Source organism: Antechinus flavipes, chromosome 1, assembly GCF_016432865.1.
Source record: "Antechinus flavipes isolate AdamAnt ecotype Samford, QLD, Australia chromosome 1, AdamAnt_v2, whole genome shotgun sequence".
NCBI classification, from domain to species: domain Eukaryota; kingdom Metazoa; phylum Chordata; class Mammalia; order Dasyuromorphia; family Dasyuridae; genus Antechinus; species Antechinus flavipes.
Genome location: NC_067398.1, coordinates 539,601,088 through 539,673,176, shown reverse-complemented (window position 1 = coordinate 539,673,176; position 72,089 = coordinate 539,601,088).

Here is a 72,089-nt window from a genome sequence, read left to right as displayed (position 1 = left end):
GGGGAACAGAGGAATAAGGGGAGTAGGGAGAGAAATTATTATAGCAAAGTTATCTGCTAAAAGCTTCATTTCTCAAATACATAAAGAACAAGTTAAACTTATAAGATTATGAATTATTTTCTAATTTTTAAATGGTCAAATGATATGAACAGATAGCTTTCAGAATAAGAAGTCAAAGCTATCTATATAATTATATGGAAAAAATACCCTAAACCAAAACATCTTAAACTTTTCCACTCACAACCCTTTTTGACCTGAAAAAATTTGTGATAATTCTGGGTATATACATATATAATTCTGGGTATATAATTCAAGCATTTGTTGATAAGAAATCACAATTCACAATCCTCACATTTAGGTATGCAATGCACAGTTTAAGAAAATCGTCTATAAATCACTAATAATTATAGACATACATATTAAAACAACTCTGAGACAACACCCCACATCTTTCAGGTTAACTAATAAAAAAAATAAAAATGAAAAGTATTCTTGATTGAAAATAAGATACACAGGAGGATGATTACAGAGAGGCCTGGAGAGACTTGCATGAACTGATGCTAAGTGAAATGAGCAGAACCAGAAAATCATTATACACAGCAACAAACAAGATTATAATAATCAATTATGATGGAAGTGACTCTATTCAACAATGAGATGATTCAAACCAGTTTCAATGATTTTGTGATGAAGAGAGCCATCTAGATATAATGAGAGGACTGTGGGAACGGAGTGTAGATTACAACATAACATTTTCATTCTCTTTGTTGTTGTTTGCTTACATTTTATTTTCTTTTCCTTGTGCAGCAAGATTATTATATAAATATGTATGCATATATTGATTTAACATATATTTTACCATGGTTAACATATATTAGATTACTTACCACCTAGGGCAAGAGATGGAAGGAAGGGAGAAAAAATTGGAACACAATTTTGGTCAAGGATTAATGTTGAAAAATTATCCATGCATATCTTTTGAAAATTAAAAAGCTTTACCAAAATAAAGAAAGGAAGAAAGAAAATAAGATTAAATTTATATCAATGTATAAATGTTTTTCAGAACTAAACTCAAGATAGCAAAGTATGAGTCAATTTTTTTTTATAATTTCATAAAGTATAATGGGCAAATTCATAGTTTGAATTTTTAAAAAATACCTAATATTTACATAATATTTAGCATGAAAAAGACACTTTGGTAAGAGCTTTATAAATATTATCACAAAATATTATTTTCACAACATATTATAAGATTCTGGCTTTTAATTCGGTTTGCTATCCTTTTCTGTTTTATGGGAAAGCTCATCCCATTCACATTCACAGTTAAAATAACTAATTTTGTATTTCTTGCCATCTTATTTACCCTAAGTAATGTTTTTCTCTTTCCTTTCCCCCTTCCCACTTCTCCAGTATTTTGCTTCTAACTACCACCTTCCTCAACCAGGCCTCCCCCTTTAAAGCCCCTCCACCTTTCTTATACCTTTCCCCTACTACTTCTATTTGCCTTCTCCTAGCCTTCCCCTTTCTTTTCCCCTTTACCTTCCCACTTCTCCATAAGGTGAGATAAGTTTCTATGTGAAACCAAACATGTCCGATAATTCTCTTTGAGCCAAATGTGATGAGAATAAGATGTACACAATGTTCATTCCCTTACCGTTTTTCCCTCAATTATAATAGGTATTTTTTGCCTCTTCATGAGATGTAATTTTTCTTCAGATAATTTCTATGTTCCTTTTCCTAAATTTTCCTGCAATGTTATGTTCTTTTCTCATTTTTCTTCTAATTCTCTTTTAAGATCCATTTTTAATTCCTCCAAGATAGACTTGTGACATAGGAACCAATCCATATAACCTTTTGGGGCTTCATCAGCAGGTGATTTGATATTAGTATCCTGAGGGTTTTAGGTCTGTTCTTTCTTCTCTTTCTCCATAAAAACTATCCATGGCCAGAGTTCTTTTTGCTTTTTTGCTCATTTTTTAAAAGGTTGAAATCTACTCTTAGAACAAAGGGGAGATTGTCCGAAACTTCCTCCACCAGTGGCAGTGGCTGTGCTGGGTCAATGCTGACTAATTTGCAATGCTGCATGGGCATGTCCAGGTCCCATGTTATTCTGGGGGTCAGAGGCCCACTATTTGCCTTTTGTATTTGAGTCGTGAGTCTCACAGCTCCAACACTGCTGTAGATCTGTCCCAATAGATTCCATGGACATTGCCACACCACTCTGGGTCCCTGCATTGTGCCTGGACTTTGCTGCCTCCTCTATGCTTGATTGAAACAGACCTTTTCTGAAATTCTTCCAACATATCTTCTGCTGTAAATTTGTTACACTCTAAATATTTGTGGATTCTGTCACTCCAAAATCAGTTCAGAGGCTTGATCTGGTGTTGATCTGAGGGACATCAGGGAGAGCTCAAATCGAGATGTCTCCTCTTGGCCATTATCCTTGGGGTAAATTATTAACCAGTTCAATCAAACTTCCTAAATTTTTAGAAGCTAGGATATTAGTCTTTTATTTGTAGAACATACTTAATTGCCTGATCCTATCAGACAAGGAGGGAAGACTCTGTTATACATACTTACCTTCACTAGTGTCAAAGAAAACCTTTTTTATATATGCAAAAGAAACTTTACTTATACATGCTGCCTTTATTACTTGGCAACATGAAATATTACAAAGTCAATTGAAATTCACTAGGTTCTTGCATATATGGCTGCCTATAAATTAAAGAGTTAAGGATTTTAAAACAAAGCAATAAATTGGGAATGAAATTTAATAGAAAATTTGAAACTAGGAAATTTTGATCAGGACTTAAAAAATTGAAATTTTGGATACAGGAAGCCATAATTGAAGTTAGCTTCATTATCCACCAGTCCTTTTGTGAGATCACATTTCATATGTTGTCTTTTTTTTAAGGGAAAAATTGATATTTAATGAAGTAGAATTTCAAGTATTCTTGACAAAAATGCCATGACTAAATTGTAAATTTGTCTTTCAAGTACAAGAGAAGAATGAAAAGATAAATATAAAAGAAAAAAGAGGGATTCAATAAGGCTAAGTTTTTACCTGTCTACATAGGGAAAATAATAAATGTATCTTTGTTTTTTATTGTAACTTTTTATTGACAGTACATATACCTGAGTAATTTTTTACAACATTATCCCTTGTACTCACTTCTGTCGCGAATTTTCCTTTCCCTCCCTCCACCCCCTTCCCTAGATGGCAAGCAGTCTTATACATGTGAAATATGTTATAGTATATCCTAGATGCAACATATGTGTGCAGAATCGAACAGTTCTCTTGTTGCACAGGAAGAATTGGATTCAGAAGGTAAAATTAACCTGGGAAGAAAAATAAAAATCCAAACAGTTTACATTCATTTCCCAGTGTTCTTTCTTTGGGTGTAGCTGCTTCTGTCCATCTTTGATCAATTGAAACTGAGTTAGATCTTCTCTTTGTCAAAGAAATCCACTTCCATCAGAATACATCCTCATACAGTATCATTGTTGAAGTATATAATGATCTTCTGGTTCTGCTCATTTCACTCAGCATCAGTTCATATAAGTCTCTCCAGTCCTCTCTGTATTCATCCTGCTGGTCATTTCTTATAGAACAATAATATTTCCTAACATTCATATACCACAATTTACCCAACCATTCTCCAATTGATGGGCATCCATTCATTTTCCAGTTTCTAGCCACTACAAACAGGGCTGCCACAAACATTTTGGCACATACAGGTCCCTTCCCTTCTTTAGCATCTCTTTGAGGTATAAGCCCAGTAGTAAGTAGCACTGCTGGATCAAAGGGTATGCACAGTTTGATAATTTGGGGGGCATACTTCCAGATTGCTCTCCAGAATGGTTGGATTCATTCACAATTCCACCAACAATGAATCAATAGCTGTACCTGATCTAAAACTATATTATAAAGCAGCAGTCATCAACACCATTTGGTATTGGCTAAGAAATAGATTAGTTGATCAGTGGAATAGGTTAGACTCACAGAACAAAATAGTCAATAACTATAGCAATCTAATATTTGACAAACCCAAAGATCCCAACTTTTGGGATAAGAATTCATTATTTGACAAAAATGGAAATCAGTATGGCAGAAATTAGGCATGGACCCACACTTAACACCATATACCAAGATAAGATCAAAATGGGTCCATGACCTAGGCATAAAAAACAAGATTATAAATAAATTAGAGGAACATAGGATAGTTTATCTCTCAGACTTGTGGAGGAGAAAGAAATTTGTGACCAAAGATGAACTAGTAACCATTACTGATCACAAAATAGAAAATTTTGATTATATCAAATTAAAAAGCCTTTGGACAAACAAAACTAATGCAAACAAGATTAGAAGGGAAGCAACAAACTGGGAAAACATCTTCACAGTTAAAGGTTTTGATTAAGGCCTCATATCCAAAATATATAGAGAACTGACTCTAATTTATAAGAAATCAAGCCATTCTCCAATTGATAAATGGTCAAAGGATATGAACAGACAATTTTCAGATGATGAAATGGAAACTATTTCTACTCATATGAAAGAGTGTTCCAAATCACTATTGATCAGAGAAATGCAAATTAAGACAACTCTGAGATACCACTATACACCTATCAGATTGGCTAAGATGACAGGAAAAAATAATGATGAATGTTGGAGGGGATGGGGGAAAACTGGGACATTGATTCATATGTTGTCTTAATAGCAAATAAATAAATGCTGTCAGCAGGAGCAGTATATTGTTCATATGTAGGAACAGTTTTCTTTTTATCAGTGTAGATATGCTCTCTGATATTCAATGTACTACTCACTCTACTTACCTCAAAGCCATCTTTTGCATCACGCTACTCTTTTAGATGCATGATATAATGGATACAGGTTTCAATGCACTTCACTTTAAATAGTTCACATACCACCACATGTGTTAATTCCCCTATTTATCTAGTGAACTTAAACAATTTTCATTAATGTATGTAGAGTAGTTAGATGGCAAAGTAGATAATATACCAGCCCTCTAGTTAGGAAGACTCATCTTCCTGAGTTCAAATTTGCTCTCCGATGCTTACTAATTGCATGACCCTGGTGATGTCATTTAATCCAGGTTGTCTCAGTTCCTCATATATAAAATAAACTGGATAAGAAAATGGCCAATTATTCCAGTGTATTTGCCAAGATAACCTCAAATGGAATAGTGATTAGTCAGATGCAACTGTACACTAACCAACGATACAATTTTCACTCTTTCTTTGGTCAAAAGCCAACAATTTATCTTAAAAGTTTTGTTTACGAAAATGACAGAGTACAAGAATGTGATTAGATTACTGATGGAAAATTGGACACTACTGGAAGAGAGGAGAGAAAAAAATGAAAGAAATAAAAATTTTACTGACAGTGACATCCTGGTATGATCTTTTTACATCAAGGAAATAAGAACAACCCATGGAAGTTATTGTAAAAAAAAAAAAAAAAAAAACACTGAGAAAATGTAATGGAAAGCTTGGGAGGTTACTTAACAGAATAATTCCCAAAAATGCCTTACATATCTAAGAGTCCCCACTCTCTACTCATATCACTAGGAGATCCCCTGCCCTGGAAATCAGGCCTATCATTTAACATCTTGATATAACTCAGGAATTCAGAGAATTTACTGAGAACCATTCCCATGGTTCTAACATATTCTCTAGGTATGGAAGTGCACAAAACTGACATTCTTCTTCATGGGACCTCACCGGTATTAGATTTGGGAAGTACATGACATATTTCTCTCTTTACTTCCCTTTGCCTTCAATAAAACTTTCAATAATGTGCTAATAACCAAGGTTTTGGGTCATAAGGCTCCAGCCCTTTTTAACTCTCCCAAAATTGTTGTTATCATTAAGTTATTTTTCAGTCATTTTCAACTTTTAATGACTTCATTTGGAATTTTCTTGGCAAAGGTACTGAAGTGGTTTATCATTTCCTTCTCCTGCTCGTTTTAGAGATGAGGAAACTGAGGTAACAGAATAAAATAACTTGACCAAAATCACATAGCTAGTAAGTGTCTGATGCCAGATTTGAATTCAAAAAGGGAATGTCTTCCTGACTCCAGGAATTTACTATTTACCATGGCACCTTGTTGATCCCTACTAAGATATTGTTCACGTCAAATCAGAACATGAGCATACTTTATTCAACATCAAATAAGATTGACAATATGAAGCGTAAATAGGGACTATATAACATCTCAACAGGATCAAATTAATCATAAATCTTCACAATCATAGAAGAATAGAAAAGAGTAAGTTATCAGATGATTCTGGGGAAAATATAATTCATTTTTGTATTCAACTCTCTATCTATCTGTCTCTGTCTCTGTCTTTCTCTGTCTCGCTCTTTGTCTGTCTGTATCAGTTGCTTTTTCTCTGTGTGTATTTCTCTTTCTGTAGCCTAAATCTTTCCATCCCTCTCTTTCTCTGTCTCTCTGTTTCTGTCTCTGTCTCTCTGTTTCTTTGTCTCTGTCTCTCTGTGTGTGTCTCTCTCTCTGTTTCTGGTTGTCTGTTTCTTTATGTCTCTGTCTCTCTCTTTGTCTCTCACTTCTTCTTTCTCTTCCTGTGTGTGTGTTCCTGTTTCTGTATCCTAAATCTTTCTCTCTCTCTGTCTCTGTTTCTGTCTGTCTCTCTGTCTCTGTCTCTGTCTTAGGTTTTCTCTATCTGTCTGTTTCTGTCTCTCTCTCTTTCCCTTTCTCTCTATGTGTCTCTCTCTCAGAATACAACCACTTCAAACTCAGATAAGTTCATTTTCTTGTTTTTCTGAACTTGTTTTAGCCCTGAATTGCCCATCCCTCTATTCTAACATTATTTTCTTTTTCTTAATAGGACAGTCCCTGTGAGTATGTAAGTGAGTAGTGATGTTAACAGAAGTCTAGTCAGATTCTTTGGCTTATTTTCTAACAACAAGGAAACTAACCATATTAATTATTATTAGTGATTAATATGATTGTTTTAAACATACAGAAAGAGGGGAACACATCCACACGCAGACCAAACATGTACAAATATTGTATAGATTAAAAAGCATTGACTGGTTCTAGATACTTCATATTATATCAGTTCATATCAGTATTTTAATAACACTTTAAAATAGTATTTTTCTTTTTTTCTTTAACACAATAGCATTATATTACATCAATAAAGCATAATTTATCCAACTATTTTCTGATTTATGGGCATTCTATTTGTTTTGAGTTTATTTATCACACAGAACTACTTTAGATATATAGATGATAAAGGGATAAATATATGCACACATGATCTTTCCATCTTTCTTGATAACTGGAAAACATAAACATTAATAAAAATTTTAAAAAATTAAAACCTTGGATCTAAAGGTACTGAAATAACTCAAACAGTGGAAATTGCTCAAAAAAAGCCAAATCTCAAACCAGTTCTACTTGTTCAGTGGTGAAGAGAGCCATCTACACCCAGAGAGAGAACCGTGGGAACAGAATGAGGACCAAAACATAGCATTCTCACTCTCTGTTATTTGCTTGCATTTTATTTTCTTTCTCAGTTTTTCTTTTTCTTACTTCTTGATCTAATTTTTCTTGTGCAACAAGATAATTGTATAAATATGTATACATATATTGGATATAACATCTATTTCAACATATTTAAGATAATTTGGACTACCAGCCAGCTAAGAGAGGAGGTGGGGAAAAGGAGGGGAAAATTTGGAATAAAAAGTTATGCAAGGATCAATGTTAGAAAAATTACTCATGCATATGCTTTATAAATAAAAAGCTTTAATAGTAAAAAAAAAAGGAAAAAAGGAAATAATAATAAAATAAAATAGAATTTGTCAAAGCAGATTAAAAAAAAAAAAGCCAAATCTCATGTCAAAAAACTACTGCCCAATACTAAAAAAAAAAAAAAAAATTGGAGAGCCTTATATTTGCATATTCCTAGATCTGAACCATTTTGCGAGCCATTATTGTCTGGTTCAGTTAATCATTTTATTAAGTTGTGGTGGGAAAGACAAGACACAGCTCATGATAGTCACCTTTAATGACTAAAACTCAGAAAATGGCCCTGACCTAAGAAATCAGAAACTGTTATCCCTTGGTCTCATGCAACCTTGGGCTTATATTTGTTGTTAATTTTGTGCGAAATAATATTCTAGGAAAGTTGGTGATGGTGGCAGGTGCAGGAAGGACAGGAGGAAAATATAATCTGTACAGGTGAAGGGTACACTTTTTTCCCCCAATGAGATCAGAGATCTGTTAAAGTATTGGAAGTATTTTTCACTACTTTAAGAAAGACAGAGAAAAAGAGAGAGAGAGAGAGAGAGAGAGAGAGAGAGAGAGAGAGAGAGAGAGAGACAGAGACAGAGAGACAGAGAGAGAGAAGAGAAGGGGGGAGGGAGAGGGAGAAACAGATACAGACATATAGAAATATAGATATATATGAACAAGGAATATATAAAAACTTGAACTAATTTCCCAATTATCCCAATTTCTTGTTGCTGTCAGCTCCATGTATACTCCATGCAAACTGGTTCAGCACAATCAACTTCAGTCGAGTTTACCCTGATGGAACCTAGCTGCAGAAACAATATTCAGAAGCTCTTCTACTTACAGGGAATTGAGATGACTATGGTAAACTCAGCCAATTGAATCCTGAATTGAGATGTGTTTTATTTGGCCTTTATGAATTTAGATAACTTGAGGATAAGAATGAGCTCATATACTAAGCAATCTTAGAATTTGAGATCTCTCCAAATCTGGATCAACTTGGATTCCATAAGTAAATATGAAAGGCATGAAAGCATCCTAGAATCTAGTCTAATTTTAAAATATTGCTAATTTCATCTTTGCTAACCCTCTAAGAATGTGCAATATAATAACAACCACAAACATTTACTAAAACCCCATTTATATACAAAGTTCTATGCTTGGCACTAAGGATACAATGATTGTAGCCACAGTTCCTTCCATGAATTAATTTAAAATCTAACATGAAAAATAAGACTTGCATATTAATAAACATGACATGAGATAGAATATGGTATGGGAAAAAAAGAGAGCCAGGAAGTGCTCTTGGGAAAATTTGATGGGGTAAGAAAATCACTTTCAAATGAAGGATCAAAGATGTCACTGAAGAAGCAGTGCCTGAGTTAGACTTTGAAAGCAAAGAAAGATTCTAAGAGGTGGAAATGAGTATAAAGTGTGTTTCAGACAGAGGAGAATGTCCTGCTTGAAGGCATGGATAGGGCAGGGGAACATCAAAGAATCCCTAGTTCAGTTTAGCTTAGCTGGACTCCAAAACATATGAGAGCTTTTTGATAGTCCCATGAATTAGGAAGATTACTTTGGCAAACTATGTGAAGGATCCTTTGGAGAGAGAAGCTAAAAGATGCCAATTAGTAGACTATTTTACAGGAAAGATACAATCTGACTTGGAGGAAAAAAAGAAAAATACTATAGTCAGTTTACAGCACTGCATTTTCTGTCTTTTTCTATCTTTTTGTCTCTGTTTTTTTCTGTTTCACTCACACTTGCTGTTTCTGCCTTTGTCTCTCTCTTTGTCCTTTTTCTTCCCATTTTAATATAATTACTATTTTGAGAATAATCTCACATAAATAAATGGTACCCATGTGATTACTTTATATTAATAATATCAAATGGAAGTAATCTGTAGTGAGACAATATATTGATTTGTAAAAAAATCCATAAGAAAATTTAGGCTTATCAAGTTGCCTTATGAAGCCAGGTAATAGTTTGTCCTATCTAAAGAAAGTGGGCATTATCTTTGACTTTGGACAAATCACTTAATTTCATCAGACCTCAGCATCTTCATCTGGAAAATAAAAGGATTAAGCTAGATATCAGTTCAAATTTAGAGATTATTTTTCAGTTCATAAAGTGGTTTCTTCACCTCACAGGTACCACAAATGCATTAACATCCATTATCTTAAAATTGGGGACAAGATGTCCCAGAGAAATTAAATAATTTATTTAACATCGCAAAGGTGAAAAGTGGTAGAACAAAGACTTAGACCCAGTTTTTCTAGCTAATTACAATGATTTCTCTATTACATGACAGTGATTTGTGTGACCTTATATGATCTCTAAGGTCCCTTCCAGCTTCTACATTGTAATTCCAAAGGAATCATAAGTAAATACTATGATTGTGGTTTTCATATTGGTTTTTATTTTAGGCAGGTCTGACTCAGACACTGCTTAGAGACACTGATATGTTTAGTTAAATATTATAACTCTCCTAAAAATGAAGCTAGCATCAGTGTTTTCCCACACCCTAGTTTTCCTTTGGTCAGTCATCATTATGTAATTGCAGTGTTTATGTCACTGTTGGTTTTTGTGACATTAGTACAAACCACTGGGTGAGCCACATTTACCTCTCAGAGTTTATTCCATTTATATCATGTCAGTTCATTATACCAAACAAAAGGCATGACATAAACTCATTTTACTGTAAATGCACTGCACCGACCTGAATAACAGCTTTTTATACCATAGCATTTCTCAGAGAATATATATATATATATATTCCATTCTATTAGTTTCTCTTTGTGTGTCTCTGTCTGTTGTTCTCTGTCTCTCTGTAACTTTTTTTCTCTATTTCTTCATCTCTTTATCTCCATGTCTCCCCTCTGTATCTTTTTCTGTCTCTGTTTCTGTCTCTTGCTTTGTCTCTGTCTCTGTCCTTCTCTTTCTCTTTGGCACCAAATTTTACAACTACTATCAAAGAAAATTGAAAGGGAGCATGGTACAATGAAAAGAATTTTAGATTTTGGAATCAGAACACTAGAAATTAAAACTGAATTTTGTCATTTGCTAACTATATGAACTGGGCAAATTATATAACATTGCTATTTCTTCTTCCTCTTCTCTAAAATGAGGTTGGACTACATAATCTATAAAGTCTGTTCCAGTTTAAATCTTTCATTATGAATTCAGCATGATATTGTGAAAAAAATAATTGAATCAGAATTAAAAGACCTAGGTTTCCAACCAATTTTCTCTCTGACCCTGAGCCAATCATTTGACCTCCCTGAACCTCAGTTTCTTAATCTGTAAAAGAAAATAATTAAATTAGATGACATTTAATTTCTTTTCTAATTCTGACTTGAAACTAGGCTTTAATATAAATAGTTCTCAATTACTGATCAGCTGATTCTGCATTCAATTAATTGCCTAAATATCTTACTTTTCTTTTGGCTGCCAGCCATTGGTCATTTGTTCTTTAAAATTACCTTAAATTTAGAAAAGGTAGGTAAAAGGAATAGGCATTTTAAAATGAATCATTTCCTTTTTGTAGCAGATCATTTTTAATAATTTGATGTAAAAGTAACAGAAGTATGCTAGATCTATATAAAAATAGTTTGGGAGAGTTTATTATTCAATCTTTTGCATGAGCATTTATGCCTCAGAAATGAACAAACGCTAAAAATCAGTGCTTGATTTATTTTACTGACTTTTAAACTTAATATAATGGAGAAAATATGAATAATGAACATTAAAATTTAAGGACATGTCATGTAGCCAGTTGTTAAACATTTATCAGCATGTGCCTGGAAATGAATATAAAGATAGAGTAAAATAAGGTATTTGTTAGATTACCTAGTTATCCCAACACATTTTAAAAATCAAGTTTTAACTATCTTAAGTAGATAGTAGTAAAGATCTGCAAAAATTTTCTAATAGTCAAAGTAAATCCTGAAAAAAAAAAAACCTTTATTTTATATATGTGAAATTTTATTGGTTATTTTATATAAAATTCTATCTTCAACATAAATAGGATAAAGCAATGAAGAAAATTGACAGGAGCATTTTTATTTTAGTGTTGATGCCTTGATTAAAAATTGTTTTTCCCAAAAGTCAAATATGTAGCATAATATTACCATACTAGTCAATTTTTGGATTATCTTTGAATTAATGTGAAATAACGCATTGTTGTGAAGTGTATTTTATCAAATTCAGATGCCTTAATCATTTTTGGCATCTGAACATCACTCAAAAATATTAGCATAAGTTCCTGTACTGATTGCTTATGAAAGATGAAATTTAGTATGAACTATCTAATTTAGTGAACTCTAACCTCTTATCTTCCAGGAAACCCTTCTGGCATAGCATGTAACACATAGTAACAATCCTCTTTTGCCTCCTATTTATAACCTTCCTTTCCCCTTCAATACTGTTGTTTTAAAAGCTGATTGTGTCTCATCACTCTGCTTTATGATTCAATTTGAGAGATACTTATTAAATCCCTTTTGTGTACATAATTGAAGCAGTTAGGTGGCGCCATAGAGTACTGAGTCTAGAGTCAGTTTCTTCCTGAGTTGAAATCTGACCTTAGATAATACTAGTTGTATGACCATGGACAAGTCTCTTAATAATATTTGTCACATTTCCTCATTTGTAAAAATGAGCTGGAAAAAAAATGGCAAACTACTTCAGTATCTCTGCCAATAAAATCCTACTGAGGTCACAAACCCTATTGAGTTTCAGTTGGACACATCTGAAAAATGACTGAATAACATATGTGCAACATGGTGAAAGACAAGATACACAAATTTTAATGCATATTCTTTTTTTTTTTAAATACCTATTCTCTTCCCTCAAGAGGCTTGTAGTTAAATTGTAAGAATAACACATTTAGATAGATGGCTTAGGTACAAAGTAAATGCTAATGAGAGGTTCAGAATACCATAAAAAATCTGGTGAATCAGTGGGTTTCCAACATGAGCTTTATCTTCTAATGAAAAAGAGCCCCATTTAATAATCAACTTTTCAAATAGATAACTTCTTTATTCATTCTAACAGACAATGCCAATTATTCTCAAAATAAAATCAAATAAAGACATACAAGCTACCAACCACATTTGTGCAAATGTATACCAATGTACTCTGTAATATCATACAAGAGGAGTCACCTGTCCTTTTTTGGGGATACTTTATCAGTCTCCAACCACTTTAATTCCCATTTCTTCTCTAGGCTGCTTGCTGGTCCAGCTCAATTAAAGGACAAATCCATTTCTGCATGCATCTTAGGAACTCTAATGAAGTCAGCTGTCAAACACCTATCACAGCAGCTGCCCCAGTGTGGTAATCTGATGGCCACTTGTCAGCTGTTTCACCCAGTCAAACACAGACAAAGGGCCTTTGATGACCTGCCTTGCTCTAATCAATCTACACAGAAGCAGATGTTGAAGTCCCAACAGGGAAGGGGGTAATTTGATTTTGCATTCAGTACAGCCTTCTTCTATTGACATATCAAATCTATCTGAACTCGATATCTTTATGCAACCATGAAGTAAATGACTTTCTGTTTAAATTTGCCTCTAGCACAACCACAGTGAATCTCAAAGAGGAACAGGAATTATTTGGGAGTTATTTAGAAAAACAAAAACAAAACAAAATTCTAGCAGCCATGATTGAACTGAAAGAAGTAAGTAGTAGCTAAATATCTGCACTATTTCTTTTTTCTTGTCTTTTTCTTTCATTCTTTTTGGTCATTCTCTCACAAGAAATGGAGTTAGTTACTAAAATTCTTAGCCATTTCTTGAGTAAAATTTCTTTTATTTTAGCTTTAAAATGTTTTCTTCGTGAGAAGCAATCTGGTATTATGGAAAGAGGGCCATCTTGGAATTTGGAAGACTTGGGAACACATTCAGCCTCTGACACATATTGGCTCTGTGACCCTGAGCAAAGCCCCTCTCAGCATTATAGAAAACATAAAAATTAAAAATTAAATAAGAATTTTAGATCTGGATTGATAAGAGGAAATTTCAAGAGACATGCTTTAAACATGAAATCATGTGTTGAGTATTTGAAAAAAATATATGTATATATGTATGTATGTATACTACTTAAGCAAGCAAAAATTATACCATAAATGATTATTGAAAAATCATTTTTAGAAAGTTATATAGTATAGAGTCTTGTGGACAAAAATATAAAAGAAAAATAAGTCTTGCTCTCAAAGAGCTTACATTGTACTAAGGGGCACAGTGTATTGAGGAAGTAATGGTCAAGATAGGTTGAACAGTGATAGTGAATAGAGCCATAGGGCAATCTTAAAATGTATTCTTTCCAGAAGATATGATAGTCTTGATTAAGTATTATTCTCAGATTGGAGAAGGAATTGGGGGAGAGATTTCCTAGCTAGAGAGAAATAAAACTAGCATTCAAGAAAAGACAGCATGATATTGTGGCTGGAGTCAGGTAAATTTACTGAGTTCTCACCAAATAGCATGGCTTTATATCAGAGGCTAGAGATCTGGATGGAAGGATCCATAATAGGAAACAGGAGCACCACAACAGAAACATGAATGTTAATCTGTAGTTCATAAAACTTAAATCTGTAGGCATCTTTAGAGAAAGAATAATCCAACTAAAAGTGTTTCATGTATAAAGAAACTAAGGCCCCAAAAGTTGTATAAATTGTTCAATGTCACCCTGCTACTAAGCTGTAGAACAGACATTCACATCCAGATTGTGCAAATCAAAAACCATTACTTTTTACACTAAATTACATTTCAGCAGGCCAAATACATTCACAAGAAACACAGAAAAGTGTTGCATTTGAGAAAATATATCATAATCTAACTAATCTTTATACATGAATCACAAATATACTTCCAAAATGTGTGTCTGGTCAACTGGCTTAACAAATATTTCCTAAATGTTCTTCTAGCTTCCAAAATCTTTATTCTCCAATCTATCTTCCCTACTGCTAAAATGATTTTATTAAAGCTCAAATTTGACCCTGTTACACCCTATTCAAGCTTGAGAGACTATCTGTTTGTTGTCTCTAGGATTAAATTTGGCACCTGATATTCTTCAAAATATAGTACTCATGACCCAATAATCAAGGACTACAGCAATCTAGTAATTGATAAACCCCTAAACTCTAGTTTTTGAAATAAGAACTCACTATTTGACAAAGATTGCTGAGAAAACTGGAAAATAATATGTCAGAAACTTGGCATAGACCTACATCTCACACCCCATATGAAAATAAGGTTGAAATGGATACATGATTTGGGCATAAAGGATTATATCATAAATAAATTAGGAAAACGGGGGGGGGGAGGGAGGAGGGAGAGATAATTTACTTATCAGGCTTTTGGAGAAGGGAGAAATTTATGACCAAAGAAGAACTAGAGAACATTATAAAAGGCAAAATGGACAACTTTGATTGCATTAAATTAAACAATTTTTGCACAACAATGTTCATTGCAGCCCTTTTTGCAGTGGCCAGAAACTGGAAACTGACTGGCTGTCCATCAATTGGAGAATGACTGAATTATTTATGGCATATGAATGTTATGGAATGTTATTGCTCTATAAGAAATGATCAGCAGGATGATTTCAGAGAGGCCTGGAGAGATTGACATGAACTAATGCAAAGTGAAATGAAGAGAACCAGGATCATTGTACACGGCAACAACAAGATTATATGAAGATCAATTCTGATGGATTTGACTCTTCAACAATAAGATGATTGAAACTAGTTCCAATGGTCTTGTGATGAAGAGAGTCATCTACACTCAGAGAGAGGACTATAGGAACTGAGTGTGGATCACAACATACCATTTTCACTCTTTTCATTGTTTGTTTGCATTTTTTCTTTGTCATTTTTTTCATTTTTAATATGATTTTTCTTTTGCAGCATGGTAATTGTAATAAATATGTACACATATATTGGATTTAATATATATTTTCAAATGTTTAAGATACATTCAATTACTTGCCATGTATGGAAGGAGGTGGGAGGAAGGGAGAGAAAAAATTGTAACACAAGGTTTTGCAAGGGTCAGTGTTGAAAAATTATCCATGCATATATTTTGAAAATAAAAAATTGTAATAAAAAAAGAAGAAAGAAAGAAAGTTTTATTACACCAAAATAAAATAATAAAAAGTAAAGAGTTTTGAACAAACAAAACCAGCAGAAACAAGATTAAAAGGGATGGACAAAATAGAGAAATAAAGATTTTTCCCTAGCTTTGTCCTTCCCATTTAATCTTGTTTCTGCTGGTTTTGTTTGTTCAGCATTTCTGATAAAGATATCATTTCTAAAATATATAAAGAATTGTGTCAAATTTTAAATAATACAAGTCATTCCTCAAGTGATAAATGGTCAAAGGATATGAACAAGCAATTTTCAGATGAAAAAATTAAAGCCATGTATACTTATATGAAAAATGCTCTAAATCACTACTTAATAGAGAAATGCAAATTAAAACAGCTCTGAGAAATCACCTCACACCTATCAGATTGGCTAAGATGACAGAAAAATATAATTATACATGTTGGAGAGGATGTGGGAAAATTAGGACATTAATTCATTGTTGGTGGAATTGTAAAATGATACACTCTGGAGAGCATTCTGGAACAATGTCCAAAGGTCTATAAAACTGTGCATACCTTTTGACCCAGCAGTGCCATTACTGGTTCTGCATTGCAAGGAAATCATAAAGGAGGGAAAAGGACCCACATGCACAAAAATGTTTGTATCAGCTCTTTTTGTGGTAGCAAAGAATTAGAAAACAAGTAGATGCCCATCAATTGATTGAACAAGTTGTGGTAGATGAAGATAATGAAATATTATTGTTTTATAAAAAATGATGAACAAGTTGATTATAGAAAGGCCTGAAAGGATTTACATGAACTGATGCTGAGAGAAACAAGCAGTACAAAAAATACATTATACACAATAACAGCAAGAATATGAGATATTCAACTATGCAAGGCTTGGTTCTTCTCAGTAGTTCGGTGATTCAAAGCAATCCTAATAGACTTTGGACAGAAAATGCCATCTGCATCTAGAAAAAGAACTAAAGAGACTGAATGTAAATCAACACATGCTGTGTTCACCCCTTTGGCTCTGATTTTTCTTTCCCAACATGATTCACAAAGCAATGTATATTTAAAAAAATGGTACAAACTTAACCTTTCCAGCTTTGTATACATTTCAATTCTACATGCATTCACTTTATTTTTCTAACCAAACTAGTTTCCTTCCTGTTTCTCCTACAGGACATGCCATTGTTAGAATGCATGCTTTTTTTTTTTTTTTTAACTATCTTTATCCCACGCCTATATAGCACCCTTTTCAAATCTGTCTCTACTTTTCTGCAAGAGTGATTTCAAACTGAACTAATTTCTTAATTCCCACAGCTGCTAGTACTATCCTTTAAAAAATTTTCTTATTTATTTTTCTCTCTCTCTTTTTATTTTTTACCTACAAATGTTCATGTTCTATCCCACACTTGAAGCTCTTTTGAAACATAAACTGTTTAATATTGGTCTTTGTAGCCCTTTCCCATAGTACCATGCCTGGCACAAAATAGTCATGCAATAAATGATTGTTGGGTTGATTATTTACCATGTCTTTCTATCATTGCTTTCCTGGAAAAAACTTGCTATTCTTTCAGATGCTCTAATCTTGAGTACATATCAGGAATTACTCTCTTGAGACATGATATAAAATGGATGTTTATTTATTTACCATCTACTTCGGAAATAAGAACAGAAATACTTCTGATAGCCTGTCATATTTTTCTGCAGTATAAATTTTAGCTTCCCATAATCCATGTTTTGCCATTTATTTATTTGATCACTTTTGCCTCAAACATTTTGTTTGGATTGATTTGGACTTGAGTTGTTAAAATTGAAACTTTATTCCCTTTTAATTAGATTTTTTACAAAGTCAAAATAACATTTGCTTTTTACTACAAAAAAACAATATTTATTTTTGCTATCTTAAGAATTTCTTGAAGATGTTTCTCAGCTACTTGGAGGGTAAGTTTTATAATGGCTTTCAAAACAGTTTAAAAGTGTCCATCTATTTCTAAGAAAAAAAAGTTTTCCATCATAGATCTGCCAAAATAATCCCTTTAACTGCTGTTATATGTATAGCAAGTTCAAAGATGAGTGTTCTTATAAAACAGTAGGAAGAAAAGGCCATTGATTTATGATTAAAACCACTGGAAAAACTTAATCTGGGACTTATAAGAAATAGACTATCAGGAAACAGTGATATTTTCAGCTTTCTAAGATGATGTTTCTTATATTGCTAATTAATGATATGGTTCATAGAAAACCTTGGTCATATTTGAAGATGAGTGCTTTTTTTCTTGTGTGTCTGTCTTTGTAGGGTGTGTGTGTCTCTATGTGTCTGTAGGTGTATGTAGGAGAAAGAGAAACAGAGACGAAGACAGAGTCACAGTGACAAAGACAGAGACAGAGACAGAAACAGAGAGAAAGAGACATAGATAGACAGCTTTAGAAAGAAAGGTAAGAGATAGAGTCAGAGAAATTAACAGAAACAGAAAAAAAAGAGAGAGACCTGAGAAAGAGAGAAACAGATAAAGAAAGAAACAGAAAGAGAAGCGAGAGAGAGAGAAAGAGGGAAAGACACACACAAAGAGAGAGAGAGAAGAGAGAGAGAGAGAGAGAGAGAGAGAGAGAGAGAGAGAGAAGGGGGGAAGATGATTTCAAAGTGAAAGAGGTCAAGGACATAAGTGTCTTACTATTGTTTGGAAAAATCAATACCTGTCTATCTTCTTCCAGGCCCTGGGGCACATTTATGAAGACTTTGTTGGCAAGGCAAAAGGGGCTGTCATAAAGCTACAGAATTAATAGTCCCTTCTCCAATTTAGTATTTGAGGCAAAATGTTCCTTATCCTGCAGGAGCAAACTGGAAGTACTTCTTGGATCTTCAGTTTTCTGGCATTTCACAATGCTTTAAGAAGAGTCCTATGGTAGCTAGTCTCTGGCTAGAAATATAAATAAAAGAGTAAAATATATAAAAATGTCATTTTTGAAGGAGATGAAATTTATTGGAGGTTAGAAAAAAATTCCCTATTTGTGTCAGGAGCAGAGAGACCATAAAAGAGGTACCCAAAGAAATTACTCTTGTTCTCTTTGCCAAAAGATACACACTGATCCTTCATACTCAACGATAAAACTCAATCACATGTTTATTGTAATTGATCTTCTGAACCCATGTCATATCTGCGATGGCTACATAGTGATAAGTTCATTAAAATTTTGAGATTAATAGGAAAACAGTTTATTCCCAGAGAAAGGTTTGTTTCTCAAAGCTTATGAAGTCCAGAATAACCTTATTTGCATAACACAAAAGGTCTTCCACAATTTGGCCCCTTTTAAAATCTTATTTCCAACTCTTCCACAATATGAATCATCTGCTTACATGAAGCCACTCTCTTCACTGTCCTCTGAAGATGTTATATTCATTTGTTCACAAGGCTCATGTTGTGCTCCCAGTACACATCTTTTGCACTTGAGCAACTTGCCACTGACTTTACTTGTCTTACTTACAAACCAATGTTCTCTAAAGAAGCTTCTCATCTTATGTGAGCAGCCAGATCATCCCTACTTGTCCCCTTGAGATTTCAGGAGTTACAGCTCATGATATCTCTGGATAATTACTGAAGAAATATAGTAATTATCCCATTTTTCAAACAATTCGTGAGGATGCAGTTTTATCAAATGGAATAAATGAAGCAATCTCTCCAGGGCACTGGGTTGTACATACAATATAAGGCATGCTACTCTTTTCATATTAAAGGGACCTGAATTCTAAACAAGAAAAAGAAGGCTATTAGTTTGCTAGTCAAGCATTGTTTATATGTGTCATAGTGCTAAATTCAAAATACTTGCTTTTGCTGTTTTTATGAAAGTGCCACATAAATTTGGACAAATGAATATTTAAAGCTAGTGTAATTTATCTATTATTCTAGAGAGAGGCCTGGATCAACTCCCCATTGAAATAAATTTATAGGATGTAAAGGAGAAAGCAAAAATAAGACAGGAAAAAGAGCAGAGGGAGAAGAAATTCTGCCAGAGGATATATTGAAGGGACAAGCAAAAAAGTAGGAGGCAAATCAAAATAAAGGAGTGCCTGGAAACTAATATTAGGGCAATGAAGACACATAGGTAAAGGATTAAGATGCAATTTTGTTGAATGATTGACTTGGAAACTGAATTGAAGGAGATTAGCTAAGGAATTTGATCTTACTATGGAGATATGGAAACCTAATGAAAACCATATATTTTTTTTAACATGCCTAGTACATTGGTGAGGATACTCTCTTTCCCCCTTAGTTCCACATTTCCATAGCATAGCTACAAAGTGCTGTGCTCTTAGGTAAAAAACAAAGAAATTCAGTCAGTAGCAATTTTAATTCCTCATCTATTCCAAAAGGCACCAAGGAGATGCACATCAATTGGGAAATGTTTGATCCAATGTATTTGAAGAAAATAGAATCCTATTGTGATCTAAGAAATAATAAAGGGAATGGTTTCAGAGAAACCTGGAAGTACTTAAATAAATTGATACAAAGGACAGTGAACAAAACCAGGAAAATGATTTATACAATAATTAAAATATTTTAAATACAAACAACTTAGAAATATTTGGGAACACTGATCATCACTATGGCCAATCACTATTCCATAGAGATCATAATGAAACAGGATGCTCATTTCTTGATAAAGACATGATTCAGTGCAGGTTGAGACATTCATTGGGACATATGTTTGAGAATTTATTTTTTGCTTGACTATATATGCATGTAATAGCAGTTTTATTTTTCTTTGCTTTCCCAATTTTGGAGGGCAGAAGGTGAGGAAGATATATCTTTAAAAAAGATTAATTTAATTTAAAATAATCAATACACTATTGAAATTTTCTTCAAACACACAAAATGAGTTGTAGATATTGACCCCTTCTTCCTCAGAAGTAAAGAAATGAAAAAATTCTCCCAGATCTCAGACTCCAACTGGCAGGTTCCATACAAACAATACTAATACAAAAGAATGGAAAGGAAGGACACATTTTCAGCACTATAAGAATATGCAATTTGGTTCACGTGTTCCTAGAAATATTCTTCTTGAGAACCTGATAACTTATAATTACCTCATCATGGGGATACAAAATCAAGTTAATGTTGCAATTCTCAATTCCTTACTTCACTTGACTTCAACAAATGGCTTAACTAGAGGATAAAGAAGTAATCATTGTCTGATAAGAACTCTACTTAAATGTGTATCCCTTGTTGCTTCCTTTCCCCTGAAAGAATACCTAGTGTAGTAGAATGAATACTGAATTGAGCATAAAAGGACCTAAATGAAAATCTTTGTTTTCCTATTTAATGTTTAGGGACAGTGAATTCAAATCATTTAAACTTTCATTTGCTAAATTGTTAAAATGTGGGAATTGAACTACAGGTCTTGATTTATGATCATATTATTCTAGCTCAGTGTATGAAAGCTGACACTACTCTATGTCATTGCTATAAGGAAATTACATAGCCACCATGCTCTTGCTTTCCATCATCCACTTCCTTTTTAGATAAAGTGGGGATAGTTGCCTGCTCCTAATATTGAGAGTATAATATTTTGAAAATGACAAGTCTCTCAAAATTACTGTTGAAAAAATAAATAAATAGGTATCATGATGATGCTAGTGTTGATGATTATAATTCCTGAAAGGTAGAGAAAAAGTTACTTCTAAATTATGGACAATTAGGGGGAAATAACTATAAATGTTTAAAATAAGGAAATCATGTAATCATCCTATAAACTCTGTAGTTATAGTTCAAATTAGGAGATAAAAATTATGAATAATTAAAGGTACTCTCATATATCCATTGGGGAAACAGAATTGTGTATAGAAAAGTGAATTAGATTGGGAATCAGAATACCTGGCTTCTGATCTTGGCTTTGCCACTTACTATTTGTGTGACTTTGGCATGTCACTTAACACTCTGGGCCTTATTTCCTCATCTCTGAAATAAATGGGCTGGATTACACAGCCTCCATAGTTTTTACAACTCTAAATCTCTTGTTTTATAACTAGGTAAAGGCTAAGGTCCCTTCTAGTTCTAAATCAATGCCCTTGTAATCCTGATAAATAGACAGGAATAATTTATAATGATATTATTACCTGACTGCAGCACTATCACTTGAATAGTTTCTGCCATGGAGGCTTAAGGAATAAAAATAACTTGTTCAGCTAAATATCCTCCCTATAAATATTTTTAATAGTAAACTTCTTTAGATCTTTTCTTATATATAACATGAAAATAAACATCAGTTCATCTTTTATCTGGAGTGTCATAAATTTAAGAACATTTTGACACAGACTTTTATATGTGTAATAAGTATAGCTCTATTCCAATATAAAAATATTATTGTTATTAGCAATATTCATCTGCCACTGCCAACATCATGAGCATACACCCATGAGTGATGAGCCCTTTATTTATAGGAATTGCTATTCCCAGCAGGCCATTCAGTAACTTCTAACAGAGGACAGAAGCAGATACTGAGTAACAGAGTTTTCCAATCAATGATGTTGCAGACTGTGAATGGCCCAGTTTCAATAAAAGATATTTTAGTTATATTTTGTTTTTACAGCTCCATATAAAAGCTTTGCTTTCCAAGTAGATCTATTAAGAAAAATGGTTAGAAAGTGTCAGGCAATGACATTTTGTTTTTTTACTTCACATAATTAGGCTAGTTTGCCACGGATTTTTTTCCTCTTGGAAGATATTGAGCAGGAATGCTTAAATTTGTCATTGAAGTATATCCTACATATCTTGAGCTGAGGAATTTGAATGAACAGAAGATGACACAACGTGTTTACAATAATGATGGGTCATTCATGAAGTATTTGCCAAATAACAGGCACAAAGGTTTAAAACTAGAGCTGGTTAACCTAGGCTTTCATAGTTGCAAAAAAAAAAAAAAAAAAAATCAAAGGTGCCTTTGTCCAATCACATGGTAAAGACCAAAGAGTAGCTCTATCTGAAGAGACCATGGTCTGCTCAGACAAACCCTCTTAGGGGAATCTGAGAATGCCTGGACATGTCCACATTACACTAAGTTAAACCAAATTTTACTTCAAAATATATTAACACTTACTATTCCAAGTGTTTCCGTTATGTTCTGACTCATCTATCATTTCATCTAATACCAATTTGATATTTCTGTTCTGTGACTTTTTTTGTATGTGTAATTAATTCTAGATTGGTTTTCTAATGTAAAAACATATCTTTTACCCGTGTTTTCTATTTTGGTTTTTTTTCATTGTACTTATTTGTTTTCATTTTTGTCTTTGTTTCCCTTTTATTTTAAAAAGATATCCATCCTGGGGGGAACATTCTGGGAAGTTGGCAGAGTAAGCTTCAAGCTTCAAGATTTCCCTCTCAAAAAGAACAAATTTATGTCTCATAGACATTGACTTTGTAAAGAAGACTTGGAGTGGAACAGGGGTCCTCTTTACATAATCTGAGCAAATCTAAACAAAGACTGGAAAAGATCCAGAGAAAGACCCAGAGCTTGGATTAACCCATGTGAAGGGCAAATACCTCCTGATTAGCCCCTCAGAAATACCAAGTGGGGAGCCCACATGTAGCTGGCAACTTTGCAAGAACCACAGAAATTTCACTTCCCAGATGGTTTGTCAAGTTGGGATCTGAGTCTGGGAAGACTGAATGGACCTCAGCTGATTAGGAATGCCAGGCCCAGCTCTGCTGCTAAGATGCAGAGGAGGGGGGCCCTGGGTGAGAAAGAACCAGCATCTGGTGGATGAAAAGTCAGTAGAGACACTGCTGCCTGGGAGCCTTTGAAGTAGCTTGAAGCTCTTGATTTGGGATTCCAGGTCAGAGAGATTAGAGGTGCTCACATTAACATCTCTGATTAAATAAAAAGAGCTACCAAATAAGAAACCCAACATAGAAACATACTATGGGAACAGGGAAGAACTGGGTTCAACTTCAGAAGAAGATACTGAAGTAACAAAAGCTTTCACCCCAAAGAATAACATGAAATCGCTCCCTTTCCAGAGAGAATTTACTGAAGAACTCAAAAAAGAATGTAGAAGTCACATAAGAGACACATTCATGTCTCCATTCTTAGGTAATCAGAGTTTCATGTTCCAGGATAAGAGTAAAAATAATAGCCTGATTTGTTTTTCATATTATCCTCACTTCCATATGCATCTTTCACTTTCATCACCCAGAGAACCCCTTGTAACAAAAAATAAGTAGGAGACAAGGAAAAAGCAGTTCAGCTAAACTAATCAACATATCAAATGAATCTGACAATATAGGGCAAAGTTTCTAACTTATAATTCCCCAAATTTTCAAAGAAGGGAAAAAAGATAGATTTTCTCATCCTTTCTTTGCAAACAATGTTGGTCATTATATTTAAATAATGTACCTTTTATTGTTTTCATCTGAATTTTTGTAATCTTTGTGAATATTAATTCCTTTTGTTCTACTTATTTCACTTTGAATGAATATATTTGCTTTCTTCTGCTTCTCTTAATTTATGTATTTTCCATTTCATTCCACTCATTTATCACAATTTGTGTACACATTTTTCCCTATTTGGTGGGCATCGATTTTATTTCCAGTTCTTTGATAAGAATGTTGTCCTACAACATTTTATTTGCACATGGGGTCCTTTTTTATTTTTTCATTCTAGAGATATGTAGCTAATAGAGAGGCCTCTGAAATATAGAATATTTTGGTCATTTTTAAAAGGAAAATTACAAATTGATATTCATTTTCATTGGGTTATTTTACATCTCTAACAGCAAAATATCATCATTCTTTCTGTAGTCCCTTAAATACTCATAACATCAATCTTTTGTCATCTTTTTCAATTTGCTGGATATAAAGTGGAACCTTCAGAATTTTTTATTTGTACATCTCATTATTAATAATTAGGAACAATCTTTTATGTAACTATTAAAAATAAATCTTTTTAAATGTTTTTAAAATAATTTCTTTACATCCCATTTCTGTTTAATAAAAATATATGATACAAACATATCTTTTTCCAATGCAGAGCTTCTCTTCTTATACTTGTCACACTGATTTTGTAAAATTTTTTTTTCATTTTCAAACTATTTTATCTTACTAAAACAAAACTCATTGTGCTTTCCTCACAATATTACTATTCTTTATGTCCTATTTCTCTCAAGGGTGTTGACATCTTTTCAGTCATCCAGGGTTCAAAACTTTAGTATTATCTTCATCTGCTAGAATTCCCTCATATCATATATCTGATTACTTGCCAAAGTTGATCATTTCTACCATCATATCATCTCTCCCATCTGTCTCTTTTACTCTCCTCATATGGTAATTATTCTAATTTAGACCTTCGCCACCTCTCACCTGGACTGTTCCAATAAACATCTAATTGGTCTCCATTTCCTGTTCTTCCCTCACTCTAGATATTTCTTTATAGAGTAACCAAAATAATTTTCTTACAGTGACAGTCTAAGTAAGTAAATCCTATGTGTCATACATATTAATGCCATCTGATTACCTTTGAAATCCCGGTAGTATTTTCAATCTGACTTTAATGTTCCTAAACTACCTTTCCAACTTTGTGGGGTAACCCTACTCACCTTCTTGTTGTTCCTTACATCCTTTTGTCTCTCTGTTTGTGGACTAGCTGTCCAAAAGATTTTTAAATAACAGTTTACAACTGCAGATTGAGTCATATACCTGGGGTTGGAAAATTATGACTTCTCATCAGTAAATATTTTATTTGTGTACCTATTCCATATATTCATACACCCAGGGTCACATAAAATTTTTTCTGTCAAAACGGGATCATGAGTGGGAAAATTTTAAGGATCCTGATCTAGGTAACACCTAGAATGTATTTTCTTCTTGCCTCTACCTTTTATAATTCTTTGTGTCTTTCCAAATTCAACCCCATATCAACTCCTCAACCCCTCAAGCATCATCTGACATGAAGCATTTTCTAGTCTCCCCCAAATTATCTTATTCCTTATGCTATTATCTTCAATTTATTGTATATATAATTTTATTTTTATATGCATGTACAAATTGTACAGATAATTTTTATCATTTTTCTCCTTTTATCTCCAGCATCTAGTGTAATAATAAATTCTTATTGATTAATCTTTTATTATCAGCACTTCCTTTTTGTTTTCCAGGACAATTCTCACCCTACTCAAAGTTTTATAAGTTCTAGTCCTCCTCCAATATTTTTTAAATGATGTGATAATATTCAGGGCACATCACAACTTTAAGCTTAATGGAACATATGGCATAAATTGTTATTCTAAGCCTAATTTCTGCTAGCCTGCATATAATTTTTCCCAGCAGTTACTCTTAAACAATGAATTCTTTCTCCAAACAATTTATGTTCTCACATTTTTTTAAAATATTAGATTATTAAATTCAGTTGTTCCTATTTATTTTTTATCTACCTAGGCCTACCAATGTATTTAAAATTTTAGGCAGCACTAAATGATAATTAACCTTTTGTGGTTAATTTGAGTTATGAATTACTGGACTTTCTATTCCTACAATTTTTCATTATTTCTCTCAAGACTGTAGAGCTTTATTTCCTCTAAATGAAATTTATAAATATCTTTATGAAATCCCCTTGATTTTTGTGGGGATAAAGTTAAATCTTTCAATTAACTTAAATAGCATTATCATTTGAATAATATTAGCATATTCCATCGATGAGCATTTGGTATCCTTCCAATGATCTGAGAAGTGTACCAGTGACTTTGAGAAGTGTTTTATAACTGTAATGGTACTTATGCTACCAGGCCATTTGAATGGAATACTATGGCTCATGAAGGTAACTTATAAAAAATCTAAAATACCAGACATTGGTCATGTTTTTCTCTTACCAATATCATATAGATGTGCTTCCAAAATAATAAACCATGCACTTAATTATAGGGTCATCTGCAATAACAATTAGTAACTGTGATGTCCCTAGTCAAAGGGAATTATAATTGCAACTAATCCCAAAGGTCTGAGTGAGGATAAAATTAGATATTAATTGTAAAGCATTTGGCAAATATTAAATCATTCTACAAATGATATCTTTGTTATAATTTTATTATTATATTTAAAAATTCACAAATCCAATCAATATCTCAAAAGAATTCTGGGAAATAGATTAGAAAAAGTATTATATTTCAAGCTGCAGTTCCAAGAAGCCTTTGTGAAGAGTGAGGGCTTTTTAATCTCAAAATGCAGTTTTTCCTTTGGTATGATCACAAAGTTATAATAACTAACATTTACATATGTTTACTATGTGCCAGGCACTATATAATAAAATCTTTGAAATTATTATCCCATTTGAGCTTTATCACATCCTGAGGGGGTATTAATCATTCTCCCTTTTTACTGATGAGGAAATTGAGACAAACAGAGTTTAAGTAACTTGACTGAAAAAATATTGATACTAAGTGACTGAGGTCAGATTAGAGAACTGTAATTATGTATGTAGTACTTTTGATGGTGAAATATTTTTTTAGTATCCTTTTGTTATCAGTAGTTTTTTTTTTCATTGAAATACACAAAACAAGGAAAGAGAAGAACAAGATGACTCCAATGTGTAAATAAATGATCTGGCAATTTTTAAAATAATATTTTCCTTTTTGTAATACCCAATTTATATTCTAAAATAAAATCAGCTCTCAAGAAGGGCAAGAGAATAGTGATATTGCCACACTCCCTTTCTTGTTGGAGAATAGGAAAGATCTCATCTAGAAAGTTATAGGGATATCTAGGTGTGTCAGTGGATAGTGTCCTGGCCTAAACTCAGGAAGATCTGTATTTAAACTGAACTTGAGGGAATTATTAGCTGTATGATAGTGGGTAAATAATTTAATGACTCTTTGTCTCTGTTTTTCTATCTTTAAAATAGTAATAATAATGGCACCTGACTTCAAGGGTATTTTATAGGATCAAATGAAATAATCATTTTCATTTCTACATTTTTTAGTTGAAGTTTTATACTAACTCTGTGAAGTAAGGAGTTCATCCTAAAATTCCCATTTTATAGTTGAGGGAACTATAATTTACTGAGATTAATGGATTTATTCACACAAGCTCACAGATAATAACTACACATTTCTCCCAGATCATTGGACCACAGATCTTCCTAAATTCAAGTCCAACCTGCTAGAATGTATCACCTCTTCATTTAAAGAAGGAAGACCAACAACAAAGAATGAAATTGTAGGTGTTTAAGAAGAATAATTTTTCCCTCATTGCTTATAGAGCTTTGATGAATTAGAGGTCTTTGATTGTATTAGATCCTGTCCTACTTATATAATGCTCTCTTCTATCAGACTTTTATTCAATTATTCAGTTAATTAGATTCAAAGGAAAATAAAGACTTATTTTATTGCTCTTGCGGTCTCTATGACCATTAGTGAGTCACTCAGTCTCTTTTTCTTTTATCAACTTCTCCTCTACTAAATGCAAATGAAAGTGAAATCAGCTGAATTCACCCAACATTCCCCTCCAAACAACTTTAAAAGTATACCTCAAATCAAATTTTGGAGTTGCAGCGACAAAAGGTAAGGAGACATTTTTTTCCAGCCTAAAACAACTCAAGAGGTTGGCAGGAGAGATCTGTATCATCAAAGTGGGAAAAGGTCTAAAGGGTCAGGAGCACTAGAGACGGGCCTTGGAGATAGCCATGATAGCAACAGCAGCTTTAAGACCTTTCAGCCCAGAGACTGTAAAAGGGTAAGATGATGAGTCAAAAATAGATTACAGGAAACACTTTGCTAGAAGTTCAGGTGTGGCTTATTGGAAATTTAATTTCTCATGAGCAGTTCTGAGTCAGTTCTAGAAAGAAAATGGACAGTAATACTTCAGGCTATGGAGAATCAAGAACCCGTCCTGAGTAAAGATTAGAGTGTAGACAAGGAGAATAGTAACTATATCCCTTTCAGAAGAGCACTACCTTGGAAGCACCTAAAATTTTCAGACTCATAAACTAGCTCTGGAAATAGCAACACACACACACACACACACACACACACACACACACACACACACACACCCCTCAAAGCCTGAAGCTTGGCACAGTAAAACTTTTTTTAATTTGCTTTTTCCCCTTTTTTCTCTGTCTCATTTTTGTCCTCTCTTTTATTTTCTGATGTAGCCAGTATCATGATTTCACAAGTATAATCTGCATCATATTATTTGCCTTTTCGGTGGGTAGAAGAAGAATGGGATAGAGAAAAAATAATCTGAAACTCAAATTTTAAAAAGAAAAGAATGTTTAATAGAAATAATTGATACATTTTAAAAAGAAGAATATCAAAAATACAATCATTTCAATAAATAAAGAACAGGAAGGATTTTTACATTTGAATTTCTATTATGTACAGGTTATTTCAAATACATTTACATTAAATCTAACAAGATAGCTCAAAATAATAAAATACAACCTCAAAATAAACTGTGAACTTATTTGTTTCCTGACATTTCTCTTTCCTACTTGCTATTTTCCCCATTTTATTTTTAGAAGTATTTATTTCTACTCAATATTGAGAAAAATGGTACTTCAATTAAGTAAGGATTTCTAAAATGCCTACTATGTGTATGATTCCTGCTTTTATTTGGTAAGTAGGATTACTATGATCAATTCTAGATACTTCAGAAATATAGTGGAGAAAACTCCATGATTTAAATTTAAATTGTTTTAGATGTATCTGTTCATTAAATATGAAAATATAGAATTTCTGGTAAGATTTGACCAGCCTTTTTGTTTTTCTTTGACCATGTGGCTCATTTGCTACTGACAATTTAAAGAGGGTATGTCAGCAAAGTCTTGGGAGGCAGCATGATGGAAAATAGGGATCTAGAGTCAGGCGGACTTGAATTCAAAAGCTATTTCAAATATTTGCTAGCAAGTGAACTTAGAGGAAATCATTTAACCTTTTTTAACCTCAATTCTGTCATTGATTGTATGAAAGGGTTGGATTAGATGAGCTTTGAAGTACATTTCAGCTCTAAATCTAGAGTTTTGTGATCTATTAAAAAATGAAAACATATTATTAGCTATTATCCACACTGAATCCAAACTAAAAATCCTTATTCATCAACATTTCTACACAAATCCTTTCATTGGACTCCAACCCAAAACTTATATTGGAAAAAAGCAACTGGAGCATCCTTCTGTTTGTCTCTTGGAAACAGTTCTTCATAGGGCATTGGAAAATTGATGTCCCCTTTCCTTGTGGGATCAGATTGGATTCAAGGGGAGAAGTTTCTCCCACTCCCAACCTCAGAAGAAATTATCTTTCATAAAGACAGACTTTTCTTCTAACCTTCTCAGTCTTGCATTTCATTTAGCCTGTGTTTGTACCTCCAGTTGAGTCCCACCAGTAGGGAACATGCAAAGTATACTGTGGATTTTATATAATATAACCAAGATGCTGGAATCTCAACTTTCATCATATGAATTTTGTAGTAAAGCCTTCTGCCTAACAATAGAATTTTATAAAGGATTTCCTTCATGCCTCTACTTTTCCCTTTTCCTATTATTCATTCAATGAACAGAAGAGATATCTTCAAGGCCAGACTGAAGCTAGTGCATAGTATTGAGTCAATAGAGAAAGACAGAGATTCTAGCTAGTCTCCTGTGTGTGAAGGAAGGATTTGTCATCTACTATAAATTCATTCCTGCTGCCTTCTGAGTCCACAGGCACATTTGAAAAATGTTATTAAGACAATACTGATAACAAAAGTACAGGAAGAACTATCAATTTAACTGAAATTAATAAGTACAGAAACAGTTTTGGACTTGAGACCTCATGACCCCAGGAGTTGAATATATTAAAAATGTGAAGGAATAACAAGAGAATGAATTCCCAATATTTTGCCTCTTCTACCTCCACTCTATGGCTTATGTACTGTTTTATTTCTGATCCAAAAGTTGGAACCCATGAAGATTTTTTTTCTGTATGTTTTTCTGTATGTAAATTAATTTTCATGAAAAATGTATAATGGTCATATGTTTCCAGCTCGAGACTTTAGAAATCATCTGAATCACTCTTAAATTTTGACAAATGAGCAAGCTGAAATCTTGAGAGTTTAAATGGCAAGACAGACAGAGAGACAGATAGACAGATAGATAGATAGATATAGATATGGATATGCAAAACAATCAGTTTTGCACAGCAACCCAAAGCTTTTCACCTAGTTTATTGTGAAGACTTTTTAATGGATTTCCCTCTTTTAAGTCTCTCAACCCAAACTATTCAGCATACAATCACCGAAGAGAATATTCTAAAATACTAGTCTTTTCATGTCAGTCATTTCTTCAATAAATTCCAATGGTACCCTATTACTTCAAGGCTGAAATATGAATTCCAGGGTATTCAATGTTCTTCATAATTGGGTCCTTTTCTGCCTTGCTAGGCTTCTTACACCATCTTCTCTCTCTACTTATGTTTAGCCCAGCCATATTTTATTAAAATACTTTTCCATTCTTTCTAAATGTCTTCTGTGTCTGAAATTCTCTTCCTCTTTACTCTTAGAATCACTGGTTTCCTTCAAGACTCAGCTTAAACATCACCTTCTGCAAAAGGCCTTTCATAAGCAATCCAGCTACTGATGTCTCACTCTCTAAGATTGCCTTTCCCCTACTCTCAACATAATTTGTATACATCTGTTTATATAGATACTTCCTCCATCATTTAAATGTAACCTGGAAGGAATGAATTCTTTTCCTTTTAACTTTCTTTTTTAAGAACTTAGTTTATCAAATATTTGTTGACTAGCTTATTATCCAATGTCACACATGTGTAAAGTAGAATATGTGGATTCAGATCCATGTCCTCTGATTGCAAATCCTGAAGGCTTTCCATTTTCCCATATTACATATATTTGTAGTATATTTCACACTCGTTGAAAACAGAAATGGCTTGTCCAATATCATTTTGAAAAATATTGTCACACCACTTCAGACCAGTTAAGGCCAATTGATCTATCATCAAGGAAAACTCAGTCAGAGATTTGCAGTAGATAGGTGGCAAATTAGTTCTTTGCTTCTAATATTGTGTCAGAATTTGAATGAATGTGTTAGCAGGCCCCTGTTTTATTACTAGTAATTGATTATCCCTTTTAAGCTTCCAAATAATTTTTAATGGATGAATTTATTTTCCTAGTACAATTTAACTATTTTTTTCCTCCTGTTCCTAGAAGCACATGAAAGGAAGAACAGATGCCCTTCCATCTTGGCATTTCCCTTCAATCAGACTGTGATCTTTCCTTTTATATCTTGGAAAAGTTGTAGAAGGGTAACTGACTCCTGAAAAGATCAAAACCTTTGCTCAACTATGCACATCTTCTAGGTCTGAATAGTACTAAAATACAATGACCCACTCCCCTTGAAAGGAAGGATAAAAACCTTAGTGAAGTTTTAAAATACCCAAACTGAGACTTAGAGTGAAGTTATCAAGTGATTTTCCAATGATAAGAAAGTTATTAAGTTTTTGAGGAAAGATATAAATTCACATCTTTCTGACATGAAGCACTTCATCAATTATGCTACTAAGTCCCATTTAATGGCCAATCAATAAGTATTATTTTTAATCACCAAATGCTTTTTAATCAACTACTGTGTGCCAGTTATTATTATCATCTTAGCTGTCTATTTAATCTTTCATTTTTGCATGTGTATATGTGTTCAGATCTACCATATCATAGATATGGCAAGCAGCCAAGAAAGAAACCTCCCCTTGCAAGACAAACCAGAAATTGTTCCCCAACTTAGTGGCCTAAAGACAATTGGCTGGGCAACTAAAAATGTAACTCCCTTAAGCAAAGTTATAATGAAACTATATGTCAAAGACTAGGTCTGATCCTATACTTCTGGACTCCACAGCTAACTCTCCAGATAATGCAGTATTCTGCTACCATAAAAAGAATTTATTTATGCCTGATCATTGCTTTTATCTGTCTGATTGAGACACTGATAAATTAATGTAATGTCTGCTTCATCAAAAATGCTCTCAGAATCAATTTATAATATTTGCACACTTTAAGAAGTAGAATAGCATTTTTTGTACTAATAACACAGAAGAGATGTATGAAAAAGCAAGCTTTTAGAAAATTTATTAACAATACATTTAAATTTGAGTGACAATCATTATTTGGGTCTTTATAAAATACTGGGAATTGGAGATAAGCAAAACAATGGCTTGCAATTAGTAATTCGTTTCATTCTAATTGTTTCTTGCCTTGTAGTATATTTCATTTTGTGCTTCATTTTCTTTGGATTAGATAATGAAATAATGGATATTATGCATTGGCAATTTGGTATCAATTATCTTATACCTTCCCTATTGTAAACTTTAAGTATTAAATACATGCAGTATAGCAAATCAAATACCAACTTTCAATCTTCCTTCCTGTTTTGTTCTCAAGGGACATAGATTTGGTAAGAAGGGTATCAGCACTTTGTGATATCATCTGACACACAAAATGTATGTACATGTTCATCATGGCAAATCTGAAAAAGAAAAGGCAACAAGAAAGGAGAGAAAGAATCCTATAACCTATTCTTAAATGGAAATAAAGGGAATGACTCACATTCAAATTTAATAACTGCACACAGAGACAAATTTTGAATTTCCTTTAAAGTATACCATTTAAAACAGCTATTCCTGGATGGAAAAATTTTCCAAGTGTTTTCCATGCAATATTTCACTATGCATACGGAGATCATGATTTTGTTAAGCTGTTCCAACATGAGTTCTCTTTCTTCACCTTGCCTTCTTTCTTCCTACCTACTTTAATATTCCTCTTCTCACATCTTGCCAGTTCATCTCCAAGAACCAATTAAGAATTCTTGCCAGCTATGATCCAGTAAAAAGGGGTCTTAAAAGGGTCAGTGTAAGAAGAGGATACTAATTTAGAAGCATTCAGTTTCTGAATAGCCTAGACTTATTTGCTCAGAATGTTCATGGACTGAAATGGAGTTCTGAACAATCTCTTCATTCCCATGAACAATTTGAAACATTGCAAGGGCTCTTATTGATCTCAAAGGAAGATTTTATTTTTCTAAATTATTCTTGTCACAAATTATGAACATAGATTGTATCAATTTAACGATTATTTTTGAAGGTGTTAATTACAAAGAAAAAACAGACAGAGACAGGCAAAGAGAGACAGAGACAGAGACAGAGACAGATTCAGAGACAGAGACACAGAGGCAGAGACAGAGAGCCTTCCTATGGCATAAGAAGAATGAATTTCTCTTTGTTTCAATATAAAGATTTAATAAGAATGCTAACCTGAAATTATGGACAAGACAAAAGTAACTGGTCTCTCTTCTATCCACATATAAAGAATTTTTTTATGAAGAAGTCTATTCATTATTTAAAGAATCCTAAAAGCTCATTAAAATGTCTTTAATAGGATACCACAATCTTAACAGCATTCATTTATGGCAAAGAACCTTTTAGTCAGTATTTTTTATATTTCACAACAGGCAAGAGTTTCCTGGAACTCTCCAGGGAGATCTCATTGGCATGACTAAGCATTCCCCATTGTCCCAGCTTGGGGAAGATTACCCTATGTTTGAACCCTTGTGTTCCATTGTGAAGAACCTCACATTAGGGTTAATGTAAAGCTGCATGTAATTTCATGGTAATTATCACAGGCCAGAATTAATCCTGTTTCATTGTTTCTACATATTTCTACATATTATTTCATTGGAAGAAGAACTTTATCTAAAAAGCAAAATAAAAAAAAAAACTCTCTTTTTTTTTTTTTTTTTTTTTTTTTTTTGCCTATCTCCCCACCTCAACTTTATTTATGTCCTCACAATTTGGATTGGTTTGGTTTGGTTTTTAATATTGAAAGTAGTTTTAAAAAAAAAACACAATACAAAAATACTTATAAATTATCTTTTGTAAATGACTTTCTCCATCTTCTCACAAAACCATCAATCCAATGCTATTGTGATAAGCCTTTGACTGATTTCCAGACATGGCAATCTTCCTAAAGCACAGGTCTGACTATGGCACTCAATAAAATTCCAATGGTCCTTTATATGTCCAAGCTCACATTTAACATTCTCCTTTTTACTTCCAAACCTGTCCCCTTTCTACCTTTCCAGTGTTCTTGATGATTTTCACACAGAAAATCACATCTCTTAAGTGTGAAGCTTTTTCCTAGCTGTCTCCCATGCCTAGAATGCTCTTCTTCCTGATCTCCAAAAGTTGTGCTTTCTTATTTCTTTCAAAACACTGCTCAAAACTTAACTTCTGCAAGAAGCTTGATCCCACTTCTCATTCTTTCTCTACTCACCCTCAAATTGTATATTCTTTAAATTTTGTTGTTGTTGAGTCATTTTTTATTATTCTCTTTCTTATCCTACTTGGGTTTTTTCTTGGCAAAGATGATAGAGTGGTTTGCCATTTTTTTTCCAACTCATTCTACAGGTAAGAAGCAAACAGGGTGAAGTGATATGACCAGGGTCACACAGCAAGTAAGCGTCTGAAGCCATATTTGGACTCAAAAAGTCTTCCTCACTCCTTACCCTGCACTTTATCCACTGTACCACCTGTATGCATGTGTGTTCATGCTTATCTGCATAGTGTTACACCCACTGGTAAATAAAGTCCCTAGTTTACATTCATAAATCATAACTTGGTTAGCCAGTAGTCAGTGATGAGATTCTGGGTTATTAGGTAGGGTTGGCAGAAAGAGACTAAAAGACTGATAAAATTACTACCTGAGGAATTTTGGAAACTGATGGGGATCAGTTCAATCTTATACTACGTCCCTCTGTGAAGGTCCTGTGTAGCCTCACCTTGCTTGTCCAGCCAGAACTCTGAATTATATAAAATCCCTGAGATTAAATTTCCTATAAATAGCACAGGACATCTTTATTAAATCCCTTTTCACATTAGAGCACCTTGGCCCTCTGACTCATGGTGTCTTTCCCTTCACCCCTTCCCCATGAGCCATGGTGTCTTTCTTCTTATAGCTAACTAACTCTTTTAGGGTGCTAAAAATCTTCTATGGATTTAGCCTGTCAGCTAATGACATACTCCAACCTTATGGAGTGTTCCCTTTCTCTTGGTTAACTGTGAGTTCTCCTAGGAAATTTGTCCTTTCCATTGTTAATTATTAAAATCCTTTTTCTTACTTTCTAAGCTCTATTTCATGTTTACCATTCCTGTTGTCTATAACCTCTCTTCCTAAATAAACCTACCTTTTGCCAAAGAGAATGAGCATTATTAACTCTTCACAGGACTGAATCTTAACATTTGGATCCTTATTGGTGCCTGAACTTCAATCTCATAATTGTGCTAGGAATTGTTCTTTAAATCACATCAAATTGATATTTCTCTCCCAAATCCATTCTTCTTCCTGATTTCAATTGTTTGCCACCAATAAAAGACTTGTTATAAATATTTGTGTGTGTGTATATGTATGTTTATTAGTTTTTCTTTTGTTGATCTTTTTTAGAAATATGCCTAGTGATGATACATCTTTTATTATTTCTGTGTTTTTTTAGTTGGGGGGCACCTCACCTATACTCTTTATGATCTCAAACTATATCCAATTTAGAATGATGTATGGATATGAAAAAACAGATAGAAATGAAGCATTTTTATTTAATCCCTCCATGACCTCTGAAACTTTTTCCAAAATATGAGTTATGTGCCATAAAGGAAATAACTTAATCTCTCTTCTTGATCTAAGAACACAGAATCCAATAGAAGTTGAAAAATAAACACATAAACAAAAATGAAACAAAAACAAAATGCATGAAGTGACACTCACTAAGCTTGAGTTCACTAAGCACTTTTGGCTAACTCCAATGTCACTAGAAGTGAGGTTGTAACAGTAGACTCAAAATCCACACAGGTCTCCAATAAAACCTTCTCTACATACTATAGTTCCTACTGCCATGTCCAGTGTGGTAGACAGACACCCTCACTATAGGCTGCAGAAGTTTACCTGGAATGGGAGAGGTAGCCAGGGTTCACAACTCTATGGTACCTGCAAAGCAGTTTTCTAAACTATAAATGCCAGGCCAGGGAACTAAAAAAACAGAGAGAAAGAAATGAGATAGGACATCAGGATGGAAGATACCACACAGTACTACAATATTGTTCACAAAAGACACATTTGGCATGCAAATACACAGAAGTAAAGAACAAACTAGAAGAAAAGAATTATTTTTAAAATAATATCAAAAATATGGACTAATTACATAAAATATACTGATCTCAAAAGCAGAAAAAATAGAAAGCTGAGGAATCAAAGCTCTCCAAAAAGAAAATAACAGGTAAAACATTAAAGTCACAATGAGAAAAATAATAAATGAGAATAAGTCAAACTTTTGTGAATGTAGTAAATGAATTACCTATCAAAAGAATTCACAGACCTCAAGGGTATGTGTGAATGGTGGAAATTGTTGAGACAAATTTTTGTTTATGTATTTATTATTTAATATATTTATTCATATATCTGTTTATCAGTGATTTTCTTCATAGGTTTGTTTCTAAATCTGTTTGTTTATTTCTTAGTATTTACATAAATACTGTTTAATTTCAAGTTGCTCTCAGGCATTTTTTAATCTCCTGGTATGTCCTGTTATCAACACAATATTCAGTATCTTCTATATGCTCAATAGAAATCAAATTAAAATATCATAGTAATGACCATGAGAAAAAGCATTCTCTTCTGTGAAGCTGCCACCACTACTCTAATGGAGGCCATGATTACCTTACAATTTGACTATTGCAAAGATCTGCTGATGATTCCTTTGGCCTCATGTTTCTCCACATTTCAATCCATCTTCCATTCAGGCAATAAATTTCTAAAATGCAAATCTGATCATGTCACATCCTAATCAATAAACTCAAATGGCTTTCTATTGCTTCTTGTATCAAATACAAAACCCAAAGTCATCATAAATTAGACCTTTCCTGCCTTTCTAGACTTGTAATCTTATTCTCCAATATTTATAATTCCATCCATTCATACTGGTGTCCTGGCACTCCACAAACAAATAACTCTATTTTTGATCTGGACATTCTCTCTGACTGTCCCCATGCTTGGAAATCTTTCCCTCTGTTGATATATATATATATATATATATATATATATATATATATATATATATATTTCTTAATTAACTCTCCTGAATTTCAACTTATTGGATCAGCTTATGCTTCTACAACATCTAAAATTTCTTGGAAACGTCTACAATATTAATAGCCAGCATACATTCTGTAGATGCAAAGCTCTTATAGCTCTAGTGAAAATTTCCTTAATCTGAATGGAATATAAAATCCTTGAGGGCAGAAACTGTTATTGTTTTTCCATTTTTATCTTTATAAATCTATCCTTTAGCATTTTCTTGTGAATAAAGCAAATGAGCAATAAAAGTTTGTTGAATTGAATTGAATTTTTGAATTTTCCAACCCTATAAATTAGGTTGAATCTGAGATTAGTCCAAAAAGTAAGCACAGTTTATCTATGCTAATTACCCATGCTTATGATATAATGGCCTAGCTCAGACTTGTTAGTAGCCAATACCCCACAATATATACACACACACACAAATGTAAATTCTGACCTTATTGAATCAAAGATAATAAAATTCCATCCTTCAAAATTCCCTAAATCCCTTATCAAAACTAGGAAGATGTAGAATAGAAAGATATCTAAAAAGAGAAAGAGATGCAGAAATATTGTAAAATAAATCATATCTAAGACAATCTGCCAGACAGCATGCTATGGTAGAAAGCATATTTTGTCAGAAGACCTCTTCCACTTTGTTTCCTCATCTCCAAAACTGTTTCTACATTTGTAAAGTGAAAATGCTTGATTAAAATCCAGATTCTGGTGCCTTATACTTTAATTTTTTCTCCCATCTATTGTATGCATGTTACATCTATATCTTTATAAATATAGTGTCTATTTCTTTTCTTTTTTTGATAATATTTGAAATTAATGAAAACTTAGGATACATTCATAAAAATATAATGCCCTGATGAAAGGGAAATTAAAGTTATGTAACTCTATCCTGATCAGCCTATATATGCAGATGTGTCTTGTTCCAGATATGATATTTTCAAAGGCACATTGAAAAATCAGAAAAGTAAAGGCAAGGGTGAGAGATGAGGATGGGTTCTGATAATATTTATATTGACAGAATCCATGCCAGGGTAATTTTTTTACAACATTATCCCTTGCACTCACTTCTGTTCCGATTTTTCTCCTCCCTCCCTCCACCCCCTCCGCTAGATGGCAAGCAGTCCTATATATGTTAAATATATTGCAGTATATCATATAGTGTATATTTCATTAGACTGTAAGTTCCTTAAAGGAAAAAAAAAACAATTTTTAACTTTTTTATATCTCCTGAGCTTAGTGTAATGCCTACCTGGAACATACTAAGTACTTAATAAAGTTTTATTTATTGATTAAATTGCCTTGAAGAACAGTTTAAGCTCAGAATTTTATTATCATAAGACAACACACAAAGAATGGCATAGTACACTGGATGAAAGTAAGAGAGTTTCAGTTTAGACATGCATACACACACACACAGAGTCTATGTTTTCATTATCTAGTTTTATATAAGCAGAGGGTGGTATTGGGAAAACATGGCTAGAAAGAATTTCATGGAAAAAAGGCATGATGATTTTAAGGTACTGGAAATGCAATATTTCAGTAGAACAGCTAAAAAATTAATGAAAACTTAGGATACATTCATAAAAATATAATGCCCTGATGAAAGGGAAATTAAAGTTATGTAATTCTATCCTGATCAGACTATATCTGCAGATGTGTCTTGTTCCAGATATGATATTTTCAAAGGCACATTGAAAAATAAGAAAAGTAAAGGCAGGGGTGAGAGATGAGGATGGGTTCTGATAACCATGCCACAGTAAATTTGTACAAGGTATGGTGACCGTGTATTGTAAAATCAGCCAGAATCAGGAATTCAGGTTATGGGAAAATCATCAATCTTTATTCTTAGTGAAGGTGAAGCAGGATCAAAGGTGAGGGGGAATCGGAGGTGAAGGGGGATTGGAGGTGAAGAGGGGTCCCAATAGCAATGCGAGAAGCTGTGTCAAGACGCCAGCCAGCAGTCTCTCTTTCTACTTCCCTTTCCGCCCCCCTGCCTCCACCCACCAAAATCATCATTTCCTATACAATACATCAGGAATTGCACAAAGAGTGGGCGGGGCCCATTCTTTCTCCAAGCTTATATATTAATAGAGTATGGTCCAATTACTATTTAGCCTCATGTGCTTGGGACTTCGGTGCATCAACTCAAGCCTCAGCCCATTACAACAAGGTACTTGGAAATATTTATTCTGGAAAAAAAAAAGACATCATGGTCTTAAAATATTCAAAATTTATCATATGGACAGAGGATTAGACTTAGCCTACTTGGTCTAGAAGGCCAAAATTGGAACAATTAGTAGAAATTACATAGAACAAGATTTCAGGTCAACATAAGGATGTTATGAGTGAGATTCATAATTTGTGTTAATATTCCCTAATTCATTCTTGAGATTCCTTCTAATTCTATGTCAAAAATCTTAGGATTCTTGATTTTGAATTATTCATGTAATCATTAATATATAATAGACGTCATTAATACAAGAAAGTTTTTCATTACATGATTTTCAATTATAATACATCGAGCATTCATTGAACATGAAAGCATTGTTCATAACTATTTTTTCAAGTTATTCATCTTGTATGCTAACTTCAAAAATCATAGCATTAGCACTTTAAAATATTTATATTTGCTAATGTAGATGTTTTTTGTATAATGAAAAGGGTACTTCTATTACTATCCAGAGAATTAGGTAACATTTTCTATAAAGTAAGTGCAATTTTTACTTTTCTTTCTTCTAAAAAAAATCAGGAAAAATTGGTGGCAACACTACAGGTGATATTCAGTAAATAGAACAAAACCTGGTTGTGCAGTTCATGTAATTTTTCAAAGTCAATGTCAGTCACATGGGTGCTTTCTTTCAAAGGACCGTGTCTTCATGTTCACACAGGTATACATATCTAACATACCTCAATTCACCATGAAAATTACATTACACGAAACAAACCCACCCAAATTACTTTACAAAACTCATCCCATATAGTTTAACATTATATTGTCTGTAAACATTTCTCCACAATAATTTTTTTTTATTGATTGAAAGCACCTGTCACCTATCCATTTCTTTTAAAAGGTAGTAGTTCAATTGTTATCTAGCTCTCCCATTTTTTCTTGCTTCTGATTTCTCTTTTGTACTATGACATCAGCTCATTAACATATCCTCACCTAATTCAGTATTATTATTTTTTTTTTTAAGGGAGAAGCATAAAAGGAAATGGTAAATAAGTTAAATCTAAACTTTCAAAGGGCAGTTGTAGGATTTTCCAGAAAATAATTATGCTTTCAATGAGCCTTTAAATTATATCACTTATAGCCTTTTGATATTAAATCCTGTAAACATTTGGGAAAGAAAAAACATTAAGGAAACCAAACCATGAATATGGCTTTTATTTGGTTGTTGTTTTTTGTTTTGTTTTGTTTTTTACTATGATTGATAGAATACTTTATTAGTGGCAATAAGAAAAGGAAAACAGTGAGTAGAAAAGATCTTTTTTGTTGTTGTTTTTTTTTTTTTTTTTATTATAGCTTTTTATTTACAAGATATATGTATGGGTAATTTTTCATCATTGACAATTGCAAAATCTTTTGTTCCAACTTTTCCCCTTCTTCCCCCCACCCCTTCTCCCAGATGAAAGATTGACCAATACATGTTAAATATGTCAAAATATATGTTAAATACAATATATGTATACATGTCCATACAGTTATTTTATGAAAAGATCATTTTTACAGATTACGTTGGATAATATCAAGGTATGCTACATAATAAAAGTTTATACATCAAATTAATAGGTTGAAGAACTTCTTTGAACTGACTGGTCCACTATGAATTAAATCAGTAAAGTCATTCTTACATGCCAGGTTTTGGGTAGAAAAGGGAACATGTCTTTTTAGGTGAACACTTATCACAGAGCCTTAAGTAGTGTTATGGTGACTTTTAATCATTGAAGATCATTATAGACAAGAAGTCAGGAATCTATGTAGGCAAGATGAAATTTAAGGAATATACACTATTCAAAAGTCAAAACTGATAGTTTAGAAATCCATATGGATGTCCTGTGTCAAGAGAAAGGAAAATTGTTACACTATGATCTATATAGCAGAAGGACATAACTAACTAGGAAGGTATATAATTAGGAGGTCAACTAGATAGTAAGAAGGTGGAAAATATTTTAAGTCAAATGGAAAGAAGTAGAATTAGAACAGAATAGACAGAAAGAGAAAGATATTTCATGTCTAGAGAGGTGAGAGGTCAAATATGAAAAAAATGAACTATGAGGTCTAAATAGGTAGAATATTTATATTGTAAGAGATGAGTATATCAGGAGTTATAGTTCTAATGAGCATTTAAAGGGCAAACTTAATTCTATTCCTAGAGAAAGGACTATTTGTTTTTTGTTCTTTTTTTGTAAATAGTAAATTATTTTTTCCAATTACATATAAAGATAGTTTTCTACTTATTCTTTATAATGTTTTCACTTTCAAATATTTTCTTTCTTCCTCTTATTCTCTCTCCCTAAGATGTCAAGCAATCTGATAGAAGTTACACATGTGCATTCACATAAACATATTTCTACATTAATCACATGGTGAAAAAAAAATAGAGCAAAAGTGAAAAGCCACAAACCTCTTCCATTATACCCCCCCAAAAAATGAAAATTGTGTGCTTTGATCTGTATTCGGACTCTACAATTCTTTCTCTGGATGTGGAGAGCATTTTCCTTAATGAATATTTCAGAACTTTTTTGTGTTATTGTTTTACTGAGAAGAGCTAAGTCTACCAAAGCTGATCATCACACAATGTTGTTATTGTGTACAATATTCTCCCGATTCTTTTAACTTCATTAAGCATTAATTCATATCAGTCTTTCCAGAGTTTTTCTGAAATCTGCCTGCTCATCATTTCTTGCATTACAATAATATTGTCATGTTTTATATTATTTTTTCAGTGTGGAAATCTTAGAATCTAAGTTATTAATCATTGCTAGGTCAGAGACAGGCCTGCATATGAATGCTGACTCTAAGAGAAGCAAAGTCAGAAATGCTGGAATTAGCTCCTACAGGAATAGAAAATTAGAACAGACAAATAGTCCAAAATTCAGATACTCAAGTTAAGTCAAAATACCAGCAATCATAACTCTCAGTTTACTAGTCTATAAAATGTAGATAATAATAGCACCTATGTCACAGGGTTATCATGAAGATCAAATGGTAAAATACATCCAGACTAATTTTTAAACCTAAAAGTACTTCATAAATAGTTGTTATTATTTATTAAAATCTGATAGTAGATAATGTTTGCCTTATCTAGATTGTTTTTATATATGTCTCCTTTTAATAAAAATGAGTTATAAAGTATAGGTTGGCCTGCTCAAAGTAGCTATATGTAACTAAGTGATCATTAGAAGTAGGTCCTAACGAAATTTGATTTTCATTTAGCCCAGGTTCTTTTTTTTTAAATGAAGTGAATTCTTTATTAAAATGATCATTTTAAAAGGCTAAGTAAAATGTTTAACAGCAATGGAATTGCAAAAAAACAATTAAACAAAACATCAGTTTTTAGGATAACATGAAGTAATAAAGTGATTCAGTTTATTCTAAAGATATTAGGATATTCTAATTTATAGAAAAAATAATATTTTCAAAATTATATTTAATTTTAATTATTATTGCTATTTGCATTTCCTACATTATGTGCCAAGATCAAGTTTAATACTTTGACTAAGCAAATCAGATTGTTATAAAATTATTTCAAAATGTAAATTCAAAACAGAGTTCTTACTGTGATATTTAGGTGAGCCTGAGTTTATGGGGCCTTTGCCAAACATAATATGAAGATATGTTACCCTAAAAGAAAGAAACATGATCCTGGTGAGTGATTGAAACTGCTGTCTGAAGACAAAATTAGTTAGAGTTCCATTGCCAATGATCTTACATTATATGTAAGGACTTTAGCTATGTCAATCTGGGAAACAAACAAAACAATCAATGGAAAACCTCAAATATCTGTGTTCTTCTTCCATGACACTAGAGGCAGAATTGTAGAAGAAAGGAAAGAAGATGCTACTAATCACGGGACTTTAGAAATGCTCGTATGCAGTAGATTAATTGTAAAATGCACTAAAGGTTGACAAATAACCAGTGAAATGATATATTCAATGACTGAAGATCATCAATCTTGATATCATTAGAATAAATTGAATGAGAAGAGGAACCAGAATCTTAGTAGAAGAATGGCTCACATATTTTTTTTTAACTTTTAATAGCTTTTTATTTACAAGTTATATGCATGGGTAATTTTACAGCATTGACAATTGCCAAACCTTTTGTTCCAATTTTTCTCCTCCTTCCCCCCACCCCCTGCCCTAGATGGCAGGATGACCAATACATGTTAAATATATTAAAATATAAATTAAATACAAAATAAGTATACATGACCAAACCGTTATTTTGCTGTACAAAAAAGAATCGGACTCTGAAATAGTGTACAATTAGCCTGTGAAGGAAATCAAAAATGCAGGCAGGCAAAAATATAAAGATTGGGAATTCAATATAATGGTTCTTAGTCATCTCCCAGAGTTCTTTTGCTGAGTGTAACTGGTTCAGTTCATTACTGCTCCATTGGAACTGATTTGGTTCATCTCATTGCTGAAGATGGCCAGGTCCATCAGAATTGATCATCATATAGTATTGTTGTTGAAGTATATAATGATCTCCTGGCCCAACTCATTTCACTCAGCATCAGTTCGTGTAAGTCTCTCTAGGCCTTTTTGAAATCATCCTGTTGGTCATTTCTTACTGAACAATAACATTCAATAATATTCATATACCACAATTTATTCAGCTATTCTCCAATCAATGGGCATCTACTTAGTTTCCAGTTTCTGGCCACTGCAAAGAGGGCTGCCACAAACATTCTTGCACATACAGGTCCCTTTCCCTTATTTAAGATCTCTTTGGGATATAAGCCGAGTAGTAACACTATTGGATCAAAGGGTATGCACAGTTTGAAAACCTTTTGAGCATAGTTCCAAAATGCTCTCCAGAATGGTTGGCTGTATTCACAATTCCACCAACAATGTATTAGTGTCCCTGTTTTCCCACATTCCCTCCAACATTCCGCATTATCTTTCCCTGTCATTCTAGCCAATCTGACAGGTATGTAGTGGTATCTCAGAGTTGTCTTAATTTGCATTTCTCTGATTAATAATAACTTGGAGCATCTTTTCATATGGCTAGAAATAGTTTCAATTTCTTCATCTGAGAATTGTCTGTTCATATTCTTTGACCATTTATCAATTGGAGAATGGCTTGATTTCTTATAAATTAGAGTCAATTCTCTATATATTTTAGAAATGAATCCTTTATCAGAACCTTTGAGTATAAAAATGTTTTACCACTATATTGCTTCCCTTCTAATCTTGTCTGCATTAGTTTTGTTTGTACAAAAACTTTTCAATTTGATATAATCAAAATTTTCTATTTTGTGATCAGTAATGATCTCTAGTTCTTCTTTGATCATAAATTCCTTCCTCTTCCACAAGTCTGAGAGGTAAACTATCCTGTGTTCCTCTAATTTATATTTAATCTCATTCTTTATGCCTGGGTCATGACCCCATTTTGACCTATCTTGGTGTACGGTGTTAAGTGTGGGTCAATGCCTAATTTCTGCCATACTAATTTCCAATTTTCCCAGCAATTTTTGTCAAACAATGAGTTCTTATCCCAAAAGCTGGAATCCTTGGGTTTGTTAAACACCAGAATATTAAGGTTATTGACTGTTTTGTCCTTTGAACCTAATCTATTCCACTGATCAACTAATCTATTCCTTAGCCAATACCAAATGGTTTTGGTAGCTGCTGCTTTATAATATAATTTTAGATCTGGTATAGCTAGGAGACCTTCATTTGAGTTTTTTTTTTCATTAATTCCCTTGAAATTCTTGACCTTTTGTTTTTCCATATGAATTTTGTTGTTATTTTTTCTAGGTCATTAAAATAATTTTTTGGGAGTCTGATTGGTATAGCGCTAAATAAATAGATTAGTTTAGGTAGTATTGTCATCTTTATTATATTTGCTCTCCCTATCCAAGAGCATTTAATATTTTTCCAATTGGTTAGATCAGAATTAATTTGTGTGAAAAGCATTTTGTAGTTTTGCTCATAAAGTTTCTGATTTTCCCTTGGCAGATAGATTCCTAAGTATTTTATCCTATCAGTAGTTACTTTAAATGGAATTTCCCTTTGTAACTCTAACTATTGGATTTTGTTAGTGATATATAAGAATGCTGATGACTTATGTGGGTTTATTTTGTATCCTGCAACTTTGCTAAAGTTGTGAATTATAAGTATACCATCACATCATCAACAAAGAGTGATAATTTGGTTTCCTCATTGCCTACTCTAATTCCTTTAATCTCTTTCTAAACTCTTATTTCCAAAGCTAGTATTTCTAATACAATATTGAATAGTACTGGTGATAGTGGGCAACCTTGTTTCACTCCTGACTGTACTGGGAATGGTTGCAGTTTTTCCCTATTACATATGATGCTTACTGATAGTTTTAAATAGATGCTACTGATTATTTTAAGGAAAAGTCCATTTATTCCTATACTCTTAAGTGTTTTTAATAGGAATGGATGTTGGATTTTATCAAATGCTTTTTCTGCATCTATTGAAATGATCATATGGTTTTTGTTAATTTGCTTCTTAATATGGCCAATTATACTGATAGTTTTCCTAATATTGAACCAGCCCTGCATTCCTGGTATAAATCCTACTTGGGCACAGTATATTATCCTCGGGATGATTTTCTGTAGTCTTTTTGCTAATATCTTATTTAAGATTTTAGCATCAATATTCATTAGGGAGATTGGTCTATAATTTTCTTTCTCTGTTTTCAACCTACCTGGTTTGGGTATCAGTACCATGTCTGTGTCACAAAAGGAATTTGGTAGGGCTTTTTCATTGCCTATTTTATCAAATAGTTTATATAGCATTGGGGCTAATTCTTCTTTAAATGTTTGGTAGAATTCACATGTAAATCCATCTGGTCCTGGGGATTTTTTCTTATGGAGTTGATTAATAGCTTGTTCTGTTTCTTTTTCTGAAATGAGACTATTCAAGCAATTTACTTCCTCCTCTGTTAATCGGGGAAGCCTGTAGTTTTGGAGGTAGTCATCCATTTCACTTAGATTATCAAATTTATTGGCATAAAGTTGGGCAAAGTAACTCCTCATTATTTCTCTAATTTCCTCTTCATTGTTGGAAAGTTTTCCCTTTTCATTTTTAAGAGTACTAATTTGATTTTCCTCCCTCCTTTTTCTAATCAGATTTACCAAAGACTTATCTATTTTATTGGTTTTTTCCTAGAACCAACTCTTAGTTTTATTTATTAGTTCAATAGTTTTTTTTTTTTACTTTAAATATTATTAATTTCTTTTAATTTTAGAATTTCAAATTTAGTATTTGGTTGGGGGGTTTTAATTTGGTCTTTTTCTAGCTTTTTTAGTTGTAAGCCCAATTCATTGATCTTTTCTTTCGCTATTTTATTCAAGTAAACCTCTAAGGATATGAAATTTCCCCTTATTACTGCTTTTGCTACATCCCCCAAATTTTGATATGATGTCTCATCATTGTCATTATCTTGAGTGAAATTATTAATTGTGTCTATAATTTGCTGTTTCAGCCAATCATTCTTTAAAATGAGATTATTTCGTTTTCAATTACTTTTTGGTCTATTTACCCCTAAGTTTTTATTGAATGTAGTTTTTATTGCATCATGATCTGAAAAGAAAGCATTTACTATTTCTGCCTTCCTGCATTTAATTTTGAAGTCTTTATGTCCTAATATATGGTCAATTTTTGTATAGGTTCCAAGAACTGCTGAGAAGAAAGTATAATCCTTTCTGTCTCCATTCAGTTTTCTCCAAAGATCTATCATACCTAATTTTTCTAATATTCTATTTACTTTTTAAATCTCTTTCTTATTTGTTTTGTGTTTTGATTTGTCTAATTCTGAGAATGCACGGTTGAGATCTCCCACTATTACAGTTTTGCTGTCTGTTTCTTCTTGCAACTCTCTTAACTTCTTTAGGAAGTTAGATGCTATACCACTTGGTGTATATATGTTTAGTATTGATATTGCTTCATTGCCTATGCTATCCTTTAGCAAGATATAGTTTCCTTCCTTATCTCTTTTAATTAGATCAATCTTTGCTTTTGCTTGATCTGAGATAAGGATGGCTACCCCTGCTTTTTTGAATTCACCTGAAGCATAATAGATTCTCCTCCAGCCTTTTCCCTTTACTCTGTATGTGTCTCCCTGCTTTAAATGTGTTTCCTATAAAAATATATTGTAGGGTTCTGACTTTTGATTCAGTCTGCTATCCACCTCTGGATGCTTTTAGAATAGAATTGAACTTTAGAATTCTACCATCATTCTCATAGAGTTAATTTTTTAATCCAGGATTTCAAAATGTATTTGGACTGACAGAGGGGTCTTAGAAAAAGCACCATATAGGGAATGACACTGAGGCTGACTTGAAATGATTTTGTAATACCAGATCCACCTGTACTGAAAAACTTATTCCTATCAGACAGATATATAATTCAAGAATTTCAAAGCACTCACTTATTATGTGCTAGGGATATATATGTAAACAAGGAAGACAAACTTTGCCTTCAAGGAGCTTACATTCCAATGGGGAAAGATAACACATAAAAATGGAGCTTAAAAGGAGAGGGAGAGATGCTGGTAGTGGTGGTGGTAGCCAGGAAATAGAGAGGAGGTCTCATTCTATCTATTGCTATAAGAGGTCACAAGTACATCTCGAACACATGAGCTGTCCAGAGAAAGAAAGACAAGAAAAACATCCTGTCCCTTCCTCCTTTTGCCTATCCTTCTCCTGCTTTTCTCTGTATGTAGTAAAAAACAAACAAACACACACACACACACACACACACACACACACACACACAAAACAAATACTCTGTGTCTAATTCCACCATTATCCCTTCCCCTCAAAAAACTGTGTCACAGTTGTGACTTATATCCTGTAGCAGATACTACTCATCTCTCTTATCTCTCAACTATCTGCTGCCTGTGCACTCCAAAAATGGCAGAGCCAATAATACTTCATCCTTGCTAGTAGCCTTTGTGTTAGTAATTATGTAGCATATGATTTTTCTCATTACTTATGTAAATTATTTTCAGACTTTTCTTAAACCACTTTAAGTGGAAAAAAATACTTTTAGTACTTGAATTCTCCTTCAATACAAGATATCTTTATCAATGTCAATAAAGTCATTTAAAACCTAAGATGATTTCTTTTTCTTTTCTTTCTTTCTTTTTAAACAAGAGCTTGATACATAAAGAAACAGATCATGACTCAATTCAGAGGTGACAGAAATTCATAATATAATCATTAACTCTACTTTGAAAGAGTTATTTGATTCAGGAAATGGGCTATTTGACCATTGCAATTAATGTTGTGCTTTTTTTTTTTTTTTTGTTTTGTTTTTAAACTGATTATTTAAACTGATTACAGCTCTACAAAGCTGATTTGAAAAGAAAGAAAAAAATTAATTGATTAATACATATTATATGTAGAAATATGATGACTTAGAGCCAATAAGAAGTATCTTTACGGAAGTAATTGACATGAACTGAGTTAATCTAGTGACTCACTAGAATTTGTTTGATCAGTTATAAGTTCACTAAGGAATTTCCTGAATCATCTTTTATTTTTCCAGGAGTATATAATGAATGCTAAAATAATGAATTTGGATAATGCCTCCCTTAAATCTAACACACATTTTTTACATAATTATATTCATTGTGTTAGATTTTGATTTTATTAATAATTTTAATATTTGTGTCATCCAGAATTCAATATGTAATCATATAAATATATATTTCAAAGATAATTTTTTTCTTCATTGAAATTTGAACTTAAAATGAACACTAGAGAACATTTAGATTCCTCATATTGCAGTTGGGCAGATTGAAAGATGTATGAGAAAACTCTTTTAAACCTTTTTCCCATAAAAAAAATTCTTAACTTCTTTCTGCCATTTCTTTCATACCTTTCTATAAAAATAAGGTCAACCAGAGTTTATATAGCCATGGAAAGATGATGGCAGATGCCTCTGGCAAAAATTAAATATTAAAACTTTTATAAATTGGAGGTCTACATAAATTAAAAGCTCTATTTGCCTGTCAAATTAGAAAAACCACTTTTATTGAAATCTCATAGGTGCATTTAATGACACACTTCCTACTGGACTATCACTAATTAACTCCTAATCCCTGGAATTAGATGTTTATCATGGAAGTTTCACAGTGGAATTTTAATTCACATAGCAAAAGAATATTTGGAATTTTATTAGAAAGAAGCAATGAATTCCATCTAACCTGTTGTACTTTCAGGAGCAGATGTGCATGTGTAGTCACTTGGCAGTGGCCTGAATTAACAAAACAAAATTGGACCACCTGATCATTATCAATAAAAATTAGTAATAAGTGCCATTATGTATAACGTTCTGCATTTTATAATGTGTAATAAAATGAAGTCTTGAATTTAGTGTTAAAAGAATACAACAAATATTGATTAAGCACTTACTTAAAGGAGAATCTTGATATATACCAGTTAATAATATTGACAAGATGTGAATACTGTAGTCAAGAATCTAACATTCTAGCAGAGAAATAATCATAAAGATACTGAGTTAAAATATTAGAGTTGCTGGAAAACTAAGTATAATACAAGCTTAATTCATACTTCATAAAAAATCTCCACTAAAAGATATATAAGAAGTGGTGAGCCTGATTGTAGACATCATCTGTGGGAAAGCCCACTTATTCTGGAAATGATCCAATACCCTTATCAAGGGCTTTCATGGTTTGGAAAATGTTTCTTGCCTCCAAATCTAAAGCTGACTCCTTTCAATTTCCACACACTGTTCCTATTTCTATCTCTGGGAAGTTGGGTCAAATAGAATGATCCTAATTTTTCTCAAGCTTATTATAGTTAAAAATACTAAAATGCATTTATCATCGTCTCTGAGTTTTTTTTTTCTTTTCCAGAATAAACCTTCCCACCTTTTTCAAGTGAAGATCACAAGGAATGGATGCATGATGCTTTACCATATGATTGCCCTTACCTTGTTATTCTCTAATTTACAATTTTTCTTCCATATTTCTTCAAAACTGAATATAATCCTGCAGATGAGTTTTGACTAGAACAGAATACAATAGCATGACTATCTTTTTATTCATGGAAGCTATACCTTTTGTGTGGTAGCCAAATTAGCTTTTATGTCTACCACATCATTGACTCATATTGAAGTTGCTGCCAACTAAAACGTCCTCAATTTTTTTCATACAAATCACAATATAATTACATCTACTACATTTTATGATTGTGAAGTCCATTTTTAGATTTCATATTTTAAAAATATTTTCATAATAGGTTATAAACATATTTATGATGTATGTTAAAATATTACTAAAATTAGATCATACATTATGTTACATGTTATATAATTTTATTTTGTTACTTTATTAAAATATTTATATAATGTCTAGTATATAAAATAATATGCTTGTTAGTGAGAATCAGCTTTAATAAATCAATAATATTTGGTTATGCAATTTATAACATAGCTATATCACATAGATGGATTTATATTTATACCCCAAAATTTTTCACTTTTCAGGTGTTTATCATCCAATGTGTTAGCTATTCCTCCTATCTTTATGCTATCATAGCTTTAATGAGAATATCATCTACAATTTTATCCAAGTCTGATAAACTGTTGAACATCACAGAGCTCAGATTCCAGTCATACTTCTTTGTAGAACTCTTGGCAAGTGAACACTCAGCCATTAATGGATTTCTACATTTGACCTTTCAGCCAGTCGTGAATTCAGTTACTCATACCATTATCTACCCAATATAATCCCGTCACTTAGAAAAGGATATCATCAAATATTCTATCAAATGTTTTATACTAAAAAGCTATGCAAATTTCACCCATATGTCCTCTAGTCTATTGCTTCAGCAACTCTATCAAAAAATTAGTTAATCTTGAATGAATTTCTTGATTTTGTTTGAATTTTGTTTTTGTTTTTATTTTTATAAAGCTTTTTATTTTCAAAATATATGCATGCATTATTTGACATCATATACCCTTGCATAGCCTTGTGTTTCAGATTTTCTCCTCCTGTAGAGAAGACATCAATAAAACAAAGTAAATGAGTAAGAAAACAAAATGCAAGCAAACAATAACAAAAAGAGTGAGAATATTATGGTGTTCCTACAATAGTCTCTCTGGGTTTATATGGCTCTCTTCATCACAAGATCTTTGGAACTGGCATCAATCATCTCATTCTTGGAAAGATTCATGTTTAGCAGAATTGATCATCATATAATATTGATGTTGCTGAGTATAATGATCTCCTGGTTCTATTCATTTCACTTAGCATCAGCTGATATAATTCTCTCCAGGCCTTTCTAAAATCAACCTTTTGATCATTTCTTATAGAAAAATAATATTCCATAATGTTCATATATTATAACTTATTTACTCATTTTCAAAATGATGGGTATCCACTTACTTTCTAGTTTCTTGCCACTACAAAAAGGGCTGCCACAAACATTATTTGCATATGTGGGTCCCTTTCCCTCCTTTATGATCTCTTTGGGGTATAAGGCCAATAGAAACACAGCTGGGTCAAAGAGTATGCACAGTTTGATAACTTTTTGAACATAGTTTCAAATTGCTCTCTAGAATGTCTGGATCCATTCACAACTCTACCAACAATGTATTCCCTTTCAACATTCGTCTTTTTCTTTTCCTGTCATATTAGCCAATCTGAGAGGTATATAGCGGTATCTCAGAGTTGTCTTAATTTGCATTTCTGATCAATAGCAACAGAGCACTTTCTAATATGATTAGAAGTGGTTTTCATTTCTTCATCTGAAAATTGTCTGTTCATATTCTTTGACCATTTCTCAATTGGAGAATAGCTTGGATTCTTAGAAATTTTCAATTCTCTCTATGTTTGAGAAATGAGGCCTTTATCAGAACCCTTAAATGTAAAAATGACTTCCCAATTTATTGCTTCCCTTCTGATCTTATATGCATTAGTATTGATTGTCCAAAAACTTAATATAATCTGGTGTTCAATTCTAAGTTACCGTTCTTCTTTGGACACAAATTTCTTCCTTCTTTACAGATCTGAGAGGTGAACTATCCTATGTTTCTCTAATTTGCTTATAATATCACTCTTTAAATATAAATCATTAACCCATTTAGATCTTATCTTGATATGTGGTGTTAGGTGTAGGTCGAGATATAGTTTAGTCCATACTAGTTTCCAATTTTCCCAGCAGTTTTTGTCAAATAGTGAGTTCTTATCCCAAAAATTGGGGACTTTGGGTTTGTCAAACACTAGATTACCATAGTTGTTGTGTATTTTAACCTGTGATCCTAACCTTTTCCACTGATCTACTACTCCATTTCTTAGCCAGTACAAAATTGTTTTGATGACCACTGCTTGATAATATAATTTTGGGTCTGGCTTAGTTAGGCCACCTTCATTAGCTTTTTTTTCCCATTAATTCTCTTGAAATTCTTGACTTTTTGTTCTTCTAGATTAACTTTGTTACTTACTATTTTTTTTTTCTACATCTGCAAAATAATTTCTTTGGAGTTTAATTGGAATGGCACTAAATAAGTAGATAAATTTAGGTAGTATTGTTATCTTTATTATATTCACTCACCCTATCCACAAGCAACTTGACATTTTTCCAATTGCTTAGATGTGACTTTATTTGTGTGGAAAGTGTTTCTTTTGCTTATATAATTCCTGACTTTCCTGTGACAAAGAGATTTCCAAATATTTTGTACTATTGATGGATATTTCGATTGGAATTTATTTTTGTATCCTTGCTGTTGGACTTTGTTGGTAATGTTTAAAAATGCTAATGAAATATGTGGATTTATTTTGTGTCCTGCAACTTTGCTAAAGTTGTGAATTGTTTCTAGTAGTTTTTTAGTTGATTCTCTATGGTTCTCTAAGTATACCATCTGCAAAGAATGATAATTTGGTTTCTTCATGACCTACTCTAATTCCTTTAATCTTTTTTTCTTCAATATTCAATAGGGAAATTCATCTATAATTTTCTTTCTCCATTTTTACACTACATGGTTTAGCTATCACCACCATATCTGAGCCATAAAAGGATGGTAGTATTCCTTCTTTCCCTATTTTTTTCAAATAGCTCATATAGTATTGGAATTAATTGTTCTTTAAACATTTGGTAGAATTCACATGTAAATTCTTCTGGCCCTGGAGATCTCTTTTAATTAGATCTATCTTGGCTTTTACTTGATCTGAGATCAGTATTGATACCCCTGCTTCCTTTTACTTCACCTGAAGCATAATAGATTCTATTCTACTCCAGCTCTTTACCTTCATTCTGTATGTATCACCATGCTTTAAATCTGTTTCTTATAAACAATATATTATAGGATTCTGGCTTTTAATCCAGTCTACTGTCCACTTCTATTTTATGGGAGAGTTCATCCCATTCATATTCACAACTAACATAACTAATTCTGTATTTCCTGCCATCTTATTTACCCTAAGTTATGCTTTCTCTTTCCTCCTTCCTTTCTCCCCAGTATTTTGCTTCTAACCACCACCTCCATCAAACAGTCCTCCCCTTTTAGATCCCATCCTCCTTTTTTTAACCTTTCCTGTTTTCCCTTCTATTAGTCTTTCCCTTTTTTTCCCATCTTTCCCTCTCACTTCCCTATACAGTAAGACAAGTTTTTCTGTGAAACCAGATATGTCTAATATTCTCTCTTAGAGCCAAATCTGATGAAAGTAAGATTCACACAATACTCATCCCCCTCTCTCCTTTCCCTCAATTATAATAGGTCTTCTTTGCCTTTTCATGAGATGTAATTTCCTTATTTTACCTCCTTTTTTCTCTTTTTCCAGTATGATCTTTCCACCTCTAGTTTTTTTTTTCATATTATCATAAGAAAATCAAATTATATCTATATTCTCTAAGTATACCCATAACAGAAGTACAGTTATGAAAAGTTCTTTTCTTTTTACTTTTTAATGCTTCTCTTAAATTATATGTTTGGAGATAAATTTTTTTGTTCGATTCTGGTCTTTTCATTAGAAATAGGTAAAATTCACTCATATCATTGAATGTTCATCTTCTTCCCTGAAAGATAATGCTCATTTTAACTGAATAGCTTATTCTTGCCTATAATCTAAGTTCCTTTATCTTTCAGAATATCAGATTCCAGGCCCTTTGATCCTTTAAGGTGGAAGCTGGTAGGTCTTGGGCTATCTTAATTATGGTTCCTTGGTATTTGAATTATTTCTTTCTGGCTGCTTGCAATATCTTTTCCTTGGTGCAATAATTCTAAAATTTGACCATGATATTCCTTGGGGATTTAATTTTGGGGTCTCTTTCAGAAGGTGATTGGTGAATTCTTTTGATGGCTATTTTACCTTTTGATTCAAAAATATCAGGGCAGTTTCCTTTTATGATTTTCTGTAAGATAATGTCTAGGTTCTTTTTTTCTTCATGGCTTTCAGGAAGTCCAATAATCCTTAGATTGTCTCTCTTGGATCTATTTTCCAGGTCACTTGCTTTTACTAGGAGATATTTCATATTTTTTCTATTTTTTTCAATTTTTTTGGTTTTTGTTTGAATGATTCTTGAAGTCTTATTGAGTCATTAACTTTCATTTTTTCAATTCTAATTTTTAGTGTATTTTTTCTTCAGTTGCCTTTTTTAGCTCCTTTTGTAATTGACCAATTGAATTTTTTGTTAATTGCATTCTTTTTCCATTTCACAAATTTTGTTTTTCAATGAACTGGCGTCTTTTTCATTATCTCTTTTGTAGGACATTATATGCTTTTTACATTCCTTCTTGCAATGATCTAATGTCATCTTTATTCCAACTCTTTTTTAAGATCATGTATGCAATCTTCCAAGAAAGCTTTGTGAAATGGGAATCAGCTTATGTCTCACTTTGGGGCTTCATCTGGATTTTCTTTGCCTTTAGGAACCTCAGAATTTGAGGTCTGTTCTTCTCTCTCTCTGTAATAGCTGTCTATAGTGAGAGGTTTTTTTGTTGTTGTTGTTGTTGTTGTTGTTTGTTTTTTTATTCTTTTTTTAAGGCTTGAGGTCTGCTCAATACAAAGGAGTGACAACTGATTGATTTCAAGTACTGGGTAATGGCAGTTAGGTCAGGCATTCTTCTGGGCTCTGTGGTTTACAATTTAACTTTTGTAGCAAATCTACCAAACCACCTGCTTGCAATCAGGACAGAGTAGCCTAAGAAGATCACAGAAAATTCCTAAGTATATGGAAGCTCCAACTCTCTGACTCTGTGACCCAGCTCTTTGCCCATGCCTCCCTGTGCTGCAGTCTGGGCTCAGGAAACTGGCCCCTGAACATTTGAAACAGACCTGTAATGAAGTTCTTCCAAGGTATCTTCTTCTAGACATGTGTCGTACTCTAAATATTTGTGCATTCTTTGACTCCAAAACTAGTTTAGAAGCTTAATCTGCTGTTGGTTTGTGAGAAGGTCAGAGGACATCACAGAAAGTCAGGTCTGCTCTCTGCCATCTTAGTTCCACCCCTTTGCTTGACCTTTTTTGACTGTTATTGCCTTTTCTAGATGTTTGCTTACCATATTTTTATTAATTTTTCTAGAAGTTTCTTAAGAATCAAAGTCAAGCTCACTTGCTTATAGTTTGCTCAGTCTATTCCTCCAATCCTCTTTTTATAAAATTACCTGGGACATAATTGGATCTTCTCCTTGTACTGCAGTAATTCTCTTGTTCTCTACTTAAATAGCACTTAGAATGGCTCCACACTCTTGTTATGTCAGTTCTTTTAATACCTGAAAATGCACTTTGTCCAGACCAGATGACTTAAATTCATCATGGCCATCCATTTATTTTTTTTGTCATCTTTTTCCATTGATCTTGATTAAGATTATCAGTACATTAGTAATATCATAATGTTTGGAAAGAAGGAACTGATAACTTTGTTTTTGTTTTTTGTCTTTTTGTATTGGTACAAACATATTTCAAAGATTGGGCTCATTTCTGAGTTCAAAATTTTAGGAAGGACATTGGCAAACTGAACTTCACTCAGTAAATTATGACCAGAAGATAGTAAGTCTGGACAAAATGTCATTTGAATAGTTTTTGAAGGACTGGATATGTTTGAATGACTGGGCATAATTTGAAATACTGTAATGTGGAAATCTGGTTAGAATTGTTTTTTGTTGAGATTGTTTTAATGTTTTCTCTTCTTTGTCTCTAAAGGCAGAATTAGTAACACTGGATATATTGTGCAGTGATAGATTTATGTTTTGTGAAGAAAAACAATCTTAACAATTTATTTCATTCAAATGCACAATGATTTGTTGTGGGTAACAATGAATTTCCCAGCATTGCAATTCTTTGGATCAAAAACTGAATGATTCACTTTTTTTGATATTTTAGAGAGGGAATCTATTTTGATAAATTAAAAGCTCAAATAATTTCTTGGGGTCTCTTTGAATTCCCTGGATCTGTGAATAAATAATTAGCTAGGGAGTTATCTTACTTGGCAAGTAACTATGGTACTTGTAGTGCCATTTTTACAGATATTTGTGGTGAAACAAGTGTAAAAAATACTAAAATACAGTTTTGGTTTATTATGGTGGATTCATCATCTTAAGTAGATATTGAAAGAGGGATTTTTTGTTTTGTTTTATTTTTCTACTGTTCTTCTTTATGCAGATTCCCTGGCAAATAGTAAAGTATTGGAACAACATTTTTCAACACATTATAAATTTTAAAGCATTTTAAAATAATTTATTGTATATGTTCTACCTTGTGTCAAACATCATTTTTTCCCATTTCAAAGATGACACATTTTATTGGGAAAAAATAAAAAAAAAAGTTGTAAATAGTTTTTAAAAATTGATTCCCTCCAATCCCCCAAAATAATGCCCTAAGCAAAGATCCCAAAAGAACTGTAGGACACTGTGTTGCTGTATACAACTTAACTTCCACAATCTCTACTGTTATATTTACTTCTAGAAATACTGGAGAAAGTAAAGTGTAGTTTTAGTAACCATAGGCTTGTTTCCAAGGAAATTGAAATAATTATATGTAATTATTTATATTGTTCCATATTATTCATTTTCATATATCCAACAGTATTTGAATCACTTCTCTGGTGAAATCACCACATACTAATATGTCATATTCAGAATTTTGTCCAAGTAAGGAAATAAGCAAAGACATCTCTTAGAAATCATAGTCATAATTTAACTGACGGAAAGTAAACTTCAAGAATGAATTTTTCAATGTAAAAACTCTAGTCTGACATTTCCCATGTCCTTTGGCTCACCTGGTCTTGTTTCAGTGTACCTGCACTTGGGAGTCACTTTGTTTTATTCACTGCAGTAACACATTTTGTAACTTGAAGTTATTAAAAATACATTCAAAATTTTAATTTGAGATCCATTACTATTTAATTTTAACTTCAGTTGTGGAAATAGAAATATTTTCTTTTTGTTATCATTGCATTCATTTATAAATACATTCTTTCTCTATCCCCTGTTCAATACATTGTCCAAACCAAATAAACACATAGATATATAGAAATATAGGTATATAAATGAATGAATAAGTAAATGTAACCAAAAGTAATCAATTCAACAAAACCAAAGAACAAATCAAACATATCTGACAGCATATATAACAGCTCATACCCAAATCCCTGAGCTCTTTGAGTAAGAGAAGGAAATTGATTTTCTTAATTTTTTGTTGAAGCTACATTTGGCCATTATGATTATATATTATTCTTTAGCATCATTGTGAGCATGGTGGATATATAATAAAATGACAGAATTATTCTGATTTGCATTTCCTTAGGAAATGTTTGCTCATATCCTTATTTTGCTTATCTATTGTGTTATGGGCCAGAACTTGAAACAAGGTGTTATGTCAGTGGAATTGATAGAAACAATAGTTATCTAATTTAGCATGATGCTTCACAGTTCTCTAGTTCAGTACATGTACTTAGTATTTACTATAGTTCTACAAGATTCACAGCTTTAAGAGAGCATATATAAGCGAGGAACCTCAGCCAGCATTCAGTCAGAGAGATTCATAAGCCAGAGAAGGCAGGCAGGAGCTCAAGCTCTCAGAACCAAAGCCAGACTGAAAGGCTCCCCAGAAAGCTGCCTAGCCCCAGGAATGAGATAATAAAGGATCTGAACTATAAGAAATCTAACTGAGTTGCAGGAAAGGAGATAAGAATTTGAAGGAGACAATAAAGGATTTGGACTTTAATCCCTGGCTGCACTTGTGGTGATTATTGAACTGAAAGGGAACCTGCCTCCAGAAACCCCAAGAAAACCCCAACAAGAGAATCTTACATTTTAGAGAGAATATTACACATTGGATAAATAATTCTTGATCTTAGATATTTATGCTAATTCCCTTTATATCTTGGATAGGAAAACGTGAATCAGAGACACTTGATGCAAAATGTTTTCCTAATGAACATTTTGTATTATTACCCTAGCTGTAGTGATTTTCTTTATTTGAAACCATTTCAATTTCATGTATTCAACATTCTTTTGCAATTGTCTTACTCCGGTTTAAGTTAAGAATTCTATCTGTAAATATGCTTAATATGAATATACATGCATAACATGAAATTGCATGCTGTTTTGGAAAAGGGGGAGAGAAAAGAGGAATAAGAAAAATTTGGAACTCAAAATAGTGAATGTTAAAAACTACTTTTACATTTAATTGAAAAAATAAGATGGCATTAATTATATAAAAAAGAATTAAGAAAAACTTGGAAAAATTATAAAAATTTTAAAATACATTAAAAATATTTTTCCTCATCATAGCTATGAAAGATATCTCAGTAGATTCCCTTTTTTATTTTTAATGGTATAATATTAAGGTAGCAGGTCCATTTTGAGCTTATTATAATGATATATAATGTAGATATAGACTTTGTTTTTTATCTATCCAATTTTCTGTCATTTTAAAATAGTAATTTCCCCCTAAATATGTTTCATATTTATTGAGTGTTGTATTATTGTTTTGTTTTTGCTATTTTCCCAATCCAATTTTTTTATGCTGCTCAGTTGAGGGAAAAAAATAATCAGGGCCAAAAGTTATGATGAGGACTACTTTGTAATATAGTTTGTGTCACTTGGTCAACTACTAAGCATTTATGCCAGGCATTGTATTAAGCTCTGACAAAACAAAGAATGACAAGAGATGGTTCCTGCCTTCAAAGAGCTTAAAATCTAAAGGGAGGATTAAACAATATAAAATTCACTACAAACTCCACGATGGAAAAATAAGAAAGAGTTAACAAAGAGTAGCAACTACAATTAGGAGGGATTGCAAAGGGATACAATTTTATGTTTGAAAGTGCTAATCTCAAATCATTGTCTTTTAAAAGATTCTTTGATATTTTGATCCTTGATTCTTTCAAATGATTTTTTTTGGTTATTTCTTCTTTGTCAGTGATAATAGGATTAGAATAGTACTAAATCTATAAAATAATACATGTAATATCATTTTTGTACACTGGAATGTTCAAACCATAAATAATTACATCCTCATGATTTGTTATAACTTCTTTCAATAATGTTCAGTAACTATAGTTAAAAATGTTAATTGATTCCCTAATATTTTTGAAATTTGTACTTATTTTAATGGAATATTATTATCATTTCCTCCTAAAATTTTATTCTTACAGAAATATTGCTGAATTTTGTGTACTTATTTTTATCTTGTTATTTATTGATATTTATTACAAAAATTGCCTCCATTTTTATTTTGTGATTCATTTGTATTTTGTAAGAAAACCATCATGTTGCTAGGTAAGGGAAATTAGATTTTTCTGAATAAAAAGTGATAATTTTCCTTAGTGTTTCAGTGATTCTGCTGGAGGCCCAGAAGATGACACAAAGCTGAAAAGATAGCTGAAAAAATTGGATAATGGAATCATGATCCAAAAAGTTATCAGTAGGGTAGACTGATGGACAAATCTAATAAGATGAAAAGAAATATTAGTAAATGTAAAATCACATAATCACATTCAAACATTCAGTTACTCAAGTTTGAGATAGCTATAGTTCATATTCAAGTATAACTTAGAGCTTTGAATTCAATTGGAATTCAAATACACTTTTATTTAATCATCTACCTTTTATATTCTCTATGCTGTATTAGGGACAGAAAAAGCAAAGTAAATTTCCCTTCCCCTTTAAGGAGCTAAGGTTCTTTTGAATGGGGATGGGAGAGACAATATAGTTTTAGAAATAAGTAGATAGGTTATTTGAAGAAAAAGATAAATAAATGGTTGGAGAAATTAGCTAATTGAAACTTTCCACAGAGGAAATAGGACTTAGAGTAAGCCTTGAAAAAGGAAGGATTTTGAGAAGGATATAAAAAGGTAGTGGAGTTCAGACATGGGGAACCATTAGTGTAAAGGCAGAGAGAAAGAAGAGGAAATGTAGAACTCAGAGAAAAGTTAGGAGATTGTTTATATTTGGTCCTAGAATAATAGGAAAGCTTATGAACAATGCTTAGTTGAGGAATTACCATGGGAAAAAATAGAATATTTTGATTTCCTTCAGAAGCAGCATAACCTAATAGAAAGAGAATTGATATTAAAGTAAAAAAGAACTGGATTCAATTTCAGTCTTTGCCATATACTGGCTGTATGATCCTGGGCAAGTCACTGAACTTTTAAATACTCAGCAACTTTCTGTGACTAGAAAGAATGTTATGATACATTTTGTCAAAATTTCTTTACTTGGAGTTTCCCTACACCAATAAAGTCACAAGGCCAGTCTCTATCCCAGGTCTTATTCTGAATGGCCACATAGGACAGAGTGAGGACTAGTAGGGGGAAGTTAAAATAAAGTTGATTTCAAGGCAATGCAAAGAACTATAACTGGAATGGACTTCCTTTCTCTATCATTGAAAGTGTCTCAGCAGAGATTTTTAAAAATTATTTGTAGGGCATTTGTACATGTGGTAAAAGATCAAGATTTTTAAAGTCTCTTCGAATTGTAAGAATTCATGATTCTGATTCAAAGAAAAATATTCTGGTTGACATCATAGTAAGAGCTAAGATCCCAGCTAGAAACCTAGGAAAAAAATCATATTTGTATCTCCTTTCCCTCCTTCACATAAGAAGAGGAAAACATAAATAAAAGTAGAAAATCATCCCACAAACATTCCCTTTGAGTAAGAACAATAACAGCAATTCTGAAGTTGTTAAGTTTCATGTCTCAGTGCCCAAGAAGACAGCTCAGTTCAAAGGTGAGTAACAATATTCTGGAGTTCATTTGGAAAAAAAGATTCTTTTTCATGTGAAGTTCTCTCTAGACCTATCTTGTTTCACTTACAAAAGGTAACATTCTGTACTGCAACTGTCAAAATGTTCAAGTTCTTTGGAAGACAAGGAGAAAATAATTTCATTGACATTTTTAGATATATTTTGGTAACTCACAGAAGAACCCTGGGTGTACTTTTAGTTCATTTTAGATTATACTCTGAGACAAAACAGAAACTCCAGTTTATTCATGTAAAATAAAAGCAATAACAAGAGATGAGCTCTTAGAATATTTTGGAAAGGAAATCACTTATGTTAAGTAAAAATATCTCTATGATATTTCAAGATAAATAACAAACAAAAGCGTCAAATAAGCAAAATTTGTCCATGCTTCTTATTTTTTCTCTACTTCTATGTCTGCACCCTAATATTATTCAGTAGACTAAAACTGCTTTCTAGCATTCAAAGTTTCTCTCTCCAAAAGTGTACTCTTTTTGGACATGTCCCCTGTTCTGGATCCCCTTTTCACTCATTTTGCAACACTGTTTTTTTCCCCTAGTAAATTTATTTATTTTAATACACATTACTCTATGAATCATGTTGACAGAGAAAAATCAGTACAAAGGAAAAATGATGGGAGAGATTAAAAAAGAGAGAGAAAAAGGAAAAGAACATACCATATGTTGATTTGCATTCAGTCTCCTTACTTCTTTTTCAGGCTGTTGGTGGCATTTTCTATTCAAACTCTATTGGGATTGCTTTGGATCACTGAACCACTAAGAAGAACCAAGTATTTCATAGTTGATCATTGTACATTCTTGCTGTTATTGTGTACAATGTATTCCTGGTTCTGTTTGTTTCACTCAGCATCAGTTCATGTAAATTTTTCAAGGCTTTTCTAAAATCAGCTTGTTCATCATTTTTATAAAACAATAATAGTACATTATCTTCATATACCAACATTTGTTCAGCCATTTCCCCAACTGATGGGAATCTACTCCTTTTCAAGTTCTTTGCTACAACAAAAAGAACTGCTACAAACATTTTTGCACATGTTGGTCTTTTTCCTTCCTTTATGATTTCCTTGGGATAAAAAACAAGTTGTGGCAGTTCTGGGTCAAAGGGTATCCACAGTTGGATACCCCTTTAGGCATTGTTCCAGATTGCTCTCCAGAATGATTGGACCATTTACAGTTCCACAAACAATTCATTAGTATCCCAGTTTTCCCACATCCCCTCCAACATTTATTATCATCATTTCCTGTCATCTTAGCCAATCTTAGAGGTAGGAAATGGTAGCTCAGAGTTGTTTTGATTTTCATTTCTCTAATCATTAGTTATTTAGAGCATTCTTTCAAATAAGTATAAATGGCTTTAATTTCTTCATTTGAAAATTGTCTGTTCATATACTTTTACCATTTATCAATTGGGGAATGATTTGTATTCTTATAAATTTAACACAGTGTTTATATATCTTAGAAATGAAATCTTTGTCAGAAACATTGATTACAAAGATTTTTCCTAGCTTTGCACATCCCTTTTATTCTTCTTTCTGTTTTATTTGTGCAAATCTTTTTTAATTTAATGTAATCAAAGTTCAATTTGCCTTTCATAATGTTTTTTAGTTCTTTTTGGTCATAAATTTCTTCCTTCTCCAAAACTGTGATAGATAAATTATTCCTGGTTCTCCTAATTTGTTCCTTGTATCAGCTGGTATGCCACAATCATGTATCCATTTTGACCTTATTTTGATATAGGATGTGAGATACAAGTCTATCTATGCCTAGTTTCTGATAAGTTATTTTCCAATTTCCCCAGCAATTTTTGTCAAATAGTGAGTTCTTATTCCAGAAGCTGTAGTTTAGGGGTTCATCAATTACTGGATTAATGTAGGTCTTAATTATTGGATTCCTTCAATCAATATTTCCCCTGTTTCTAGAATAGTGAGGCAGTTATCCTTAATGATCTTCTGAACACTCAATCATTCTTTAGAATTAGATTATTTAATTTCCAATTGGTTTTTAATCTATCTTTCCCTGCCCCTTTATTGAATGTAATTTTTATTGCATTGTGGTCTGAAAAGGAAGCATTTATTATTTCTGCCTTTTTGCATTTGATTATGAGGTTTTTATGCTGTAATACAGGGTCAATTTTTTATAGGTACCGTGTACTACTAAAAAAAAGATGTTTTCCTTTCTGTCCCTATTCAATTTTCTCCAGAAGTCTATAATATATAGATTTTTCTAGAATCCTATAACTTCCCTTGTTTCTTTCTTGTTTAGTTTATGATTAGATTTGTCTAATTCTGAGAGTGAAAGGTTGAGGTTTATCACTAGAATAATTTTGCTGATTCTTTCTTCCTATAACTGACTTAAAATATTCTCTATTATTTTGCCTGTTTTACCACTTGATGAATACACATTTAGTATCTTTACTACTTCATTAAGGACAGTAACTTTATCAAGATTTACTTTCCTTTCTTATCTCTTTTAGTAAGTTATATTTTACTTTTCCTCAATCTGAGATCAGAATTGCTACTCCTGATTTTTTTTTTGTTTCAAGTAAAGCATAATAAATTCTGCTCTAGTCTTTTACCTTTATTCTATATGTACCTCTTTCTGTCAATGTGTTTATTGTAAACAACATCAGGTAGGATTCTGTTTTTTTTTTTTTTAATCCACTCTACTATTTGCCTCCATTTTATGGGAGAAATATATCCCAGAATGAGAAGAATCATTAGAATTTAATTTACTCTGCTATTATGTCTAAACTTTATTGAAAAATATCTTTAAAATGTGCCAGACTGAATTCTCACTAAAAATAGATAAACAAATAAATAAAATAAAAGATGCCATAATGAATTGTTTGTTTGTTTGTTTCTTTGTTTGTTTGTTTTTTCAGTCCAGGATGACTTGGGGAGATCAACAAACATGGTCTTCAGATATTATAAATATTCATGGGTGGAAGCACTTTATGGCAGTAGCAAGAAATTTTCAGTACAAAGAGATGAAAATACAGACAAGAGTGGTTATGAAAAGTAGTTTCCAGCTGATCCTCAAACTATAGCTAGATATCTGAATGGATACCATCTAAAAATTCTATTGCTCATTAATCAGTTCCAGCTGACAGATCTAGAGTAGCATGAAATGGTTGTGAATGTGTATCTTTCTCTATACTAAATATGGAATAATTTTCTGAAAGAGGGCTTAAAATCTTCTAAAGATAAAAACTCCTTATAAGGTAGAATGGCCTAATTGAAAAAAAAAAGCATTAAAATAATCTATTGAAGAGGAGAATTCCTAAGGAAGTAAAATTAGAATTGTGCTAGAAGCAGCTTATCAACCAATGAGATACCAAAAAACAATAAAACAAAATCAAAAGGATGAAAAATAGAAGAAAATGTGAAATATCTTTTTTAAAAAAGAACTAACCAGCAAAATAGATTGAGGAGAGATCATTTAAAAATCAGGAGACTAAATGGGTATATGATTTACACATAAAGAGTGATATTATAAGCAAATTAACAGAGCATGGAATATAATATCTATATGTCATATGCATTGCTACAGGAAGAATGTAGTATAAAAATATATTTAAAATTACAAAACATAAAACTAATAATTTTGATTACATAAACTTAAAAGATTTTGCACAAACAAAACCAATGCAATCAAAATTATAAATAAAACAGAAGGGGGCAGAGCCAAGATGGTGGAGAAAGCACACTCGATTTTCTGAGTCTGTCTCATACTCTCTCTAGCATTTATTAAATTCAGTCTGGTAAAATTCATGAGGATTGGAAGTGTAACAACTTACTAGCTAAAGATAATCTGGAAGATTGCCAGAAAAGGTTTGTCCTGAGCCATGGGAACAGACCAGCTTAGGCAGGGATAGAACCAGAGGCTAGTATTTGGAGCAAACTGGGGGCTGGGCCATCTCCATGGTTGGAAGATTTACAGAGAGTACTCTGCCATAGGCTGACTGCTCTGCTTTGATTGTGGAATAGTGGACCAGCAAATAGAGTAAAGCCTATGGTAGAGGGTACTCTGAAGAATGCCAGAGCCTAACAGAATGTGGCTGTGCCCACCCAGGACCAGAAGGGACTCAGCACAGACCATAACACAGCTCTGCAGAGGCATTCTGCTGCAAAGAGGCTTTTGTGGGAGCAGTCACAAATCTGCACAGCAGAGGGGCACAGCCCAGGGCAGCCTCTAGTCTGCACAGTGCAGGACTTCAGAGAAACATAGACACAGACAGAAAGAGACAGAGGGAGAGAGACAGAGAGAGAAGCAGAGACAGAAATAGAGACAGAGAGAGAGAGACAGAGAGAATGAGAGACAGAGACAGAGACAGAGACAGAGAGACAGAAAGAGAGAGGCACAGAGAGACAGAGAAAGAGACAGAGACAGACAGAGAGATTCAGATGACTTATGAGGTTATAGGGCATTGTTTTTTTTTTTTGTTTTTTTTTTTTTAAATTCTGGTTTTCACACAGTGGGTGCCAGGCAAAACAGCTCTGACCAAGGAGTCCAGCAGCTCAACTATGCTCCCCAGGCATAGACACTTCCGGGTGCTCTGAGGGATAGAGCGACTGCTAATAACCAAATCAAGCTTTTGGGGGTGGAGGCAGTGACACTTCCACTGTTCAGCCTCTACCACCAAGGCAGTCACTAATCCTCACAGCAGGGCTCCTCGCAGGAAACTTCCACAGCTCGGCCCCTGTGGCCCAGGCCTCAGTCACTTCCAGTGTGGAGCACCCCTGCAGCTCGCCTATTGACAGGACAGCTACTTTCCACATACCTATCCCTGCTCTGCAAAGGAAGCTGGTAACCTCCTTACCTTGAAGGCAGACCCTAAAGGCTTTTAAAAAGTGAATAAAAAAATCAAAAGGACAATCAATAGCCTCTATACAGAAAGGGAGCAGGTTAGACAATCTCCAGACAAAACCCCAAAGGGAATATAACCTGATTCCCGTTATACAAGACTCTCCTCGAAGGCATTATAAAAAAATCTTAAAAGAGAGTTAGTAGAAAAATGGGAAAAGGAAAGAGAAGCTATTCAAGAGAGTAACAACTTCCTGAAATGTGAATTGGAAAAGGTAAAGAACTCCCAGGAAGTGCAGGGAAACAGAATTTATGAATTGGAGAAGGTAACGAACTCCCAGGAAAGCAAGATTTGTGAATTAAAAAAGATAAAGAACTCCTAAGAAAGTAGGATTTGTGAATTGGAAAAAGAAAATAACTCAGTAAAATAAAAATTAGTAAAATGGAAAAAAATTCCACAGAGCAAAACAACTCATTTAAAAACTCAATTGGACATATACAAGAAGAAGTAAAAAAAAAAAAGCTAATGAAGAAAATAACTCATTATAAATTAGAATTGAACAAATAGAAATGAATGATTCATTGAGACATCAAGAATCAGTCAAGCAAAACAAAAAGAAAAAAGAAAAAAAAAAGAAAAATTAGAAAAAATGTTAAATATCTACTTGGAAAAACAAAAGACCTAGAAAATAGATCTAGAAGAGATAATCTGAGGATCACTGGACTTCCCAAAAATTATGATGAAAAAAAGAGCCTAGATATTATTTTACAGGCAATCATCAAAGAGAACTGCCCAGATGTAATAGAATCAAAAGGTAAAATAGGCATTGAAAGAATTCATCAAACATCTTCTGAAAAAGACCCTAAAATAAAAACTCCAAGGAATATTGTGGCTAAATTTCAGAACTATCAGACTAAGGGAAAAATATTACAAGTAGCCAGAAAAAAAAAAAAAAAACAATCCAAATACCAAGGAGCCACAATAAGGATCACTCAAGATCTAGTTGCTTCCACATTAAAGGATCGAAGCACCTGGAATCTGGTATTCCGAAATGCAGCCAAGAATAAACTACCCGATCAGTTTTACTGATATAAAAAAGGGAAGTAGAAATGGAAAGGAGATAGTATCAGAAAAAAGGGAAAATGAGAGCTAAAAAGAGGGAAACTACAACCCTCGAAGAGGCAAAGGAAACTTGTCATATCTGAGGCAATTTAGAGAGGGGGAGGAATGTTGCGTGAATCTTATTCTCATCAGAGTTGGCTCAAAGAGAAAATAATTGACATATTTTGTTTACAGAGAAACTTCTCTCACCTCATTAAAAAGTGGGAGAGTGTGATGACCATGTATTTTGAAATCAGCCGGAGTCAGGAATTCAGGTTAAGGGAAAATCTTCAATCTTTATTCTTTTTGGAGGTGAAGGGGGATTAGCAATGTGAGCAACTATGACAGGAACCATCCAGCAAAGGTGAAGGGGGATCATGATAGCAATGTGAGAAGCTGCGACAGGAACCAGCCAGCTTTCATCTCTCTCACTGCCCCTCTGCCTCCACCCACCAAAATCATCATTTCCTATACAACACATCAGGACTTGCACAAAGAGTGGGTGGAAGCCATTCTTTCTCCAAGCATATATATTAATAGAGTATGGTCCAATTACTATTTAGCTTCACATGCTTGGGACCTCAGTGCATCAGCTTGAGCTTCAGCCCATTACAGGAGAGGAAAACAGAAAAGGAAAAGAGGATAAAGGGAAAGGTACAAGAAAGGGGAAGAGATTCAAAGTGGGTGGGAAGGAGTCTAAAGAGGGAGAGCTGTGTGAGGCAAGCAGTGCCCATATGTTTAATACTGAGAAGGTGGCAAGAAAAAGAGAAGCGTAATCTGGGGACAATAAGATGGCAGGAAATACAGAATTAGTAAATAAATAAATAAATAAATGAGAATACAAGTTATTCCCCAATTGATAGTCATAGGATATGAACAGGCAGTTTTCAGAGGGAGAAATATAAGCTTATCTCCCATAATATAAATCACTATTGATTAGATAATGAAAATTAAGACAATTCTAAGGCTCCATATCATGTGTATTAGATTGATTAATAGGACAGAAAAAAAAAATAATGGGCATTGGAGGGGATGTGGTAATATTGGAATACTAAACTAACTCAACCATTCTGAATAGCAATTTACAACTATTCCCAAAGAGCCATAAAAATGTGCATGCCCTATGGCTCAATGTTACCACTACTAGGTATGTATCCAAAAGGAATCAAACAAAAATAAAACAAAATAGATTTATATGTGCAAAACATTTTAGCAGTCTTTTTTGTAGTGGCAAAAATATTATAATTACAGGGATGCTCATCAATTGAGAAAGGGCTGAACATATGGTATATTATTTTGATAGATTATTATTGTACCATAAGAAATAATGAGCAGGATGTTTTCAGATAAACCTGAAATGACTTGCATGAACTAATTCAAAGTCTACTGAACAAAACAGGGAGAACATTGTACACAAGAATAGCAATACTGAACAATGATCAACTTGTGAATGAAAACTATTCACAGCAATGCAAATATCCAAGAAGATTCTGAGTAAGTTATGATGAAAAATATTTTCCATCTCCAGATAAAGCTCTTATAAAGGAAAATCTTTATTTTTTTCTTCTGAGGGTAGAGCCACAATGGCAGAGGAAAGCCAAAAAGCTGCTTGAGTTCTCTGTTTTCCTCAAAAATCAGATGAAACCAAGGCTCTGAACAGAGTCTGACAGAATGAAACCCCTCTCCAACTAATGATAGACTGCAAAAACTTCAAGAAAGATCAGTCTCACTGGAGTAAAAAGATGTTCAGGCTACCTCAGATAAACTCATAGAAAGCCAATGAGAGGATCTTAACCACAGCAAATCAGCAACTAAAACCCCCAGACCTAGCTCAATAGAGGAGCAAATCACTTGGGCCAGGTTCCAGTTCCAACTCAAAAGGCAAATTCTGGGAAACCAAGCTGTTTCCTGAAAAGAGCATACTAAGCCTCCCCCTTCAAACACAAGGGGTCCCTTTGCTAAAAGTCAAGGCTCAAAGTTGCATGGGAGGCTTGGAACAGTTCCACCTTTACCATAGGAGCAAAGATCAAACTTAAAAGTTAAAAAAAAAAAGGAAATATTGAAAAAGAAAGAAAATGAGCAAGAAACAAAAAAAGAACCTTGACATAGAAAACTATTGTGGTGACACGGTAGACCAAAACACCAACTCAAACAAGAACAGAATAACCATGAGGAAATCTTAAAGAGGAATATGAATTGGTCTCACTCCCAAAGAGGCTTCTTAGAAGTGCTCATACAAGGCTTTAAAAGGAAAATAAGAGAGGCAGAAGAAAAAAACGAGAAAAGAAATGAGAAGTATGCAAGAAAGAGTCAACAGCTTGGAAAAGAAAGGAGAAAATAGTCTCAAGAAAATAATATCTTCTGGGAAGAGTCGAGAGGGCACACAAGAGTCTTTCTCTGAGCTCTTCCTGGAATCCTCAAAGCAATTAAGGATAACTTCCATGATATTCTAGAAACAGCAGAGGGAAATAATGATTGAAAAAATCCAATACTCAAGACCTATAGAAATGTAGTAATTGATAACCCCTCAAACTCTAGCTTCTGGAAAAAGAACTCACTATTTGACAAAAATGACTATGAAAACTGTAAAATAATGCCAGAAACTTAGCATAGTCCTACACCCCATACCCCATACCAAATTAAAGTCAAAATGGGTACATGATTTGGGCATAAAGCATGATATCATAAACAAATTAAGAGAACAAGGGGTAATTTAACTATCAAATTTTTGGACAAAGGAAGAATTTATGACCAAAGAAAAACTAGAGGACATTATAAGAGAATAACTTTGATTACTTTAAATTAAAAAAAGTTTTGCACAAATAAAACCAACAAAAACAAGATTAAAAGGGAAGTACAATCCTGGGGAAAATCTTTACAACCAATGTTTCTGATAAAGGTCTCATTTCTAAAATATATAAAGAACTCTGTCAATCTTTTGAGAATACAAGTCATTCCCCACTTGATAAATGATCAAAGGATATGAAGACTTTTCAGATGATGAAATTAAAGCCATCTATAGTTATATGAAAAAAATGTTCTAAACCCCTATTGATCAGAAAAATGAAAATTAACACAAATCTGAGATACCACCTCACACCTCTCAAATTGGCTAAGATGACAGGAAATGATAATGATAAATGTTGGAGGGTATGTGGGAAAACTAGAACAATAATGCATTGTTAGTGGAATTGTGAAATAATCAAACCATTCCGGAGAACAATTTGGAACTATGCCCAAAGGGCTGTAAAAATATACCCTTTGATCCAATAGTGCCATTACTGAGTCTGTATTCCAAGGAAAACTTGGAGGGAAAAGAAGCCACATGTACAAAAATATTTGTAATAGCTCTTTTTGTGATAAGACAATTGAAAAATAAGTACATGCCAATCAATTAGATAATAGATGAACAAACTGTGATATATGAAGATAATAGAATATTATTATTATATAAAAGTAATGCACAAGCTGATTTACATGAACTGATGCTGTACAAAACAAGCAGAACCAGAAATATATTGTAAACAATAACAAGAAGAATGTGCAATGATCATCCATGAAAGACTTGGTTCTTCTCAGTAATAAGGAGACTGAATGTAAATTAGCACATAATATGTTCACTTCTTTTTTGTGTTTTTTTTTTTTATCCCTCCATGGCTTTTCCCTTTTGTTCTGACTTTTCTCTCCTCACATGATTCATAATGTAATATATATTTAAAAATAAA